At 41.5% G+C, this 69,608-nt stretch overlaps 3 long non-coding RNA genes across 3 annotated transcripts; 2 read left to right on the forward strand and 1 right to left on the reverse strand.

The window, feature by feature from the left end:
- The first annotated feature begins 6,654 nt into the window (after positions 1–6,654).
- Positions 6,655–8,886, forward strand: LOC149916649 (uncharacterized). The gene is made up of 3 exons (XR_016469494.1): positions 6,655–6,792; positions 7,870–7,951; positions 8,767–8,886. It is a non-coding gene; the product is annotated as an uncharacterized LOC149916649 (long non-coding RNA).
- A 3,864-nt stretch (positions 8,887–12,750) lies between these two features.
- Positions 12,751–37,912, forward strand: LOC116235545 (uncharacterized). Its single transcript, XR_004168382.2, has 3 exons — positions 12,751–12,847; positions 36,511–36,607; positions 37,320–37,912. It is a non-coding gene; the product is annotated as an uncharacterized LOC116235545 (long non-coding RNA).
- Positions 37,913–46,412: 8,500 nt separating this feature from the next.
- On the reverse strand, positions 46,413–47,505 carry LOC116235546 (uncharacterized). Its single transcript, XR_004168383.2, has 3 exons — positions 47,391–47,505; positions 46,974–47,213; positions 46,413–46,551 (listed from the first exon to the last, which is right to left on the reverse strand). It is a non-coding gene; the product is annotated as an uncharacterized LOC116235546 (long non-coding RNA).
- Between the last annotated feature and the right edge of the window lie 22,103 nt (positions 47,506–69,608).

The raw sequence follows: 69,608 nt of genomic DNA on the forward strand, positions 1-69,608 counted from the left end.
AAGAAATAAGTAATTACCGTACCAGGAAGGTTTGTATGCAGATAAATGTCTGAAGGTAATGAGAATAAACTCAGCAAAACAGAATTATGTAGAAAATTTGCCTGCTATCAAATGGGCTCATTGTTTATGTAGTCTGACAGAGGGAATGTTTAATATCTCAACAACCACTTATAGGGTACGCTGGGACTAATAAGCAGCCTAATCCTCAAAGTACCTTAGCACTTCTAAATGTCATTAAAAGTCACTCCACAAGATAAGAGCTAAATATATATTCTAGCTATCAAAACCAGATTGCTGTGGGAAGGGTATGAAACAGTGCATGTATAATATTCTACTCTTAATATTAGAAGATAAGTTATTTTATCACTAGAGAATGATGGGGAGGGGAAGGGCTCCTGTGTCCTTTCCTTTTCCTTTGAATCCTCCTGTTAACAGCACCTATGATCTAACTACACGACTTAATTATTTGCAAAAAGGCTAATTTGATGCTGACGGGGAAGTGACATAAAAATTTCTATTCAGATAGATTAAACCATTGTAAGATTTAAAAATATTAACTTTGCTATGGAAAAATAACATGCTTGGTATTATGAGGGCTGCTCCAAAAGTAATGCCTCCTATTTTGTTATGTTGTACCATGTTGGCAACATATAGGATATATTACTTGTGGAACGACTCACGTAGATGGACTAAGAAAAATAGATATCAACGAGGAACTTTCTGTTAATAGAACCAGGCAGGTATGATAACAGCAGATCAGCACACTGGCTCTGTGTGATCACAGCAATGACTAATGCATGTATTAACTCAGAGGAAGTTTTCAAATGAAATATTTGCTGTCTAATCCATTACTTCTTTAGTCAATTTTCAGGTTCTTTCTTGAAGCTAATGCATATTCAATGCAATTATTGCCTCCTCAAGATCACTTATGTGAGCATACAAATAACTAATTAGCCATGCTTCACTCCATGGCAGACATGTGAACGATTTCATTCATTTAAGCATATGGGGAATACTAGGAAAGTGCTCCCACTTATAGTAACAGGAAGAGAAACAGCCACAACATAGCACAGGGCTGAAGTGTTAAGTGGTGGTGTACACAGATTGCACCACAAAGCTGCTCAGATCATAAAAGAACTGCTTTTGTAATGTGAAATTGCATTAAAATATGATTAATAACTAATCCGACTTCTAATTGGAAATAGTCTGAAATTAATGGTTAAATCCCCATAGCAATACATTAAAAGGTTGCTGATGTCAAATTTTTAATGATTTTGTTTTAATTTTTGTGATGAGCACCAGGAAATAACTTGTTTCAAAGAAGTAAATTTCAGTTTTCTGGAGTCTGGATATAACTGATTCCACTTTGTTTACTTCCTGATCACTAACGTTGTTTGGTCAAACTGTATCTGCCTTTGCAATAGCCTTTGAGGATCCTCTACCTATCATTTTTTCCAATCTCTTTTTATTTTCCCCTTTTTTTTTTTTAATTGTTAAATTTGGGTTTTGGTGGGGAAATGTATTAAATTAATTGAAAACAAATAGTAAAAGTACCTCAGCATTTAGCAGGCCATTTAGGTCATTCCGATTTCACTTAGCAAGCTTATTGAAGCAGAATCTTTTGAGATATATTTATATGCTGTTTCATCTGACTGAGCAAATATTAAAATGCATTCAAATGAAACCTCTTGTTTCAGCTGAGTAAACAGTTGAGAAGCAATAGTTCTTCCAATTCCATATATAATAGCTTTACAGATACGCATATTTTTTTAAATAATAGATTAAATAGTGTTGAAGGTGCATGTATAGATAGAGCACATAAAACATGAACAAATAATCTACAGCATATTTTCACTACGTTGTTCCTCCAGCATCTGATATCAATAACGATTCTTGCACTATTTTGTGGATGCTGAGTGCAATTATCTTACTAATAAACCTGTGAATGTGGCGAGTATTATAAACAAGAGGATATACTTTACTTGCACGGAGCCTGAGACTGGAAATCCTCAGTGATGTCTTTTCTCTGAATTTCAGGTGTTTTGTCAGGAATGAGGTGTGTTAGGATGAAGCTGGTAGTCTGCTTGATGCGGGAGGAGGGATTTTTATAGAATTTTTCCATAACCATGATAGGTTACAGCACACAGATAGGACTGGAGAACGCATTCTCTGTTTAAGTTGTTCACAAGCTCAGCTTAAGCTTCTAAATCTATGACGTTGCATATAAAATTGGGTTTTTGCAGAATAATTTCTCTGGACTGTGTTGAACTATTTTAGGTTTACGTATTTCAGGTGTCTTCCTGAATGACTAACTGGCACTCAAGAATGTAATGAGCCATTTTAGAAAGATTATCTTCTTCGAACGTTTTTCTACTTAGTAGAGGAGAAGAGGTTAAAATTCCCAATAACTGTATAGTACAAACTTCAGCTTATCCGCACAGTATCAGAACCGGCACTCTTTTTGTTGTTGTCTAATTGTGCTCTAATTATGTATAAAATAACAGTTGATCTATAAGTGGAGTCATGATTTGCTGTTCTATAAAAGAAAAGAATCCTTGATGTATAACTCTCTTGTTTATATTCAAAATTACTGCTTTTTACAGTAATTGGTTCTCAGGATCACAGTGTAGTTGTGTGAGGAGGATTGTAGTCCTCATGTAGAAACTAAGCTGTTACTCTCATTTTTTAATGTGTATTTTTTCACTTATCGCCTATGTAATAAATGGTTAAGATTAAAAAATAAAATAGAGCATTGTAAATAAATAACCTAGCCAAGCTAAAATATTTCTGAAGATTAATGAGGTAGCATAGAAATCCTTCGTATTTTATTTAAGAATCTTGAAAAGTGAGTATAGAGTATATATTTGTCTCTAAATTTCTCCCAAATACATGTTTTAAGGTAATGAACACTGAGTAATGGTGGCTTACTGAATTATCTTTCAAATTTTTCAAATTTCTTAGCATATAAAACTAAATTTTAGTTATTCTGCTGTTCCAAACAGTTTTATGCATACAATCTGACCATCAACCCTTGATGCTTTGGAAACCAAAGAGTAGAACTCTACCAGACCAGCATTTCTAATGGCATGTTGTGCTTTCAGTGTTTTGTTAATGTATGCTGTTGTCTCCATCTTGCAGGACAGAGAATATGCCAAAAATCTGTGTGAGTTCAAAAAGTGACTGCAAGAAACAAAAGAATCCACCAAAGAAAATCCTTAGAGGAAAAATCTGTCACATAGAAAGATTTCACCTCAGCTTCAGGGGATCCTTGAACCACAAATAGCTGCAGGCTGGGAAAGTATTCTGGGGAATATGGTTGTGTTCTGTAAATATTGGCTGTGGGCAATGTTGAAGGACGTGGGACTGTGTGTATGTTCATTCTGAGCTGGACCAACCATTCCTGTGTATCTGTTATTTGTGTTTTTTCAAAAAGAAAAAAAAAACTTTCTGAGAGACGCTTCTCTCTTTCTATTTTTTTTTTGTTATTCCCATCCAGTCTGTTTTCTGGGCCAGGGAGAGAGATGCTGGAGCATCTCAGTGCCCCTAGGCGGCTGGTGGATGAGGGAGGTATGCCTGCGGGGCTGGGGCTGGCAGCATCTCTTTCAGGTCAACGCCTTGGTCTCTCTGCAGCTGCGAACAGCACAGAGCTTGTTAGTGAGGTACAGGTGTCAGTAGATAATCAACAGGATTGTTTTAAAAATCAAAACAAACAAACAAAAAAACCTGGAATAAGAAACAATTTATTTATGATGTATTGACAAGGATATGGACAAAATCCCAAGAGACCATAACAGAAAGACACAATATCATGGCTAATAACACGCTAAATAAATTTTATTTTACAGTGAAATCTACCTATGGTTGGAAAGGTTGATGTTAAAAACAGTGGTGACCTCTGTTAAGCAATGGTAGCAACAGGCATGGCTCCTGCCTTCTCGTGTTGGGGCTGTCCAAGAAGCACAATGATGCCTTTGGGAATTACAGCTGCAGGCGTGAGCTGCGTTTTCCCCAGTAGATCAATTTTTCTAACTTTAGAACAATGAAAGAAGCATAACATATTATAAATTGAAATTACCCTGCATGGTTTTAACTGTATGGTTGGCAAAGGTCATTAAATAATGTCATTCTCAGCCATATGCCACAGGGAGCTATATAACGTATATTATCTAGCATTCTGATGGAAGTAAAAAATGATTAATTTTTACCATCTCATGTATAATTTACTTATTAATGTTCCTTGAGAGACAATCTGGTCTTGATTATTTGGCTAATGCATACTGAATCTGAGCTTTGTATTTTTCCTTGAAAAGATTAGGGCAGTTATTGTTTTCTGCGAACCATAGACATTTGAGATCCAGAGTAATTGAATAGTATGCAATAGGAGAGAAAGAAAAATAAAATGCTGAAATGGATCATGACTGTTCAGGATGCTTATGAGATCCCCAGACATACCATCCCACAATGCAAAAGCATCCATTCACCAAAGCCTAAACTGAAATGTCTTTACCTTTATTTATTTTCTCTAATTTTTCTTCAAGCTCTAAAAAACATTTCATTTTATATTTGGCATGATTTAGTAGGATTACTTGAGTTTTCAAGTTTTCATCAGAACGAGCACATAATAAATTAAGCCTTTTTTTTTTTTTTTAAATTTTTTTAAAGCCTGAAATGCATCCTGGTTGATGTGAGGATAAGGATTGTGTGGTTGTTGAAGTATGTTGTCAGCTTTTTGGCCTTCAAGGGCTAAATCACATTTTGAGATAAATGCTGCTCTTCAAAGTAATCAATATTGAGTACTGTGAGTTCTATATAGTTTTAGTTAGAATTCATTTATAATAACAAGAAACTCCTTGAATTTAGTAATAATTCTTTTAGCTTTTGTTCATAATCATATGGCAGCTTTAAAATATAAAATACCTTATTTTATATTTACATTTTAATAAAAGCCACTGAAAGACTAGGAGAAGAGGCACGTCTGTCAATGATTATATGATCTGGCATCAATACCTCTCAGAATTTATCTTGTGTTGTTTCATATTTTCAACTTTCACTTTGCAATTACACTGTCCTTCTGTCAGACCTGGCAGATCATGCTTCTTGTGCATGAGGTTTAACTCTGACTTCCGCTTCAAGGATACTAAGTTATTTTATATTTCTTTAGCATTGTACTCAATCCTGATATTACTAATAACTAAAGAAAAAAAAAAATCTGCTTTTTTTTTTTTTTTTTCCCGTAATAAAAAGGTCTAGATCTGTATCAGTAAAAACATGTTTACATAGTTATGCTGAATAATCACTAGCATCAGCCTCTTTGGAGAAGAATCAAAATGATGTCCTTCCAAATGGCACAAATCAGCAATGCTTCAAAAGAAGAATTCGTTGAATTTCTACCAGGAAGTTGTCTCACGTCCCTCCTGCTCCTTAAATCAAATATTACACAGCACCAAGGTATGTCAGCTCCGGCTGTCCTGTAAGATGAAATGAAAAGCATAGTTATTTGCAGAACTTTCACATGAAAAAGAATTTGTGGTTGAGGTTGTTCAAAGGATACTAACGTAAAGGAGGTGGAAGCAGCTGGGTGCATCCTGCCCTGAAAATCCTCAACTATAGGTTGAAGTAATTTTGATAATGATCTTTCTCTATCTTCAGGAGCAGATTAATTATGTGTAGTTTCTAAAAAGATTTTTTGTACTTACTTTTCTACTGGATCTGGGATGGAGAACTGACTGGAGACCCTACAGCCATCTGATTTCACCAATGTGCAAAGAACGTTTTGTACCATGAATAGTGTTTATCTTAGAAAAAAGAATAATCTATGTAGGAAATCTTTATTTTCTTAGAGCTGCTATCAATGTTTTAATGTAAATTCTCATTTTTTATTGATACCTATCATAAACTGCGTATGCAGAATGGCTTAGATTTTGAAAAATTTTACTAAGTGTGGAAAGCTTTTTTTCTGTGACCTAACGTTGTATTCTACAGCTCATTATCTGATCACCTGTTGTCATAACCAAAGAATATCCCATTAGCCATTGTTCACTGCTCCAGCACATCTACATTTTCATATTCTTTCTTCCCATTAATGCTTTTTTCAGTTATTTTTTTCCCCCCTAAGATATGTTATTCTGAAGCATTTGAAGTTCAGTCTCATTCACATTTCTAATGTCTCTTACTTGCTTCTTACTGTATTTCTGATCTTCTGGTTTCACTGGGGACGTTCATTGCTCACTTCTTTCCCTGATATTGTTAATGATGATATTACAACTGAAAATAATTTCAATAAATTCAAATAACAAGCACTCTCATGTACTTGTTGTACATGTACTAGTTGTGTTTGTAATATATATGTAGGTGATGTTTACTTCTTCTCATTGGAGCTTCTTCAGCAGGAGCTGTGGCACCAACACCAGTGTTGGCTTAAGTCTGACCCAGGAAACTGTTTCCACTTCTTTTAGAAGTTTTATTTTTACATTGGCTTCTGGGCAAAGTAAAAGCTAACAAAACATCACTCTTTTGTCTGCCTACCTCTGTCTTTCACATGTAGACACCGCCCTTTTCTGACTGCCATGTGCGAGCGGGTGGTGGAGACAAGAGGCAGGCTGTAGAGACAGCCGTAAATTTATACCCTACTTATCCTTCCTCTGTTCTCTTTTAGTTAGGTCCAGCATGAAGCTCCAACACACATCTGAGCCCTGCAGCTACATGGCCTTCAGCCCATGCAGAGGAGTGTATCTGGTTTAACTCGGTCCAGATGATGCCAGCAGGTGGAGTTTCATTGTGAGTTTCATAAAGGTCTGTGTCTCTTTTCCACTTGCTCTGGGGAACTATCGAGCTTAAGTTCATCTCTCTGTGGTCAGAAGTGGCCAATAGGCAGAATAGCTGTTCACCTCTACAGTCTAATTGGCCTACTGGTGTCATCTCTCAGGTTCTGAGGACAAGAGCGGGGTGTAAGCCACTCTTGCTTCTAATTAATGAACTCTTGAATCTGCCTTATTGACTTCAATTAGCTGATGAACAGGCTGAGGCAGTACTGGGTTATCAAAGATGAACCTCTCAAACAGCCAAGTTAGGGGGATTTTCCAGCATGCAGGTGGTCTGGACGTTAAAAGCTGTCTCGGAAATGCTAAGTACCACTTAACAGTGGTGAATGCAGCGTGGGCATGCTATTAGATATTTATTTCTCATGTTTTACCAGGTTTTAAGGATAAACACAATATTTAATAGGACATTGCCATTCTGGAGTGCTAGGAATAACACACTTGTGTTGAAGCAGTTAAAAGCAAAGGATCTCATTGCTAATTGCTTCTCATTTGTTTGGGTCTTTGGGCCAATGCCATCTTAAAGTAGACTGCCTATGAAATGGTACTGAATTAAGATACTAATGTTTATTTCCAGTTTGTGCTGGTATAATTTATCCTTCAGTGCCACAGGTAATGAAGTGGCAACCCATGAATTACAAACAGGAGAGATGAAAACCTGTTCTCGCTGTGTATTTATTCAGGCTGAATTGCTGTTGTATCTAAGAATCTCCTGAGGAATGGATGTGTCCTCACAGCAGCTCTCTCAGCAGGTTGTGTTTTTCCCACTGTCCAGATGGGACCTGGGATGCCATGAGGTTAAATGAGTTGCCTGACATTACGCAGGCAGTCTGGAACAAAAGTGAGAGCTGAACTGAACTCCTCTGCCTCTCAGTCAGAAAATAATCCTGTAAAATACCTTTGTCAGGGAACTGTGGAAATCAAGGGGAAAGAGAGAAAAACTTTAGGGGAATAAATACCAAATTTTTGTTCAGTGTATCAGATGGCTGCAAAGTAGAAGGAGCAATTGGCTAATTATTCTGTGGCCATCTTTTCATCTTTTCTTTTACAGCTGCACCATTCCCGCTGGTCACCAAGGCCCTAACCAGCGCACTGCTGTGTGCATGAAGTCCTGCTCTCATCTGCTCAGTCTGGTAACTGAAAGTGCAAAGAGGCAATTAGGTTCACAATCAGCCCATTAGCAAGTGAACATTCAGGATCAGATCTATGTTTTCCATGCCCAAGGCTGAAAGGTTGGCCTATAGAAACGTTTATCTGTATCACATACTAAAGTATCTGCCGTGGCTTTTGCCAATGTTTCTATTTTACCGTCCCACGTTTGAACTATAGCTTTGCTGGAGAAGTAAGATGTTTTACATAAAAACAATAAAGGCTGGCATGGATATCCTAGTCAAAACACAGTGCCTATTATATATGCAAATATTTGCGTTTCAGTGAGCCTTTGGAGTGGCATCACTTTGAGGAAATCATGTTTGAAATGATCCCAAATTGAGCTATTAATGTTTTTATCCTTATTGTGCTGTATGATTTATCCTTCAGTGCTCAAGGTAATGAAGTGTTAACCCACTATGTGCAAATGGGATGGAAGTAGGAATACAGTTTTCTCTGTTCGTATTTACACAGCTTGTATTTATGCTCTTTCAAAGTTGAAATTATGGTTAATATTAGAAAACACAAATATGGCATTTTATTGTGCTGAAGGAAGGAACTACAACCAAAGGTAAAAGTGCTGTGAGTTCATATTTCATCAGAAAAGGCTCGATCAATATCATATTTTAATGTATAATGTAATGGACATATAAAGCGTTTAAAGGCCGCTTGAAGAACTGTTATTATGTACTTTACATAGCTTGATGCATGCATTTAGAGAAAATGGAGCATAACACAAGTTCTTCAAGGTTTTGGATTTCTAAAGCGTAACTGCAATGAGAGGAATTGTTTTCCGCAGGTGCCAATGGCTCTCCCTTGTTGCTGGATGAGCACCTATGAAAAGTGGACATCCACACAGAACCATGGCCGTGGAAACCTCTGCCACTTTGGCAAACAGCATGCAAGTCCAACACAGGCCATAGTAAGTAAATCATGTTACTTGCTTTTTAGCTCCAATTTAGTGGGTGTTGATTGGTGTCACTGAATGGGAGCAGCCAATCTCGGCTGCACACAATGGAGAAAATGCACATGGAACAAACAGAGCTCTTGGAGTTTGTAGTACTATTCACTTTCAAAACCATCTACTATTCAGTATGAAAAATTGACTGCTTTTTGCATATTACTTCATCTTATAATGAGCCTTTTTCCCTTTAATTATTGTAGGTTGGGTATGTGCTGCTCTCCATTTAAGTATAGTCTTTTGTCATCAATTTCTATTAAAACAACCTTTTTAAGGTAAAATTATATATTCCTTTGGGGTTCTGCTTAAATATTTTAAAGGCGTGTTATGTTCAAAATGACAGCTCCAATATGCAATGCAGTTAATACTTAACATTTCAAAACTCAACCTTTGTTGTGTAAATTAAGAGAGAACCTGGCAGAAAAGAAAAACTTATTCGTGACCCACTGTAAAAAGAACTGAGGATTTCAGTTTCTTGATCTTCTATGTATCTCCTCCGACCTGGGAAAACCTAAAAAGATTTACAGCCCACTTTATAACATATTTTCTGTAAAGCTCAGATTGTGTTTTGGAAAGTTTTATCTGTGCTTTCAAATGCATTAAACTCTTCTTTCTTTGAGAATAGGATTTCTGAATTACTTCTTTCCATCTGCAGTATAGGAACAGGAATGCTACTTGCCTTCGATCTTGCCTGGCATTTCAAAGTTTCACTTTTATGTTTGTCTATCACTTTGTATTTGTATTGTACAATTGGGCTTCTATCCCTGCTAAACTCTTATTCTTCAGGTACTGTGCAGTGAATACACGTTTGGAATTAAAACTAATTTTGAATTAATTGAAATCTAATTGCTAACTAAAATTTATCATACATTTCGTACAATAGTGCATAAAAATTAATTAAGATTATGAAAAATAACTATGTGCTTTCTTGGTAATGTGGCACTTTAAATGCATTTTTGTCAGCCGAAAACACAGAACACTGAATTGAGAATAAATAGCTTTCATTAATATAATTCTATATATGGCTTTCAGAAGGTTTATTAATTCCAGTGAGCAGTTTATGCAACTGTGAACTAACATGCAACGTTTCCTTCTGTGACATTTGAAAAAATCAGAAATTGAATCCCAATAACAGCTGTCTCCTCTACAATAAACATCTGTTTGGCACAAATTCAGTATTTATGTTATATATGATAAATATACACACTTGTGTGCAGCAGTCTGACTTTTGCAATTTGCCACTCAGGTGGATAATTGTATTGTCCTCATTGGGATTGTAATGGGGCTACCAGATGAATATCCAGCTGCTTCCATCCCTTTGAAGGAACAGAACAGAAACCTGCTCCCACCCTTACTATGGAAGGGGCTCAGCGTTCAACCTGGTGTTTTCTACCTATTTAACCTAATGTAACAAGGAATACAAAACCACTCTTTTGACTGTAGACCCCATTCAACAGTTTCTGGAAGTCCTTTTTAAAATTCCCCTGGATGCTGCTTGAAAAATCTGGGCTTCTCACACGGGAGTTGAACTATGCTCTAGATTAAGTTTGGGAGCTGACAACCTATGAAATATTAGTCATCTTGTGAACTCCACGCATGCATATGTGCCAGGGCTACATTATGTGCTGATGTCCTAGTGGCAGCAAGGATATGGCAAAGAAAGGAGGTGATTGTGTCATCTTCTCTCCAAGACAGTTAACAGGAATAAAGAGCTGGAACTCTCTTTTCCTGCCTCATTCCTGTCCTAAAAATGGGCATATCAGCTCTGGTTCTAAGCTAATACAATTATCAGAATAACTGAAAATAAAAGAAAAAGTGCAGGCAGTAGAACAAAAGAGCCTGAAATCTGAAGTATGGGGACAGGGTACCTTGCTGCCTCACCTTTTAAAAGGAGATGTTCTTCACAGAGAGAGTGGTGATGTGCTGGAACAGCTGCCCAGAGAGGCTGTGGATGCCCCGTCCATCCCTGGAGGTGTTCAAGACCAGATTGGATGGGGCCCTGGGCAGCCTGGTCTAGCATTAAATGAGGAGGTTGGTGGCCCTGCGTGTGGCAGGGGGGTTGGAGATTCATGATCCTTGAGGTCCCTTCCAACCCCGGCCATTCTGTGATTCTGAGATGACCCCAGAAGGAGGAATAGAGCCAGCGTGCTCCATTCCATCCACTTAAGGGTGGTGATCCTCAGGTGTTATCACCCCAGCTGCCAGAGCACTGTTCTGTTGCAGAGATGGTACAAATCATCTGTATTGCTCATTGTCCAACATAAATCGCTATCCTCCCCATATGACATATATTTGTCTCTTAGGTATATGTATATATGCTTCACATATCAGGTCACATTTCTCATTAATTGCTTGTTACATTTATGATGGAGTGATATCCATTTCATAGAAAACTTATCTTTTAAAAGGTTTCAGTCAGAATTTCTTTGGTTTGCAGCACAATGAATACTAGGCTTGCTTGTCATCAACATCCAGAGTGCGTGATGTTCTATGAAAACCACATTTCCCTGCTCTATATATTTAAAGCTTACCAGTTTCCAACATTTCAGAAGTGGCTGCTTCGGTACATAATTCCCAACAGAAAATTAAGTTTCTGGAATATTAAAAAAAAAAAAAAGAAAATCGAGACTGCATTGTTTTGAGGTCGTGTCACATCATTTATGCAAAGTGGTTTCAGGCAGAACAGAAGTAATAAACAACCAGTTCTTTCAGGGATTTTTTTTTATTTTTTTTCCACTGAGGAATGATTCTTACCAAAAAGATGTGGTGATTCCCATCGGAACTAGGCTAATTTCATAAGAAAAGAGGTAATGATTTTCTTACGTGTAAGTGTAAAGTAATTGATTGCTTGCTCTGCATTCCTGGTAGGCGTAGCAGCAGACTTGCAAGGTGACATAACAACTATTTGCAAGTCCTACGTGCTGTCTGATGTTACTAAGGTAACTAAATTGCACAGCAATCTGCTTGGAAGTCCCTAAGAAGATAAAGTGGTCAGTGCTGCTCCGCTTCAAAAATATCAGGTACCAACCCTTTTCTGTATTATTTGGGATCTAACAAGAAACAGACATCATTTGGTCACGACAACACAGATTGCTTGCAGAAAAACTGTAATACCATATATTTTTTCCCCTCCATCCAACCCTGCTTTTTGCAGAATATTGCTGACTGGCTGAAATGTTGCCCAAGCAACATCCATCCTTCAGCTGTGCTTCTCACAGTGGTTCAGTTGAAGAAGGAACAAGAGCCAGGGAAGTGTCTGGAATGCATCCTCCCAGTCTGAGACCAACCAGAGCAGCTCCTGCTTGCACAGGATTGCACCGTTGTCATTGGAAGAAGAAACGTTCCAGCGTGAGAGGGATCCTCAGCTGGCAAAGCTGTATCTAGCAGAGGGCTCTGAACAAGCCCTGTGCAACTGAGAAAGGCATTGGCTGAAACAAACTGGAGGTCTTCCTCTTTAACATGGATTTCATGCTTGGTGCCATGCAGACAGCACTGGCAGGAGGATGATTTCAGTCTCTGCTACATCAATAAAAAAAAACAAAGGGGTTGTTTAAACTTGGCACTGACACAAATAAAGGCTGTTTTTTGGTGTCTTCGTGTACTTCATGGTGGTTCAAGGGGAAAGTAAGGAAGCTGCTGGCAGCAGGGGCGGGCATCAAAACCGAGAGAACACATTGCAGTATCAATGTAAATAGATGGCAGGAGGGCAGGGGCCAACCTCACAGCCCATGAGGCTCTTAGGGACCGTGCTGAGGCACTTTAAGGCCTGCAGTGCCCCACCCCAACTGTTAATGAGCTCATTAACTGCCGTTGCCCCTCTCTCCCTCGCACCGAACTCAGGGCAATGGGCTTCAGAGTGAGGAGAGATCATCTCTGTGAAGAGCTGTGTTCTTGGAGGGAAGCCTGCGCAGAAGCCCAGGTAGGCTTATGTGAGGCTGTGTTGGTCCTCTGACTTCAGCGTGGGATGGGATGGTGGTCTCTTGTGGTGGTGGTTTTGAGCAATCAGAGGGCTTTAAGTTTCGAACTCTGGTGGAGTTAATGCAGAAAGGTGGGTGAGAGTAAATAACTCCTGACTATAGGGAAAAAAAAGTGCCAGTCTGCTCCGTTGGTACCGAGCTGTTCCGATGCGGTTTCCTGCGTCATTGAATGTCTGGATGCTGGAAAACGAAAAGCACAACGCGCTTGTCTGAAAAGGACAAATGAAGGGAAAATGTCTCTCAGGATGCTTGAGTGGGAAGATGTTACAAGCCATTATCTGGTGTGCTTGAACTCCTTCCTACGCGTGGGAAGGCGTATTTGTGAAGCGGTACAGGATAGTCAATAAAACCCACGCAAACAGGAGGCACTTGCTGTCACCGAGCAGGGTAATTAGCGTAGTGCCTCTTTTAGAAACCCCAACGTATCGTGAAAACCTGACTAAGTCACTGCTCCTGGGTGGAAACAAGTCAGGATCGTTATTCACGTGGATTACTCCTAAAGGATACGCTCATTTAAGTTAGCTCTTGCTTACTGAATTAGCCAGGCTTCGTGTTAATATTTAGCTGCCAGGGAGAAGTAATCTACAGGAGAATCAAGTCGTCGTTAGCATGGTGCTTGACAAATATTTCAAGCTTTGTTATGCTGGGTGTGGAGCTGCCCGGGCGCCTTGCCCTGCTGCCCTCTGCCCAAGCCTGGGCTTTGCTTTGTTTCCTTGGAAACGATTTTAGCCCATCATTTCTTTCTTCGTTGTCTCTCTTTTATTCACATCTCTTAAAACAAATTTCCGTGGTCCTGAGGCTTCCCCTTCCTCCCAATAAACCGCTTCCTTAGTTTTTGTTCTTGAGCAACTACCCTTGCTGGGGATTTCTATGCTTATAAAGGTGTTGAGATCTCTGCTATTAGAAGTGAGTGAATGAGAAGTTTAACAGCTCATTGGCTGCTAAGTGCCGATCGCACTCGCCCTCAGCTTTGCTACGGTAGGGCAGAAAAGGTCTGCGTTTGCAACAGGTTTAGCTGTCTGGTTGTGATGTGCTGGGCGCTTCTGATGGCCCTATCCACTTATTCCTGATACTTTCTGTATGCGCCTGAGTAGAATTGCATGATGGGCAGCTGGCTGGTTTTCATAGGAAAGGTGTGCATCATTCTGTCTCTTGAAATCACCTGCAGATAGATGTTCAACTGACAGGTTTTCAGGAAGGGAGGCAAAGCATATTGTTCTGGTTTGATTTACTGAGGGGTTGACTTAATTTATGCTGTTTCAACGGTGTTGGGTAGTAATCGAGATGTGATTACAAGTGGGACGAGTCTTAGGGATGCTGAGCTCTCTTCTGTTCTTCACCACTTGTGCATCCTTGTAGAAGTGGGGAGGAAATGAAGGAGGGCATTTCTGAAATGTTCAGAAGTTAGCAATTGAAAGAAGAGCAAACAAATATTTTTGCTTATTTTGAATGGAAGAACAGTTTGCTCTTTCCATATGTCTACTGTGGAATTTGCTTCCTACCGAGGAATGTAATTACAAAGTGTGTTGAGCTCCTGTTGTCTCAAGGTTATGTTCAGGACATAACAAACAGCCATCAGTGTCTCAGTGCAAATGATCAACTACAAGAATTCATCAGAGACCGCTGAAATTCACTTGCTTAATTGTAAAATAATTCAAATGCAAGTACAATTTACTTGAGAATGGTTATAAAAATGAACTGGAAAATAAAACACTTTTTTTTTTTTTTTTTTTTCTCTTGGCATTGTGGGAGATCAAAATGTCACGGTGTTGTTACAGACAGCTGGAGAACTGAATTTCGCAGATCAGCACAGAGTGCTGGCGGTGGTGTGAGCCTGGAAGTGGCTGTGATGCTGTTCTGTGAGAGCAAAGGTGACCTGTCGTGTGCCAGATAGGTCACAGACACTACAAAAGCAAAGGGGGAAGTAAAGCCAAAACATCAATCTGATCCAGATTTGAAAAGTTCAAATACTGCTATGCACTGTTTGGCAGAGTTGCTTGTGCTTAAGTGCAGTTAGGTGTAATGGTATTTTGCTTACCAAGTCAGAAGTGCTAAGGATGTTGTCTGAGTATTATCAAGCGAGTCCTGCTATGAAAAGTGCCTTTCTGTTCAACTAAGTCCTGGTAAGAAATATATTTGTTTTAATGCTTGATTGTTGATTTGAAGTACTGATAGTGGGGTCCCTTAACTGTAACTATTCTTACTGAGATGGATAGTGATAGGACAAGGGGGAATGATTTTAAACTGAGACAAGGGAGGTTTAGGTTAGATATTAGGAGGAAGTTTTTCACACACAGGGTGGTGACACACTGGAACAGGTTGCCCAAGGAGGCTGTGGATGCCCCGTCCCTGGAGGCATTCAAGGCCAGGCTGGATGTGGATCTGGGCAGCCTGGTCTGCTGGTTGGTGACCCTGCACACAGCAGGGGGGTTGAAACTAGATGATCATTGTGGTCCTTTTCAATCTAGGCCATTCTATGATCTTAGCAGCTCAGTAATGCTTATTCAGGCAAAAATCTCTCTGTTCAAACGACAGTGTGTTCCCTTCTGTCTTGATTTTCAGCATTGCAGTACCTTGAAAATTCCTTCCTAATATCTGCACCAGCACCAATAAAGTGCGTGTGATGTAGAGTCATACTGAATGGCTCAGCTTGTGACCAGCCATGAAGTGTCTAACAGTCATCTGGCATATTTATGCAAATGGACAATTGACTTCCTGCGGCTCATGAAAGTGTGAGCATCTTTGTCCAAGAGCAGCATTGTCTGGGGAGTGTGTGCACTCAGCCTGTCCATTATTCCATTGCTTCTCTTTGTCTTTCTATTTTTTTTTTTTTTCCCCTTATTATTCAGAGTCCATGATGGAAAAATAGTTTTAAATCCTTATTGAGGAAGAAGAAATGTACTTTGTATAAATGCTTAATGCCTGAGGAGGTGGTTTGAAAACATGGAAAGAGCAAACTGAAGAGGATTGCAGAGTTCCTCCTCCAGACTTTTTATGCTGCTTGCCATATGCTGGAGGAGGAAACCACTGCAGCTTCTGAAGCTTATCTTGGAGGTCTTTTCCTGATTTCCCACTGAGTTTTCCTGCTTTTCTGCTACACTTTGAAGTAAACTTCTGTACTTGCAGTGGATTTTTTAAAATTGCTTTTTAATTTTTAATTTCTTGAATTAAAATGAAACAACTGAATGGTTGGGGGCGGCTGTGGTTTCATATGAATGCATCAACAGAGCCATATATGTGTATATACACACACTGACACACGTTTCAAAAATAGATTAAAACACTAGGTAGTAATAAAAGCAAAAGTAGATGTTGATTAACAGAAAGGTACTCAACAAAGGCTTTATTCCAATTATTATGAATTTCTTCAGCTAAATGAACTGAAACGATGCTGTGCCCCAAAGCATAAAAAATGCCATGATATTAAATTGCTTAGTCTTACATTCAACAAAATATTGAAAAAGTATATTGTCCTATTTAATTCTTTTTTTTCTCGTCTTGATATCCAGTAATCAGTTTGTTATATTTCTGAGCTGTTAAAGTTTAACAGTCGTAAGTTCTATATGAAAACAGTTGATACAAGTGCTGTAGCTGGATCCTGGCTGCTCTGCAGTAGCTCCTTCTAAAACTTGGGGGTGACTTTGCCAAGTGCTTGATGCCAAGCGAATCCCCTTGCTTCAGGAGGCCTTCAAAGCTGGTTCAGGAATTCATGAGCGTGTGGCATATGTGTTGGGTATCTCTACCACCCAGCTATTCAGATGCAGAAATATTTCAGTATTCTACATGCGTGCTGCAAAGTGGCAACAGGAATGCATGGGCAGCACTACTTGCATTTGGAAGAAGCTAATTTACATCAGTGAAGATATCCTCATGAACTGCTGGTTGTGTTAAATTTTTAACAACTATCTGTGGGAGACGCTCCTTATTAATTTTTAGCAATTAATTTTTGGATGCTGTACAAAATCTTACAGACAGTGCTCTGAAATCACCCAAGAACAATTAAATGGAGAGTTCTTGTACATCATGTTAGGTTACAAAGGAAAACTGAAATAGATGTCAGTGCCAGCAGAAAGCAGTTCTTTGCCTGGTCTAGACAGTTCCTGGGCACGATAACACAGGAAGGGAAAGAAGCAGACATCAGAAAAAACTTCATGCTTAGTTTGACTTTTTATTTATTTATTTATTTATTTACTGTTACAAACTGATAAAAATTGATATGAACTTCAGAAGGGAAGGGGAAAAATTCGGCGGTTAGAACTCTCTCTAGAGTCTGTATTCTTTTCCAACCCCAATCCAAAGTTTCGCCCCCATGTAAGTGCTTTTCAGTGACAGCAGTGTTATAGTATCTTATCATAGAATAGTTTGGGTTGGAAGGGACCTCAAAGATCACGAAGCTCCAACCTCCCTGCTGCAGGCAGGGCTGCCAACCTCCATATATAACACTAGACCAGGCTGCCCAGCGTCCCATCCAACCTGGCCTTGAACACCTCCAGGGTTGGATGGGGCATCCATAACCTCTCTGGGCAGCTGTTCCAGCACCTCACCACTCTCATAGTAAAGAACTTCCCCGTGGCATCCAACCTAAATCTTCCCTCCTTCAACTTAAAGCCATTTCCCCCTGTCCTGCTGTTATCTACCCTCTCAAAGAGTTGATCCCCTTCCTGTTTGTGGGCTCCCTTTAGGTACTGAAGGCTGCAATGAGGTCACCCCACAGCCTTCTCTTCTCCAGGATGAACGAGCCCAACTCCCTCAGCTTGTCTTTGCAGGGGAGGTGCTCCAGCCCTCTGATCATCTTTGTGGCCCTCCTCTAGCCTTGAGTTACTCCATCTGAAGGACAGAGCTGAATCTTATCAATAGCCAAATAAGTTGCTCAGCACTTGTTGAAGATTCCTTTCCATTTTGCCTGAGAATTGCTAAGCAGAAAAGTTTAAGTCATTAGAAGCATTAGGTTTCTGAAACTGTTTGAAGGCCTTTAGAATACCATGCGGTGAAGAGGAAAATATATTTCAAGAATTTTGCTGCTGTGAATTGTCTTTTTTTTTTCCTTCTTGATTGCAAGGGTGAAAGGTGGAAGGTTTGGGAACTATCTGAAAGCAGCAGTGCCACTTTTTTCTTCCAAGTGGTAGCGAACTGTTCTCAACTCTTTCTAATGGCAATAATTTAAAAGGTTTTGAATCTGTCTAGGTTGGAAAAAATAGTACTGTTAATCTCTAAATCTTCGCTTCTGAAATGAGTATCTTTTGAACTTTCTGCTTTCAGTATCTCTTCTCTACTCCTTCTTAATGTCTTTATGAAAAAGGGCAGATGTCTTTATGGCAGCTTATACCGATTTGGGAGAAAAGGTCACAAAGTTAAAACAGCAGAGTTGTGGGGAAAAAATGGCATATTGTTGGTGGGAAGCCACAAATAGATTTCTCAATTCAGTCTTGTCCCCGTGAACTTATTTTACAATAGAAAATTTAATCGCTTTCTGGGAAAAATACCTGGTAGACAAAAGCAAGTCATGATGCCTGAGTTATATTAGGTTTGTTTAAGTGTAGGTTGGATCTGGATCCATCAGGAATCCAGACTCTGGAAAAAAATTATGAAACTGTAAATCTGCGTATACATACATACAGACATATAGACTCTGCAGTCTGCTACGTTCCATTCTACGTATCTTTATTCATGGAGGAACTGAATCTTTTGGTGTTTCAATAAGCTTACTTGTAATCATTTACTTTTTGCATGTTCAGATTAGGCTGTTGAGCAACACCATAGGTGGACTTGCTGTAACAGAAATGTAGTGGTATCTTTGGCTTCTATCATAGTGTCCAATAATGTGCATGTGCTTACCACTTTCTCTAATGACTGGTATGTGATTTTGGTTCCTTACCTGTTTGCACGTAAAGAACTACTTGCACCTTACATTAGGTGATCTGCTGAGACTCACAGTGGCACTGTATGGCATGATTTAGTTACCAAGTAGCTTGAAATATTGCCGTATGGAATTTATTCTGTTTTGAATATCACTTGTGTTCCTTTTCTGCATTCCGAGTCATTCCACTGTTAATGCAAATAACCAAAGGTCTTTATTATTGCTGTGAAATTGTACCTGTATCTTACGCCATTAAGTTGACTTTAATTTCCATATCTGAAATACATCTTTGACTGATGTAGATATACAGGAGTCGATGGGGACCTTGGCAGTGGGGTTGTTTGGGAACACCCTTGTGGAGAGAGTGACCTTTTGTTTTCTTCCCTAACGATTTCTCTGGGATGTGAGGTACGTACAGAGATCTTTCATGAGAACAAGGAAAGATGTGGGAAATTTGAAATCAGTTAAGATACAACTTACTCTAAGCAAGCAAATTTAAACTCTTAGAAATGCCTTTGTATTTCTTTGTCAGAGAACAGAGCTCTCAGTACAGGCTGGGGGATACAGACGCTAAAAATATTTCCTTTTGTTAATGCATAATACTTACAGATAAAAATATTCCTCCTTTAGAGGCTTCATCTCAGTAGCATGCAAAGCTATTATGCTCCATTCTTCTTATCACGGCATGGTTTTCTTTGCAACACTATTTTGTACAATGTGTACCCCAAATGCTTTCCAAAGGTGATGAAATTAGAGTTAAATAACAAGCAGAAGTAGATAAGGAAGTTGTGAGTCGTTCTGAAGCTAGAAAAGATTTCAGAAGAGATGGTGAGAAGATATGTTCATTATATCACTGTGAGTAGAGGGGAGAAGGTTGTCCAAGTGAGCTTAGAATGGGGGTATAGAGGAGGAGAGATTTGTAGGAGAAAAATGGCAAGGAGAGAGCTGAATAACGGGGATGTTCTGCTGCCAGATTCATACGTGTACGTAAAATACACTCTGAAGTATGGAGCTGGTGTGCATCTTTTAAAACAAAACCTTTCCACCCTCTCGTTAAATATATGCAACTGTGTTAAAACTGATGTCGTCAGTGAGAAAGGAAAATTAAGTCTGAAATTGCTCGTGAATTAAGACAAGGAAAGTGTGTTTGTGCTGTCTTGCCTCATTTGAGGTTTTCTGAACAGTGCTTCTACGTAGAAACAAACTTACCTCGTTTTCTTGGCACTTCATAAGATGAATTGCAGAATATTGAAGGCTGACACGAATGGCTCTGTAACAGCCACCAGAGTCAGAAAATAATAATCTTCCCTGCAGTCACCTTGTAAAGCTTCCTCTTTGGTCAGGGTTTATATCAGTCCTTATTGGTACACTATCTACAGAACAGCAAGAGGATGGCAATCAAGTCTCATTCTGACTCATTGTTTGCACGCCCGCTTGTTTTCTCTTAGCTCGTTTGTGCTCTGCTGTGCATCTCTTTACATCTTCCAGCTGAATCATAGTTAAATTAAAATGACTGTGGCACTGTGGCACTTTTGATAAGGTTTTCTCCTTGTGTTTTTGTGTGTATGTGTCTTAAAATCCTTGGTTTTCAAATAGTGCAGAAGAGCTGAGCTGCAGAGACCCAGAAGCAGATTTAATCAGTGTTTTCTGCAACAATTTCCTATAGTTATGCTAAAACACGTTTTGTCTGCTCTTAGTTTCCCCAATGTTAAGTAGTGTTCTCTGCCTTCCAGACTTAGAAATCTTTTTTTTTTTTTTTTTTTTTTTTTTTTAGAATAGCTCCAAAAACTTTAGATATCTCATATCTGGATAAGAAGCACAACTCCATAGGTGTGTACCCTCAGACTTCAGGGTTGGTAAATAACCCTTATAAAGATTGATGCTTGTGAACTTACTGCAAAGCTCCCGCCTTGCAAACGTTTTGATAGAAGTGCACTCTGAAGAGCGCTTTGAAAGTTGTTATGAAGACCTGCATGATTGTGGCGTTTTACCATTGCGTGTTACAGATGACGGATCACCACAGCTGCTGGGTGCCGGGAGAAATCAAGTACTGTTTCTTACAGAAATGTTGTTTGACGTTTGTGGAGAGATTTCTAAGCACTACAGGCTTGCTTTTAATCACCCTTTTGGGAAAACGCTGCAAAAATTTTCCATGCTCATTTGAAGCCATATACAAACTTGCTCATATAATAAATATATGTTCATAACAATCCTTATATAGATGCAGACAACAAATATGCCCACGAGTGGGACCCCAGTCGAAGCGTGCATCTGGCCAGAACTGGCTGTGCTGCTTTTTGTCAAGGCACCTGCCCAGAGCAGCCTCAGGCTTTAATTCTGGCATCTGTTGGTGTTGTGGCAAAATTACTCAGCTAAGGTTTCTATGTATTTTCTCTTCTGCTTCCACATGATAGTCAGATAGAATCATAGAATGGCCTGGGTTGATAAGGACCACAATGATCATCTAGTTTCAATCCCCCTGCTATGTGCAGGGTCGCCTACCACTAGACCTGTGAGGCTGCCCAGGGTCACATCCAGCCTGGCCTTGAATGCCTCCAGGGCTGGGGCTTCCACAGCCTCCTTGGACAACTTATTCCAGTGTGTCACCACCCTCTGAGTGGAAAACTTCCTCCTAATATCCAACCTAAACCTTCACTGTCTCAGTTTAAAACCATTCCCCCTTGTTCTATCGCTGTTAACCCACGTAAACTGTTGTTTCCCCCTCTGTTTATATGTTCCCTCCAAGTACTGGAAGGCCACAATGAGGTCTCCCGGAAATGGAAGAAATAAGATTTGTTGTAAGTTGTCAGTTTGCTCAGCTACGGTTGTGAGGATCGCCAGGTTCAAGTTACTGAGTGAATTACAATGAGTTTCCTCCTGTTGGTTTGAGTGGGCTCTAGAAAATGTTGAAAGTCTTGAAGAGGTTTTCTTTAAATCAATCCAGAGTGTACCTGTTAATATTGGGTAGGAAATGGAAAAGGATATTTTCAGTGCTAGGAACACACAGAAATTGTGCGAGATGATGGAATAGGAAGCAGACCATAGCCTGCTCTTTAAAATGCAGTTGGCAATTAACATCTATCAGAATATCAAATGCAAAGAGTGTCTGCAGCCTCAGGGGTCCTAGTGGCTGAGAAACTTCTCCGTGGGAGTAGTTTCATGTTTGTCCTCTTCTTCCCCAGCTCTCATTCATGTAGGCTGGGACATTAAAACTGTTCTCCAAATTGGGGACATAGTGTAAGTTAGCACATATTTTAGCATCTCTTTGTTGTCCATAGGTTCCTACTAGTCTCTATAGTGAATCTCTATTTGAGATTATGTTTCAAAATAATTACTTTCAAGGAAGAAAGTAATATTAAGGCTAATTACTAAAAACAGAACTTTCTTCATTTTTATTAATGAAGATAATTATTTTTCCACTCCATCTTTTTTTCTATGAAACAATGTTAGCTTCAGATCACAGGTGATACCATCTGAAGACAAATAAAAAGGTAGGAGTCTTCTGGTGCGATGCCTTTGAATATAGTTATGTTATATTCTTTCTCAATCCAGTGCAATTTCAAATTAGGAAATTGAACAAGTAAATGTTTTTAGATGCGAGTAAATCATTAGGAAAAGATGAAAGCAGCATTGGCAATATAAAATGTAGAAAATGTTTTCTTTCAGAACTGGCTCACTAGGGGGTAATGTTTAAAAAAAAAAATTAAGAGAATAAAAATAAAATGGAAAGCATGATGGTTCATTTCTTGCTAATTTTTGATCTTACCTGAACTTTGAAAAGTTCAGTTTCTCTTTTCGGTATTTCCTTTCCACTAAGAGTCTAATTATTCTTTGCTTTCCAATTGGCTGAAGAATCCTGAGTGCTGTGGTTTCTGCATTTAGATGCTAACAGGAGGGTGGATGTATAATTATCTTCCTTCCAGTCATTTTTTTAAGGAGAAACAGATAGTGTAGTTAGAGGTTTTTCTTCTCTTTATTTTTCCCCTGCCAGGTCGAGTTTATCTACTGGCACAGTAGACAGGCAGCATCAAACACACAAAGATATCTGTAAAGTGTACTCTGAAACTTGTTTTTTGAGTGTGATATAGAGGTTTGCTTTAGCTTCTGTGACTGAGAGCTGGAGGAGGAAGGGGGTAAACTTCCTGGTGTCAGAGCTTTCTGGTGGAAAGCACTTCTGTGAATTGTGGAAGTTTAACTTCTGTTGCGGGTTTGTTACCAACTCCACGATTGTTAATGCAAGGACTTTATTAATAATGTTGTCACTAACGGCATGAATATTCTAGAGTACTGCATGCCGTTTTTAAGATGTTATGTATTAATGACTAAGTAACTTTTTTTTTTTTTTTTAAACCAGAAATTCAGCGTGACTTCAGCCAACCAATTCAACTTGTTTTGTGATGAGTAGCTTGCAATGATAACATTTGACTTCAGGATTGTTAGGTTACTCAGTAGTATAACCAAGAATTTTGTTTGTAAACGCTCAGTAAGTGGTAACTTTCTAACCTTTTGAGGGTAAATGTAAGATAAGTGAGCACAGAATTGGTTTTTATATTGTTATTTTTTGAAACATTGAATGTGAAAACCGTAACTGAATCGCTGTATTGAGACCAAAGACTTTACAGTGAATTAAAATAAAAAGAACAATTACTTCCAAAGAAATGTGAGCATCATAAATCCAGGTGTTCATTCTGTGTGCTTAAATCAGGTCAGGTTCCACCCAAGATGGTTCAGACAAATGTAATTGTTCTTTCAGGGCTTGCCAGGTCTCATCTAATTATAGAGAAAGGAGCTAATAGTACGTCAGGGCTGGCTCTAAACTTCTCAGCTATTGTCTTGTTTCAGATTTAATTCTCTTTTCTTCACATAAAATGTGTGCTTCTATTGGCACCACTGCCACGCCTCTTGAAAGCAGTATAAAATACGGAGACTGGGGGATTGCTGCTCTTCATATTCTTTCCTTGGATACAGAAACAATGCAAGGAGCTGCATCACAGCTCACTTATAGGTGCTGTACACATCTGAACACTGTAGTATAAGTAAGTGTAAATAAATGTTTAGAAAAACAATTCTGTGGTGTTAGAAGGGAGTAGTGATGACAATTGATGCGCTTCATTAAGTTGGATTTCGCTGTGTGAATGAAATACCTTCTGAATGTCCCTTGTGTGTATGTGGGTGGGCTTCTTATTTAACCTCAACTATGCCCCAAATTCTCAGATCTTCAACAATTTTAGGCCTTTAGAACAATCCTGTTTCTCTTCCTGGAAGGAATAAAAATTAGGTATGTTTTCTGCCTACTGCCGCTATTTTGTGGCTTAGTATTTTAGTAACATGCTGGTACTCCGTATAGGATTTTGATGTTAGAAGACCTTGAATTTATTTTCTAGCCTGTCTAGCTACAGATTTGGCTGTGCACTGTGTATTGCAATGCAGGAAGCTAGGATAAAGAGGTGAAAGTGGAGTACTATCCAAGGGATGGAGCACGTCTCCTATGAGGGCAGGCTGATAGAGCTGGGGCTGCTCAGCCTGGAGAAGAGAAGGTTCTGAGGTGAGCTGATAGCGGCTTTTCAATATCCAAAGGGGAGCAACAGGAAAGAAGGGGACAGCCTCTTTAGCAAGGTCTGTGGCGATAGAACAAGGGGAAATGGCTTCAAGCTCAAAGAGGGTAGATTAATTTGGATACAAGGGAAAAATCTTGTACGGTGAGGGTAGTGAGGCACAGAAACAGATTGCCCAGAGATGTGGTAGATGCCCCGTCCCTGGAGACTTTCAAGGTGAGGTTGGATGAGGCCCTGGGAAACCTGAGGGAGCTGCAACTGTTTGTTGCGGGGGAGATGGACTAGATGACCTTTAAAGGCTCTTTCCAACTCAGGATACTGATTTTATTGGGCTTAATGCAGTAAAACCAAAGCACATCCCCGCCTGCCATCCCTCGCCCTCCTTAGAACACCACTCAATTTGTTGTAGGGGTGACTGTCAAAAGGAAGGCTGTAGGTAGCAAAAGTGCCAATATCTAAATATAAATGCAACATAAACATAAATACATAATAATTATTAATTCCCAAACCAAAGACATGTAAGCTATTTTTAGGCCAGAGTGAAGATGAAAGGGTGTTTTAAATAGATGTCAAACAACCATTACTTCTGCAAATTCATTATTCTTTAAGATAACAATTAACATGTATATAATGGGACTGAAACAAGTTCACCGCTCGTAAGATCCAAGCTAATTAGAATTGTGCTAAATGTGCGTGAGCTTGTTTGAAATTGCCTCAAGCAGCAGGGAATGATCGAGGATTGCAGTTACACTGATACTATAAAAAAGAAAACCATCTGAAGCAGTCAAGGCAAACTCCTGTTTCCTAGGAAAAAAAAAAAAAAAAGAAGAAAAGTTATTAACTTGAAAGATGCCAGCTTGCTTTATCCTGACCCATTTGTATATTAAACGAGATGTGTTCGAATGGGTTGTAGACAAGCTCACAGGTTTCTCACAAAAACTTTGTGGAGTTAGTGTTTTTTCATTCCTAAATGTAATATTTTAAGGTAAACCCGGTAATATACAATTCATTGTGTGTTAGTGGTATAAATCTTCATAGTTTCTTCCAAAAATATCTTTCTTTTTACATCCCTCTTAGTTTTTTCTTGGCTTGCTCTTAATTTCTGCAGCACTGGCACTGAGCCGTGCTGTTGGATGGCGATGGCTGCTTTCCAGGTATTTATCCATCAGTAACGGTGGGTGGTCATTCACGTACCCATACCTCTTGACTTTTCTTCTGCCATAATGACAGTAAGTAGTTCAAATGAAAAATGCAGTTTGAATCTGTCCATTGCAGAGGAATCGGACTGGAGGGCCTTCAGAGGTCCCTTCCAACTCTAGGGATCCTATGATTCTATAATCTGTCCTATTAAGCACTGTAATCAAAATGCTGAGGATTCATCAGTCTTGATGTATCTTCCCTCGTAAAGTGGCTTTCTGTACTACCTGAAGACAGGCTCATCCATTATACTCATGCTTAAAACTTGTTAAACAGTAGTGCCCACGAGTTCAGAAAAATCGGTAGTTTTTCTCTGGACTGCTTCATTTATTGCATAAACAATGAACGTGGTGCCTGATGATTCATGGAGGATGAGTAATTGTAACTTTCCCAGACACATGTAAATGTTTGAACTCAGAGAAGATAATCAACATCAGTATTTTCTATGTATAGTATCATACATAGCCAACACAGTGCTGTGTTTCTCCTCTGGTGTAGCTCTTTTGCCTGGGTATCTACTTTGGCCACTTAGTATACTTAGTTGGGTATACCTGTGTGGCCATATTGGTCTCTGGCTTGATTAGCATGGCAGGCCTTAAATTCTTATGCTGTTCGCTTTTGATATATTAAATATAATATAAATAACAATAATATAAATAAGTTGATTTTAGTACTGCTTAACTTGAGCTGGATAGGTTCCTTGATGCCCCCTTACCTGTCCGACGTCTGTCTTGGCTCATGCTCCAAAATTAACGTTTTTGTGTGTTTTGAAAGATAATCGCCTAAATATCTTTTGGGCGGGAGAGGGATAAGAGTGTAGAGCAAGGAAAGAAGTTAGTTATGTCCAGTCAGTTAGGGGTCTGCTAACATGTCCTCAGCTCTGTCTCCCTACGGTCAGCCAAAGAGAATTTTACTGTTTCAGTTTCTACTTTCACCAATGGAAACGTTCTTCTTGATTTTGCTGAGGAGGGCACTAGGCTGAGGAACTGACCCTCAATTGCCTGATGTTGTGAAGAGAATTTCCCTACCCATCGTGTTTCTGTAGTCATAGTCAAGATGTTCTGAACTGAGTTCTCTCCTTTGATACTTTCTCAATATTGTAGTAAAGTTGTGAAGTTCAGAACATAAACAAACAAAAAATTAAAAATAAGATCAAGCTGTGGGGCCTGGGTTGTGCAGGCTGTCCCGGATGGTTGTTCTGGGGACCTGTCCCAGCAGCTCTGTGCTGCTTTACTAAATGCTTCTTCTCCAAAGAAAGCTTTATTCAGGGACATGTGGTTCACCTTCAGTGCTTTCTTTGTTTATATTCTGCGTGAGTACTTTGGCTGAAGTAAGGTAGAACACTTCTAATGTAGTACTAATCCATTTAAGCTGGTAGACCGCATCCAGCCTATGTGTAATTTTTTTTTTTTTAACAAATAAATATATCTGCACTTCAGTCAAGCACTGCGGTTTGATGGATTTTCTTTCTGCATATCGACTTCAATTATTTTTGTGCCAAGTCTTCCCTTAAACTTCACAATAGATACGTTTCTTCATCTGGGCCTGCATCTGTTTCTTATCTTTTATGTCAAGTTCACAGACTGTGTGTATTGATATATAGATTGTTTTCTGTATCACAGCATTGAACATGCTTTTAAAAATGTATCTGAATCTGTACAGGATGGAAAAGACTGTAAGTGAACAAATGAAAGTTTGAAAACAAAACATAAACACTATATATAAAACCTTTTTTTGTATGCAGGACTTGCACATCTGATGCAGTGTTTAACACCACCTCTGCCTCCAACTTTCTAAGCACCGTATGGGAGATAAAATTAAATACTTTACTTGTAAAACTGTTACTGAATGAAATGCTGTTTTAAAGAAAGCTTATTACAATGAAAGTAGTATCAAACTTTGATTTGTCTAGATCACCACAGTTTTCCCTGTGTTCAAGACTTGTGTTACCGAGGCATTAGGGCTAATTTTCCTTGATATAATACAGTGCAGAAGCCACCTTCTGAGCATATTTGAGCTGACCAGAAAAATGATTTGCTCTAATTCACTGTGCGGAGTTCTCTCAAGTTGCACAAATTGCAGTAGCTGAGGATTCGGGTCTCAACGTTGAAATGCTTAAATGGATTTTTCAAGTCTTTAATAATTTCTTGATGTTCCGTGATGTAGTAATGAATGAGATTGGCATTAAGCAGTCTGATTTTGTACTGGAAAGGGAAGCAGAAATGGATGCACAAAGCAACGGCTGGGTGCACATTCCTGCAGAGGAGCGTTAACTGGTCCTGCATAGCTCATACTCTCAAACTGTTTTACAGTTAGACTAATAATGAGAAGTGAGTGGGAAAATGCTGCCTGGAGCTTACGGAATCTCTTACTTAATGCATCTCACCAATAACTTTAGCTGCGTTGATTCAGTAAGGCACGAAGCACAGTACTGCATATCCAGGCCTGGGAGCGGCTCCCATCCTGACCTCCCTTCCAGCTCACAGCAATTGCGATTTGGGGAAAGGGAACTTGTTGGAGAAGCGTTAGTTCTAAAAATAATAAAATAATTCTTCAGCTTGTAGATTCTTAGATACCGTTGACGATACAATCATAAACAGAATAACTTGGAGCTATTATTGGTTGACATCTCAGATAGATTAATCCACCATTTCGTGCCCTAAACTCACTGATATTTTGCATCCGTACGATGATTTGAAGAGTCTAGCTCTCATTTTCCACAGGACTTAATGAAAACTTCATGAAACAAGAAAGATAATGTAATACAAAGGAAAAGATTGCTATGAAATATTTGTCTAAATTAAGTCTGTAATTGATCTCTTCAGATGTCGTGTCTGAGAAGCCGGCCAAATGTTATTTTGCATTCATTGCTAAATGACTGATTACCAGATAGATGGAACGTAGCAAGCGCCATATGTTTTGTTTACCTAAAGGCTCATAAATTCAATGTCTGTTGGGTCTCTCAAACATGATATGTTAGCAGATTCCTTCCAGGAAAACAAAAACCCAGAATCATCAGGTTGAAGTATTATCTGTTCAAATGCTTTTTGAACCCAACTCGTTCTTTGGCTGTAAATATGAGCCAGATGCAGTACTGAGTTCTGATTAATTGTTTGTCAGAATGCGTGTAGCTCACTGTGCATGGTGTTGGCATCTTGGGTCGCTAATGAACTATACTCCATAATCTACACGAAGTCTGCATGTGTATAAACAAGAGCTTGAGAGGAGCATATGTTCTGATAAACTGCCTTGCTTAATAATTAGCAGTATGACTTACAGGGACGTAAGGTCAAACATCGATAGAAGAACGCGTGCTTATAGAACTTTTTACCTTTAAGTTAAGGGAGGTGGCTGAGACTGTTGTGATGCTTCTCCTAGAGCAGGCGCTGGAAAATAATGAGAAGATTCTTATTGTAACTACATCACTGTGGCCTTCTAAGGCAAGCACATAACTCTTCAGGTAGATAAGTTGAAGCATATATTGCTTTGAGAATGTATGTCAGATCACTAATGGGGGAAAATGAATCACTTGCTCTGGCAGTCTTTGTTTGGACCAGCGATCTGTGCTGCTCGATGTACTTAGTCTGAATTTAACACGTACGTAATTTCTCTCTCTGCTGAAGTTGCCCCTCTGTCTCATCTTGTTGGCCAGTCCAGTAGCAAACAGAAAGCGAGTCCGCTTTGGACCTTCTGATAGAACATACTGCCCACCGTTCGCCTTCCGCGCCTTCCTCAGAAACCTTCCTACAGAGCTGATGTCAGCTGCACGAGAGCTTTGTACTCTGCGGAAGTGAGCAAACGATCCAAACGGGCAGATGATAGCTCCTCTAATTTCTTTAATTTTTGATGTGTAATGCGTTATCACCTTTCAGATGAGACAATATGAAGAATTTTTCTTTATGCCAACTGATAATTAGATGAAACGTAAACTTTTAAAGTAGTGCAGGGTAAACATAGAGGCTACAAAAATAAATTAAGTTGGTTTGTGTATGCATATATATATGTATATATGTAATATATATAATGTGTTCATTCAAATTGTAGGAATTTGTTTTCATTGCTCTCTTTAAATTTCTACTGCAGCTACTCATTATAAATTGTTAGTGTAACATATATATACTTATAAAATATTGCGTGGTCAAGAAACAGGAGAAAGATAAGGTGAAGCAGAATACAGAAATTTCAAGCACTGATCATAGCGAAAGATGTATCGCAACTGTGAGGAAGGAAGACTTGGTAGAATGAAGGTGACATTGAAGAAATTGTGAGATGCAGGCGAGAGGAAGTCTACTCAAATAAGTGTGCGAGTACTCAAAGAATATTGGTTTTTTTTTTTTTTTTTTTTACTGATAAATTATGATATGTAATCCAAACTAAAGCTTTGCTGTGCCATTTGTGCTCCCATCCCTGGAGGCATTCAAGGCCAGGCTGGATATGGCTCTGGGCAGCCTGGTCTAGCGGTTGGCGATCATGCACATTGCAGGGGGGTTTAAACTAGATTATCATTATTGTCCTTTTCAAACCAGGTCGTTCCATGATTTCCATGATTCTACGACTTGGATTTGGATACCAAAAATGCGCCCTGTTTTATTGGTCTGAAAGCTGGAGGACCGTTCAAATATTGCTGCTTTTCTTTCTTTCTTTCTTTTTTTTTTTTTTCTGAGAGGGAGCAGTTATGTCGCTTGAAAACCTCTTCCCCACTGCACCCCTCCACGTGCTCTTATGGTAAAGTGAGATTTCTGAAGGGCTGAGAGGTTTAAATTTTCTGTGAAAGTAGAGAAAGATGGCTTTCTCCGTGGCTCAGTGAAGCTTTTTGCACGTGTCACCCCCATTTATTCATAGTTAGAGAAGTTCATGAGGTGAGTTCCTCTCTTTTAGACATAATGTTGCGTTCTTTCAGAATGAATAGCTTCCTGCTGGGTCAAGAAGAGCACGGGTTGTTTTTGCGTCTGCGTGTATGTGTACGTCCAGGTAAATAGCAGGGTCAGATCTCTGCTTTCAAATAAATCAGACAACATTAAGCCCTTCGCAAGTCTGATTCCGTTTTTGCTAAGCTCAGTGGGAGGTTTGTCTACTGAGAAGGCAATGTGGAGAAACAGAGCCTTCACTTTAACTTTGATTTCATTCAAGCTCATCTTTTGCAAAAACAGCTGATCCACCAGGATACTGTGAATGCCACATCTGTGAGCGCTACATCTGTGAGCGGCTGTTGCTACCGTGTATGATTACCATGAAACTGCTTTGAAAAATCTGAGCAGTAAAGAGCAGGAGCCCTGGATTCATCTCCCTGGAATCCATCCAGCTTTCATGAGCGTGTTTGGAACAAGAGGCTAATTGCAGCCGTTCCTGACATCCTGAGCATCTTCCATCGTTGATACAATACGAAGGGGAATGCTTTGGGCTGTGACCGCTGAAGTCAGGAGCTCGACTGAACTCCTTGCTTGCGACGGTTTGCTGCAGCAGCGGAGTGGGAGGGGGAATGAGGCTCTAGGAAAATTGATGAAATTCAGCAGGAGCTCTGTTTATACTTTGGATCGGTGTCCTGTAGAACAGCCGCAGACATCTCCACGTCGCTGCTGCCAGCGTTCGTGATCTCCTGGCGTGTGGGAATGTTCAGAAAGCAGTTGAAGGTGGTTGTCCAAAACTTACTTGGGGAGAGGAATAAGGCTGTAGTCAGCAGCGTCGTAGAATTATTAAGGTTGCAAGAGCCGCTAAGATCATCTAGTCCAACCATCCATTCATCCCCACTGAGTTGCATCCTTCAGTGCCACATCTCCACAGTTCTTGAGCATCTCTAGAAGCGGTGCCCTGAGAGGTTGCGGATGCCCCCATCCCTGCAGGCATTGAAGGCCAGGCTGGTTGTGGCTCTGTGCAGCCTGGTCTAATGGCTGGCGACCCTGCTCAAAGCAGCGGGTTAAATCTAGATGATCTTTGAGCCTTTTCACCCCCAAGCTATTCCATGGTTCTGTGATTCGTTCAGTGTTGACTCTACCACTTCCCTAGGGCACCCTGTGCAACTTTCTGATAATAAATTTTCACTAGTGAGTGCCGTTGCCACTCGTTCCTGTTCTTCACTCTTTCGTACCGTTTCTGCTGGAGGACTGGGGAGGCGACAGGGCTGGGAGGGCTGCGGGCTCTGGGCTATGGAGGAGGAAGGAGGAGGCTGAATGCAGTTCCCATCAGGCATCTGACGCAGATGTTCCAAAAACTCCACGAAAGAGACTTTTTTTCCCCAGTGGTTATATAAGAAGTGCAAGCGATGTGAATCCTCCTCAGGGTATTAGTCATAGAGCAGGCACTGTCTTGAAACATCTCCAGTTGACACATCTGTACTTTGAAAAGGAATCGTTTGGCTGCGGTGGGTCTTGTGAGTGTGGCTCGTGGAGATGCGAATCCTCACCGGCACTTTTCCTCTTGCGAAGCATTTTGCAGCCTTTTATTATGTATTCCTTCTAATTGTTTGGTATTGGAAAACTTGGTCAGCAGGGAGTTGCTTTTATCTCCCTGAAATGACAAATACAATCTTAATTGAAAGGGAAACGGCTTCTTCAGATTTATAGATTTATAAGTCTAAGAATCTGCGTGAGTAACTTTAATTAAATTCATCTTCCTGCAGCGCTTCTCATTGTTTCAGTTACCCGAATCTCTACGCGTGTCGCTCCTCCTCGTTTTTCAGTTTGCTTGCAACATGTTATTTAAATGCTTGTCAACTGCCTAAGAGAAGCAGGTATTATTTCAGATGTGGTTCGGGAGGAGGAGAAAAAAGAAGAGAGATGTTATGGCCTTTACGATTTTTGTTCTTTCTGTGAGCAAATATAAGTCAGCACCCACCTATCTGATTTGAGCGGCAGATCAAAACAAAGATAATTGAAAACAATAACAGGACCGTTTTCTTTGGCCTTTGGTTGCGTAAACGGGAGACCGCACGATAGCGATAAGAATACTTTGAATATCATTAAATAGGTAATTAAAGTGCCTGGGGGGATTGTTCACCTATTAAAAGTCTTGGTATTAGCTTCATATTTATGTGGAGTAGAGAGGAAAATTCTGATAAGTTTTAGCTGCAGAAAGATGAGTGGCAGAGATAGCACTGAGTTTTCTATCAGGGCTGCGGAGTATTTTGATGCAGAGGAAAAAAATAGATGGCTTAGAAATATCGTAGAATGGCAATGTTTTGTGGAAAGGAGATGCGAGTCATCTAGCTATGGCTTTACTGCAATAGAAAACAGTCAAACGCAAAGAGAGAATTGTTTTATCAAAGAAGCAGCGCGATCCCTATGGAGATTAAAAAAGGAATCGTGGTCTCTGAGCTACTGGAGATTAAGAAGCAGACGGATGAGAGTCGAGCGAAGAGAAAAGCAGTTTTTTTCTCGCAAAGAGTGCGTGCCTGGTTCTTTCATTTCAGCCAGCAACAACTCCTTTTTCATCCGGGAAAAATGCAGGAATGATGGAAATTGAACTTCTTAATGCGTTTCGCTCTTTCCTTGCTGACCTACTCTTAACGAACTTGCAAGGAAAATGGGATAACTATATATGTCTAAAAAAAACCAAGAGGCCACTGCACAGAGAGATTGAAATCTTAACCAAAATCACCGAAGGGAAAAGCAATGATTTCCTGATCTGCCCACAGCGCAGTGGGTCTGGAGGCGGTGCTTTGGCGGAAGCAGCCAAAAGAGGTGCGGCAGCGCTGCGTTACATCAGGAAGGGTGTTTGCACTGTGGCCTTCTCTTCTCAACCGTCATCGTTTGCTCCGTTGTTTGCCTTTATTTTTTAAAATGTATTTAACTGTCTGTTGGAAATGAGGAAAGGTAACTTTCTGTCGGCGGGTAAATGCCACTAAGGTATACGTTCGGTCCGGTACGAAATGCTGAGAGACACCAACAATAAAACACCAGGTAGAGGCGATTAGAAGACCGGCCATCTTAGCTGAATGCTCATTAATTTTCTGAATAAGTCAAAGGACAGTTATCACTGCGTTAATATGCAGACTATTTGTTTAAGGAAGGACAAAGACATCAAACTGTGAAGATAAGCTCTGAATTATCATAAAGTCCATTTCGCATGAGAAAATGGTATTCTAATTTGAAAGGAAATATTCATGAGCCATCTTAGTTTATGATTTGAATATAATATACTGAAACTTGTTAATAAGAAATGAGTGGGATTTCTTTTTCCACCATCGCAACAGGTGGCCGTGTAATACAGTCTTAACAAAGTAGCCTTTCAATAATAACAACGTGAATTTTAAGAGGAATTTCCAGTGCTCATCGAGGATACAGCAATAAGATCTTACCTTGCGTAGGAAGAAATTAGAGATATTTCCAAAGGAAGATGAAATCCGAGAGGCAGACTTAGACTGACTTCGGTCAGTCGGGTTACTTTTGACAATGCTGAGCAAAGCTGCGAGGGTTACGCGGTTTCAAACTGCAGGTGTTTGCATCTTACTCGAGGAGAAGGAAATGAATATTGATAGAATTGGAGGAAGTTGATGTATTGTAGAGTCAGTAGGGAAATTCTGTGTTTCTAGGTGGGATGGGGACAATACCAACAACGAATATTAACTTGTGAGACCTCTTTAATTGCGAGAACTCACCGAATGCTTTCATTTAACTTTTCTCACGCAAAGATAAAATGTGAGAGTAAACACAGCGAGAATAAACTTGGTTTGGATGAGAAACAAGAATTCTAATTCAAGCGTGCATAAATATTTGTAAGCTATCTGGCCCGATATATGACTTTCTGACCGTATTCTAATCCAATGAGGTTATTCTAAATTTGTGACTGGCTTAAGAACCTTAGTTTTCAATTCCTGACGCTTCTCGCTTCATTTAAGCGGGTGATTAATCCGCAGAATAAGGCCGTGTTTGTCTTTGCTGCGGTGCCCACCGAACTCATAACACGACCGCTCCTTTTCAATTTTTTTTTTCAAAATAACATCTGTTCAGATTTAGTGCATCAGATGGTCAAGGTTTGGATGATGTCTTTTTAAGTGAGATATCCAGGTTGGAGAAATTTAGAGGAAAGAAAATGTCAAAACCGTTGTTAGCTTTTTTTTTTTTTTTAATTTTTTTTGCCGAAACTCTGCTTGCAAGAGAAACTTTGAGTTGAAAACTGAGATTTGTGTTCACCCTTGTCTGTAAAAGAAGGCTCTAACCTATCAGTGATATAGCTCAGATTGAGCTGCGTTACGCTCACAGGGAAGTTCTGCTGCACCTGACGTACGGTCAGTTACTTGGCCTGGGAAGTAATGAGCTTTTTTTAAAAATGCATTTTATATTTACAATATAGAGCAGTACTGTTGGAGAAGATTAGCGAGTGATGGTCAACCACAGTAGAAACTGTGGAGGAGAAACCACGCTGGGAGAAGCAACGTTGAGTTTTGAAGAGGCTGAATGTTGTTGGTGCTGATAGAGGAACGATCGCAGTGTTGAACCTAAGCGCTGAAGAGGAAAGAATAGCAGAGTCAAAGAGCAAATTTAGTTTGGTCTAACAAATGGCAGGAGAAGCATCTACTGCCTTGGTTTCTCGTGAGAGGGCTTTACCCTATGCCCACTGATCTGAAATGGGAACTTCTGAGGGTCCTTCAGGTTGCGTCTGAAGCAGTTCAGTCCAAGGTGGACTTTCTTGGGTCCCATCAGCTGCCACTTTTGACCAGACAAAGTTGAGTCTACACAGGTCACAGTTAATATTTTCCTAGAATGCCGTGAAGCAGTAGGTCATCCTTACCCGTGCAGATTTTTACGAGCACGGCGTGCAAGCTCTCGTTCATTGCTGGTCGAAGTTCAAAGCTAACGGTTGTGACTACATTGAGAAATAAATAGCATTTTGTAGCTGAGAATCGCCTCGGTCAAATAGCATTGTCGTACTCTTTGCATTTACTGTAGTTAACTGGGAAATAAATAGGAAGCATTACTTTTGGAGCAACCTACACATTTAATTGATTTTGCGATAACAAATTTTTTAGCATAAGAGAGTATATGAAATTATACAACATTCAGTGTGTCTTCTATGTTACCCGGGGAGCATAAGAATGGAAAGGAATAAGTGGCGTAAGCGGATATACGGTTATGAACGAGATAAAGACGCTCAGGTTTGTCTTTCTCCTGCTCCTACTGCTCTCTCCGACACAAATGGATGAGATGACCTTCCCCTTGCAGAAGAAAGACGAAGTGTGTAAAGAGATGTGTATAATTTATAAGGTGTTCTCCATAGATAAGAATAAATATCCTACATAAATCACATCCCTGCATGGGTCAGGAACCATTTTCAACGCCGCAAAGCACAGACTGTCAGCGTAGCACGTTTCCAGCAGCGCGTCGCACAAAAAATGAAGCGTATCTGCCACAAAATGAAGATATCATTGTATAGTTTTTGTATACAATATTTTATTTTCTTTTTAATAGTTGCTGTAGGCATCAGCACTTGATTTTCAGGGTTTCGGGGAGGCATTTATTGAAAATCGGAGAACAGCTTGGGTTGGACAGGACCACAAAATCACATAGTCCCAAGCTTCTGCCATGGGCAGGTCTGCCAGCCGCTAGAGCAAGCCATATTCTCCAAGTCCGGCATCTACAGATGTGGAAGCGCATGCGTTTGCATATTCAACTAATTTAATGATCGTCTCTTTTTAAAATACAAGTTCTAACGTAACTTGGAGCAACCAAGCTACTTCCAGAGCATATTATTACTAGCAAAGCTTCAGTCTCCCGAGCTTTAATTAGGAATACCCCGGTGCAGGTTGTCACAAGAATGCCAAAGTAGCTGTAACGAGCGTGGCTGCTATTCGTCGTGGCCACAGCTTCTCCAAACAGCGAGCAGTAGCGGAGCACAAAATTACAGTAACCGAGCAACGAGGAGAAGCAAGATGATTCACGAGTGCTATCCCCCTACTTAGAGATTAATTGAGTGAAAGATATGTTCTGTGCAGCCTGAGTTAATGAGTATAACCAATCGCTCCGGTGAAACTCATAACGCACGTGTCCTGATTGCTTTCTAGGGAGAAAGGAAATCTCGGACAGCTTTTGTCGTGCCACCGCTTGTTATCCGCTGCTAGTTGGCATCGGGAGACTGAAAGCAGAGAGAGCTGACAGGAGGTAAGGAATTTAGCATTTTGTAATTATGAGAAATGCTATGTAAACAAATAACCCAGTGAGCACTGATGGCATCTGTCGTTCCGTCAAACTTTCCCAGACAATGCAGGTAACTCGGAGTAGAAAGTTTTATTTCTTACTCTAGCGATGAAATAGATAAAAACTATAACTGATATTAGCGCTCTCCTTTGATACGGCAAAAAGTATAGCTGACCTCCTCAAGAGTCTCAAAAGTCTGCTGATGCTTTCCAGTTGTGTTCAAAAGTATAACTAGAGCAGCAATTATTTTACAGTCTGGTTGTTAATAGCGGCAAGGGAGCAAGGTGAGTGAGCCAGGGAGAGGAGACCGCTGTTCAGATGTCACAGGGTGTTTGAGCAGAACACTCTTATAGGATAGCAGTTAAAAAATATTACGGCAGTAGAAATACCGGTGCAGTCGAAGCACGGGAGCATTGCTTCCTGCCATTCCACTGCAAGCAGAAAGGAATTGGTGTGCGTCCCAGTGTTGGTTTTGGTTTTCTCTGGACTTTGAGAACTTCGGCAGAAGGTCCTTTCACGTCAGTGTCAGCAGTGGGCACTGACTGTCTTAAGTTACGGACTACATCTGGTGCTAAACGTGAGGGGTTTTTTTATTAATCTCTTATTTATTTATTTATTTATTTATTTATTTATTTATTAATAAATATATATTTTTCCAAACGCTTTTCCTCTCCAGATCTCAGGCTACCTTCCCTCCTATAAGGAAATAGTGCCCATCACTCAAATGATGGGGGAAGGCTTCTCTTAGGACTTGAGGCAACAGATCTACTTAGGATTCTGAGAAAGATACATTCTCGCATTGCTGGGAAGAAGAGAGCAAAAAGAAATACAAAACAAACAGCTATCATTTGGCGATATTGGTTCCATGCCACAGGTGAAATTTTCACTAATTAGAAATCACCTGGAGGCTGTGCAGCAGATTGAGTCTTCAGCTGGAAGTGCTTCATGACAGGTGGCTTACCACAAGGCAACATCACAATTACCTAACATTGCTTGACTTGTGTAAACTCTAATAACCACTCTCATTGTTTATTGAACTGTGCACACATTCGCACCTCCCCACAGTACGCCACAGTCCTCAGTCAAAGCTTTCACGATTTGTAAGTAAGTATGAAACACTGTAAGTTTGTAAGAAAGAAAGCTTGTAACTATGAAAGCTTGTAAACTTGGTTTTAAACTTGAAAGATTATTCCTAAATCGGTAAGGTTGAAAGATTGTAAGTGCATTTGAGAGTATGTAAGTAAACTTGAAAGTAAGCTCGCAAGTAAATTTAAAAGTTGGAATGATTCTAAGTTTGTCTAAGAAGTTTGTCTAAGAAGGAAGTAAGTTTGTCTAAGAAGGAAGTCAGTCTAAGTCAGTCTAAGTCAGAGTGCCCCCTTGCCCCCTTGCCCCCTTGCCCCCTTGCCCCCTTGCCCCCTTGCCCCCTTGCCCCCTTGCCCCCTTGCCCCCTTGCCCCCTTGCCCCCTTGCCCCCTTGCCCCCTTGCCCCCTTGCCCCCTTGCCCCCTTGCCCCCTTGCCCCCTTGCCCCCTTGCCCCCTTGCCCCCTTGCCCCCTTGCCCCCTTGCCCCCTTGCCCCCTTGCCCCCTTGCCCCCTTGCCCCCTTGCCCCCTTGCCCCCTTGCCCCCTTGCCCCCTTGCCCCCTTGCCCCCTTGCCCCCTTGCCCCCTTGCCCCCTTGCCCCCTTGCCCCCTTGCCCCCTTGCCCCCTTGCCCCCTTGCCCCCTTGCCCCCTTGCCCCCTTGCCCCCTTGCCCCCTTGCCCCCTTGCCCCCTTGCCCCCTTGCCCCCTTGCCCCCTTGCCCCCTTGCCCCCTTGCCCCCTTGCCCCCTTGCCCCCTTGCCCCCTTGCCCCCTTGCCCCCTTGCCCCCTTGCCCCCTTGCCCCCTTGCCCCCTTGCCCCCTTGCCCCCTTGCCCCCTTGCCCCCTTGCCCCCTTGCCCCCTTGCCCCCTTGCCCCCTTGCCCCCTTGCCCCCTTGCCCCCTTGCCCCCTTGCCCCCTTGCCCCCTTGCCCCCTTGCCCCCTTGCCCCCTTGCCCCCTTGCCCCCTTGCCCCCTTGCCCCCTTGCCCCCTTGCCCCCTTGCCCCCTTGCCCCCTTGCCCCCTTGCCCCCTTGCCCCCTTGCCCCCTTGCCCCCTTGCCCCCTTGCCCCCTTGCCCCCTTGCCCCCTTGCCCCCTTGCCCCCTTGCCCCCTTGCCCCCTTGCCCCCTTGCCCCCTTGCCCCCTTGCCCCCTTGCCCCCTTGCCCCCTTGCCCCCTTGCCCCCTTGCCCCCTTGCCCCCTTGCCCCCTTGCCCCCTTGCCCCCTTGCCCCCTTGCCCCCTTGCCCCCTTGCCCCCTTGCCCCCTTGCCCCCTTGCCCCCTTGCCCCCTTGCCCCCTTGCCCCCTTGCCCCCTTGCCCCCTTGCCCCCTTGCCCCCTTGCCCCCTTGCCCCCTTGCCCCCTTGCCCCCTTGCCCCCTTGCCCCCTTGCCCCCTTGCCCCCTTGCCCCCTTGCCCCCTTGCCCCCTTGCCCCCTTGCCCCCTTGCCCCCTTGCCCCCTTGCCCCCTTGCCCCCTTGCCCCCTTGCCCCCTTGCCCCCTTGCCCCCTTGCCCCCTTGCCCCCTTGCCCCCTTGCCCCCTTGCCCCCTTGCCCCCTTGCCCCCTTGCCCCCTTGCCCCCTTGCCCCCTTGCCCCCTTGCCCCCTTGCCCCCTTGCCCCCTTGCCCCCTTGCCCCCTTGCCCCCTTGCCCCCTTGCCCCCTTGCCCCCTTGCCCCCTTGCCCCCTTGCCCCCTTGCCCCCTTGCCCCCTTGCCCCCTTGCCCCCTTGCCCCCTTGCCCCCTTGCCCCCTTGCCCCCTTGCCCCCTTGCCCCCTTGCCCCCTTGCCCCCTTGCCCCCTTGCCCCCTTGCCCCCTTGCCCCCTTGCCCCCTTGCCCCCTTGCCCCCTTGCCCCCTTGCCCCCTTGCCCCCTTGCCCCCTTGCCCCCTTGCCCCCTTGCCCCCTTGCCCCCTTGCCCCCTTGCCCCCTTGCCCCCTTGCCCCCTTGCCCCCTTGCCCCCTTGCCCCCTTGCCCCCTTGCCCCCTTGCCCCCTTGCCCCCTTGCCCCCTTGCCCCCTTGCCCCCTTGCCCCCTTGCCCCCTTGCCCCCTTGCCCCCTTGCCCCCTTGCCCCCTTGCCCCCTTGCCCCCTTGCCCCCTTGCCCCCTTGCCCCCTTGCCCCCTTGCCCCCTTGCCCCCTTGCCCCCTTGCCCCCTTGCCCCCTTGCCCCCTTGCCCCCTTGCCCCCTTGCCCCCTTGCCCCCTTGCCCCCTTGCCCCCTTGCCCCCTTGCCCCCTTGCCCCCTTGCCCCCTTGCCCCCTTGCCCCCTTGCCCCCTTGCCCCCTTGCCCCCTTGCCCCCTTGCCCCCTTGCCCCCTTGCCCCCTTGCCCCCTTGCCCCCTTGCCCCCTTGCCCCCTTGCCCCCTTGCCCCCTTGCCCCCTTGCCCCCTTGCCCCCTTGCCCCCTTGCCCCCTTGCCCCCTTGCCCCCTTGCCCCCTTGCCCCCTTGCCCCCTTGCCCCCTTGCCCCCTTGCCCCCTTGCCCCCTTGCCCCCTTGCCCCCTTGCCCCCTTGCCCCCTTGCCCCCTTGCCCCCTTGCCCCCCAAAAAAATAAAAAAATTAAAAAAAAATAAAAAAAACTTTTCTTCGTAGGAGACTTATTTTGTAGTTTTCATAACATCTCTTTTATTTCCTTCTTACCTGCAATCTCCTCTTTGTGATTCTCTATGGTCATTGCTGCTTGTCTTCATATATTCTGTTGTGATTTTATTGCATAAACGGTCATAGCTGCAAAAGGAAGTATAGCAGTCATACTTACTTCTCTGCCCGTCACTGATTTCTTGTTCTGCATTTCATCTTCCTGTTTTGAAATAACTAAATTATATCCATTCCTACCTTTTTTTAATGCAACTGATGCATGTGTATTTTGTACTCACTTGTATTTTCACCTCCTTCTTTAGGCACAGTTAATTCTCAGCACCCCTCTGTCCTTTATCACTGGGAAACTCAGTTTCAAGTATTGTCGGTGTCAGTTCCACTTTCAACATAGCAGTGAAGCATTTCTTTTCTGGCTACATGCGTTATTTTCCTTGTTATTATTCACCTCACTAGAATATCTCACCGCCCCATTCTCACATCTTTTATAGCTTTTTTTTTCTCAACCTTACATCATCATTAGTTCATTATTTTCTTTTTATTTCCTAGCTAGCATTTACTTCTCTCATATTTCATGCTTCAGGGTTGTGTTGTACCTTGGTAAATAAATACTCTCGTAATTAACGCGTATCATCTAGGTCCAGGCATTCCTTGAGGAACTGTAAGATGCTCTCGGGTTAAAGATATTCCTTTGTTTTCAAGTTGCATCTGATTGTCATTTTGTTTATTCCATTTGAGCAATTGCTTTTCTTTCCTTTATTCTGATCCAGGGCCGTAGCAAATTCACTCGATCTTATTACCTGGACACCTCTTCTCTAAGTACCTTGTCAGTATCTTCACTGGAAACTCAATATGTTCTTTTTTTTACTCCTAGGACTGTCCACAACAAACCGCTTTGCACTTTAATACACTCAAATACTAGCTGTATATCCTTTTGAATACTGTGTCAACTGAATTCTTTTTTCTCATGTGGCCAATCACTCCTCCTAATTATTAAGACAATTCATCCCTTTTCGTAGGCCAACTCATTCAATCTCACTATTATGCTAAGGTAGTAGCACTGGCCATCTGCTGTTTGCTCTTAGTTCTTGAATTCTTGCTCTCACACAAACACAATAAACCATCCAACGCTATCCCCACCTGATAAGCCAAACTTCCCTAAGCCACATACCTGGCCCTCACGCTAATCCTTCCCTTTCTCCTTTCTGCGCACGTCCTTTACTCGATTGATGAACCGAGCCTCGCAGTGAAAGCATCCTAGGTGTCAATCCTATGAGCAGATAGATTTGATAACTGTTTTTGTTTATCGTTTATGGGCTGGTTGCGCCCTGTTCTATGGTAATAAGCAAGGGGGACCTACATCCCAGCCAAAGGGATACAGATAGCCCTTAAATAAAAGCAGTGGTCATCTGAGGATGAGAAAACACACCGGAATGCAAGTTAACGCTATTTAATATATTATAATACAATACAATTGAAGCTAATGAATCAAGCTGGAAGGTTGAAGAAGGCATGTTTCTCGTACTTATTTTCAGAGGGAAAGATGAATCTGTTTAGAGATCAAGAGAACGCCACACAGTCCGCTCAGGGATGTAGCATGTATTTCTGTTTTGAGAGCCAGCTATCTTGAAATATCAGCAGTCCACAGAACTGGAATATTTGTTCTTTAACCCCGATGCACTGCGTGATATTATAATGTGAAATACAGTTCAAAAAAGAAATCCTGAAGCCTTGACACTTATAATTTGATTCCTAATAATACCCAGAACAGACCTGCCCGGAAGACACTTTGGGTTACCGAAATTTGACCGCCGCTTCCTAGTCCCTGTTGAACATCTCTTTGAACGATTGTCGCTGTTGGATATGTTCTCCTTTTCTGAGAACTGAACAACCCTGGTGCTTTAGTAAAATGACAGTCCCAGTTTAACTGAAGGAAATGCGTTCTTACCACCCAGCTACAGTTTTACTCCTGATTTCTAGTTTGTGGGATTAATTGCACCTACGTGCTTATCCAGTCGCTTGAACTTGCAAACTCCTTGCAAACGCGTTAGAACTTGATCCTCACTGCCGTCCCCTTTATGAGTTATGAGCTACTAATAGACACGTAGCGAGACCAAGAACCTCTCCCTCCTGAAGAAGGTGGCAAAAAAATTCAGAAGCTGAAGAAGAGGCAAAAAACTGTCTGAAGTGAACCTTGAAAACTTAACTCCCAACTACCGTAAAGAGTCCAACATAGAAACCAAAATTAGTAATAAAACCGTTCAGACTCATCAAGAAGTTAATAATGTTACAGGTAACACAACTGGATCAACATTTGAGACAATTACATCTGTAAAGGATGGATAAATAAATGAAATCATGAGTGTATTATTGATCAAGACTGTGAAATGAGAAAATATTGCCAGTTCTCCACCTTTGAATATTAGTGCCAGCCCTGTAAAACCCAGCAATGCCTGGTTTACCACTTTGCTTCTTACTGATCTCAGCGTGTCACTACCTATCCAACTGTAGTTCTTTTCATTCTCTTCGGCAGAACTTCTCAGCGAATAAAACCCCACAGCTACCCCCGTGAACCTGATTGAGCGCTTCGAGTCCTAAAGCGTGCTTCAAGTCCTAAAGTTCAACTCCAAGCCAACTTTCAAGCCCGTTCCTAAAAGCTTTTGAGCCCTTTCACTAAAAACTTGCAGCCTACTCCTTACCTATTTAGTCCAGGGTTCAACCGTGCCCCCGCAATTAACGCAGTAGATGAAATAAGCTACGCACCCCCGTTATGCAACTCACCCCATGCTGTGTCGCAGCAGGATTGATCGTGCTACATCATGATCATCCTACATCATGCTAATTAGGACCTAATTCTTATAAACACAAAGATACATTACTGTTGTCCTCACAGCCCTTGACCTATCCTACCCTTTAAATTCTCCTGACGTGACACGCACCGTGAATGGCCCCCTTCCCCAAAATAGCCTCATAAGATGCTTCTCCTCATAGATTACTTTTAATTCCCTAGTCGACTGATCCAGCTCCTCAAGTATTCTAAACAAAGGACGTGAAATGGCCTCCCGCTTAACTGATAAATCGTGACAAGGAAACTCAACTAGCTCAACCTTCTCAGGATTGCTTTTTCCCTAAGAATCTTAATTATCTTATCAACACATAAGAGAAACATTGGCATTCAGCCTTATGAGCAACTTCACTTACGTAGTATTTCTTCGTAGAGCAAGACTGTCAGACTCAGTCCAGAAGGTTCCCTCGACGCACTGAAGAGGGCTTTTCGATGCAGGTGACAGACGAGCGGACGAGGCAAAGCGTTCTGCTGGACTCTCTTCTCACTAACAAGGATGGGTTGATTGGTTAACTTGGAGGGCGGGGGCGGCCTGAGATGCAGTAACCTTATGAAAGAAGCAAGGTAATAAGTGAAGTAGCAACCCTGGACTTCTGGTACATACCTGGAGGTATCCTTTGCCGAAGAGTGTTGGAAGATAAGTAGTCCAAGACAGCTGGTCAGAGCTTAAGCATCACCTTTTTTCAAGCGGAAGATCCACGCAGCCTTAAGAGATAAAGAAAAACAGGCAGGAGACTTTCACGGATGAACAAGGAGCTCATAGATACACCACAAGCAAAGATGACATTCCCTCCCCCACCCCAGGTACCTAAACGATCAAAGGAAAACAATGCAAGTTCACTGCTTAAAGAGGGTGCCCCGGTAACAGAGGATGCTGAACATCTACTGTGCTTCAGTCTTTACAGCTAAGACTGCCTCTCAGAAAACCTGGACTCCAGAGGTGAGAAAAAATCCAAGGAAATGAGGAATTCCTCCTATCCAATGAAGATCTGATCCGCAAACACCTACTAAATGAAGAAAAACCATGCGTACATCCGTGGGCCCCATTGGGATGCACCCGGAATGCGGAGGGAAGCTAGAAGCAGCGATTGCCGAACCACTCGTATTTGAAAGCTCTGGAGAATCGAAGAGGTACCTGAAGACTGATGGATAGGTAATTCGCTCCAGTCATCAGGAAACGCGAGGAGGACGCAGGCAGCTACCGTCCAGTCAGACTCACCTTCGTCCCCGGAAAAGCGATGGAGCAAAAACTTCTGATTCTTATCCCCACACAACAGAAGTTTATCCAAACTCGGGAAGAGTAGATTTTTTAGGTTAGATATAAGGAAGAAAACATTTTACAGTGCAGGTGCTAAGGCACTTAAAGAGATTACCTGATGTTTTGTGATTGATGCCACATCCCAGGAGACTTTCGGGGCGAGGCTGATCGGGCTCTGGGCAACCTCATCTGCTGTGGTGTCCCTGTTCCCTGCAGGGGAGTCGGACTAGCTGGCCCTCGGAGATCCTTTCCAACTCTAAAGATTCTGTAATCCAGACTAGCGAGCAGTGGAACTACTTTGACTTTAGCAAGACGTTAGGTTTTGTCTCACGACAGCCTCGTAGCGAGACTAAGTAATTGCAAGATGAATGAGTAGACAAGGAGGTTAATTCACCTCACTGAATTGAGAACTGGCTGACCGGCAAAGCTTACAGAGTCATGAACGGCAGGGTCTAATTAGAGGCCTGTAACTCCAAGTGTTTTCCACAGTCAGTACTGAGCCCGGTTCAAGATCTTGATCGGTGACTTGGAGGAAGGGCTAGAACATACCTGCGGCAAATACGATGACAATAAGAGCTGGGAGGAGTGGATGACATCAGAAGGCCGTACTGCCGCTCCGTGAGGCTTGGACAGACTGAAAGTGGGATGGAGAAGAACCTGATGAGCTTTGCCAATATTAAGTCCCTGCACTTAGAGAGAAATAACTGCACAAATCAGTACGGTGAGGGACTGACCTGCCAAAGAAGAGCTCCACAGCCAAGGAACTGGGTGTCCTGGTAGACGGCAGGCTGGCCACGAGGCAGCAGTATTCTCCAGGCTGAACGGTCCAGGCCACGGAGCACGGAAGACAGAAAGGCAATCTTCTAACTGTTTATGCAGTCCGAAGTATCAAGTCAAGTAGATGGAAGCAGGCTCTTTTCAGTGATGCGCAGCAACTGTAACGCAGGAAATTCCATACAAACATAAGGAAGAGCTTTACTTTGAGGGTGATGGAGCGCTGGAACAAGCTGCCTGCGGAGGTGGAGTCCCCTTCTCTGGAGAGATTCGAGACCTACCCAGACAGTCTTACTCCAGAGAATTTACATTAGCTAGGTCATTTGGCTAGAAAATTGAGTCTCTAGAGGTCCCTCCTTTTAACCCCTGTGATTCCGTGGACATCTTGCAGAGCTCAGAAGTCCCATCCCTTACCGAAGGGACTCCCTAGTCGATCTCTCCATCTCAAACGTGCCTGATGATATTCCGGATCCCTATTAGGGATCTGCCTCAATCCAAATTCTTATACTTCTACTAGCTAGATGTTGTGCCACAGGTAGGTCCCTCACCTTCACCCATGTAGTCCACGCTTGCCAAAACGTACAATACATTTCACTAATTCAGAACTTACCCTCAAACCTTACCTCATTCTTCCTTACCTGAATTTGCCCTGTTGTCAGCTATGGTTTCTGTTACGGCTCCTACCTGTAAAGAAACCTGAAACACAGCAGTCATCTTTGAGCTCTTACAGCAACTGGCTTTGTGGGCTACGCTCTGCTATGAGAGGAGACAACTGAGGAACTGCAATTAAGTGATTTTTTTTTTCCACCCTGTTATATAGGACAAGACCTGATTAAATGACCTTTAGCAGGTCTTTAGCCCTACGCTTATTAACACCATTGCATCTCAGGTGTTAACGTTATCTACTTAAATTCCCTCACAAATGAGACTTAAACAACCCCTAGCAATTTTATCCAATTGCAACAAAATCCCCTTCCACCCTTAGTTCTCCTTAGGAGCAGTTCTAGGATTCAAGCTAGCCTTGTTTTGCACAGCTTTCTAAGAAACCCAGAAAATTTCACCCCAGTAAATTCACGACTTAAACCGCTTCACATCAAGCTTGAACGATAATCGCTCTTCACATACATTACCCTATTCCCAAATCCCAACGAGCTTGGAAGAACTCGACCATTAGATGCTCCTAGTGATCTTGTTCCTTACCCTCTTCTGTTAGAAGTTCAAGCAACAGACAACAGTATTCCACCTCCTTTCTCAACTTTATTCCGATTCCCCTTAGCTTGTTTCCCCGTTCTAACTTGAGTGCGCAGCCAGCTGGTATAACACCCTTTCAAGCAACTGGCCTCTCACACATTCTTTGTGATCTTGCAAGTTCTCTTCCCTGTAATTAGAACCAGAAAAGATAATTACTCATTAGAGCAGTCTAACAGTTTAATAACATCGGTCTTGTTAACTAAAGATTAAGAGTCACGCTCTTCTTTGAATGCTTTCTAGGATGAAAACAACTTCAGTGGTTTCTGAGAACAGTTCCCTGTAGAAGACTTTCTTTTCTTTGAGAGCTACAGATGAACTTCTGTAATACCCCTAGCAAGGTAAACCCTACACCAGCTCCGGTAGGAAAAATCCCTATCGAGCCAATAGAGACAAGCCCATCCCTTAAGAGTAAATGGTAACAATCCTGCTGAGGTCTAACCACACAGCATACATATCCACCCCATTAACAGTAGCTACTTAGTTTTGTCCAAAAGTGAAAAAAACATAAATGCTCAAAACCAAAGCTCTAGAACGGAGCGTAACCCTTACCTTATCACTTGCTAACTTCCCCAGCTAGGGATGAAAAAAGTTACCGACGCGCATCTCCAGGTAGAAGTGTAGGAGTTAAGAGGGACTTCTAGGGGTTTAAAGTCCAATTCACCTTCTAAAGCAGGTCCCATGCAGCAGATCACACAGGAAGCAGGAAGAACATCCGGGCTTCTTTTGAATGTCCCCAGAACAGAAAATTCCATGACCTTTTTGAGCAGCCCGCTCCAATACTCAGTCATTCTAAGAAAGAAAGACTATGAGAAACTTATACACAGCTTCTACTTGTAGCCACTTACCCTGTCAACATACACCACTGAGAAAAGCTTGCCCCCATACAAAAAGACTATAAGTAACACCAGAAAGACACACAAAAAAAGCCCTACTAGATATAATAACCACCCACACCTTATTACATACCTCAACAGCAAATCCATCACGACATACCTCACGCTTATAAAAAGAGAGTTATAAAAAGAGAGACAACAGTTATGCCAAGGCACAACTACTGCCAGCAAGTCACCTGCAAACCTAGGACTCCACACAGCAGCTCCCAGCCCTCGACCTGCCTCTTTATACTGCCTTCAGTCACAGCACTTCCAATGAGGCAATCGGCCACGTCCAATGAGAAATGGGAGAGCTATTGGCTCTATTGGCTGACGGTGATTGCGCTGCAGCTGTAGGTCTTCCCACAGCAAAGTGTTAACAGGTGAGCAGCGAGCGACAGCTGAGCAACTAATTGAACCTTCTGTTCGAGTACCGGCGTGACTCACGCTGCTCAAGGTCGTGCAAATTTTTGACACGCTGTATTGTCAAACCATACGATCACACGTAGTTTGGGCTGTTTTTCTAGTACAAGTTAAGTATTACTAGCTTGATAAAAGCTCTAGAGGATAGTCGAGCATACTGAATTTGGTCTTAGATTTCTTGATTCCTTACTGCAGATGCTAAAGCGAATCTGCTTAATGCTGTGGGAATCCTTATGTTGGTTTGCTCAGATCCCAAGAAACCGGAAGATCAAAACATTGCTTTAATTATAATCTCTTTTTAATTCCTATCATCTTAAAATGACAGCGGTAGTACTATTTTACTTAATGGTATGAAGCGTAATCTCTTTCAACAGTAGCTACTGCTACATACCTTGGAATTTCCCTAAATGACACTGAGGTTATGTTCTGTCTCCCGTATCTGCGTACTCACGTTCTCAGTGGTTGTGTACTGTAAAGAGTTAATGACCCCTTTTTTTCCTAGGAACGCTAACGCTCCATTAAAGTAAAAGGAGATTTTAATGAAATACAACTTGGTTTTACATCTCATCGGAAATATATCTTTGCAACCTACTGAGGATTGCATCTCTCCTATGGAAGATTCGCTTTAAAAAAGTTAAAAACAGACTGTAGCCTTAAGTCCTCTTGTCAGTGAGTAAACAAAGCCCACCCACTTACCCCTCAGACCATAAATAGCACCAAGGAGGCGGAGTTGGTGGCTGGCTGATAAACTTCCCCAGGTAGGAAAGTTGGAAGGAGTGAAAACCTTTTGCAAAGTCAGGCTCTAGTGTTTGGTTTTAATTAAAAAAAAAAAAATGCCAGAATTTATCAAATAAAATGGTATTCAATTCATGCTTTTTAATGTAATTTTCAGGGATGTTCATGTTACTGGGCATCTTGTTGCTGACTTTTTTGGTCTGAGAACAAGTCACAGGATGTGCGGAAGTCATAGTTCAACATTAATAAGCTTTGTGGTTTTACGTATCTTCTCCTTTTTTTCTTTTACAAGCCAATTGTATCTGAATTCAGTGTGGTGTTAATTACAGTTTCTCTCTCATTATTCAAAGCCATTGTGAAACATGGGCCGACGCTCTCAAATGAAATAGTGGAAGGATAATTTAAGAATGTTCACACTTAGAGATGGGACTGAGTGTTGAGCAGGACCGTTAAAAAGATAGCAGGAAGGAAACATAATAAGCAAAATGAGTTGGTGTTATTTCTGAGCTGCAATCTGGTCGCTCTGTTTTGCTTTATCTTTTTCTCTTGTTTGTTTGAGAGAGAGATTCGCAAAGGCTGTTTGAAGAGGAGAATTTCTTGTTAGAGAATGCAAAGGAATCTAAAACGTAATCTGAGGTGTAATCATCTTCCCACTATGTTTGAATAGCTGTTTTGTAGTGGGTTTCCTCAAGGAGGTGTGTGTTTAATACTATTTTCCCATTGCTGTCATTCAGATGTAGGACCAACAAACATTAATCTAATAACTTATGTAATCAAACTTAAATTTGGGGTTTGAGCCACAGAATTTCAATCAGCGTATAGCCCCTTCAGGAAAACCCATGACCGTGTTTCAACTCGGTGTCTACAAAGAAACACCCTAAAATTACCAACGAAATCTATCACGTTGTGGTCACTGACCCAACGTTCTGAAACAGGTTCTTCCATGCTTCTGTCTGAAACCTGCCTCTGGGCGCTGTTAAGAACGATCGCTTTGCTGAACTTGTTTAATTTAACACTTGGCGTACCTGTCCTGTAGTGGCCTAGGGTGGCAAATGAAAAGCCCTTAAAGATGGCGGGGTGTTTTAGTGCTGGAGTGTGGGGCAGCATGACAAGATGGAGTCTCTGTAAAAAATATGTTTTTAATGAAGAGTGAGGGCCTGTCAAAGGTGTATGATTGAATATCTAATATTTTCCTGTTGCGTAAGAAAGAAATCAAGTTCAACTTATAAGGAAGTGCGTGTGATGGTTTACTTCAAAAAAGACAAAAAAAAAAAAAAAAAAAAAAAGAAAACCTCCTCAGGATTTTCCTCTTTCATTGCTTCTATTTGTTTTTCCACAACTGACAGATTTTATGGCAGTTTTTCAATGCAAACACATCGCTCAGGTACAGAAGAGGAGTAGAAATATGGCATGAGTGGAGAATGACTACTAGGACAGATGGTAGAAAACATAAAGCTCCTCTAAAGCTCCTCTATATAGGCAAAGAGTTTGTGTTGTAAATACATAACAAATCAGCACAGGAAACAGTAAGGCCTTTAAAAATAGACAGTGACATTTCTTAGAGAAAGCAAACGTAGCTTGAAAAAAAAAACAAAGCCATTTTGTCTGCCTTTAGAAAGGCAAGCATTAAAAAGTGTAACAGAATCTGGATTTCCAAAGGTAAGCGGTACTATTTGAAACAGAAATGAGATCAGGTTAGGAAAGAGAATCTAAAAAACAAAAAGACCCCAAAATATTAAAATCGTAGAATCACAAAAACACCGAGGTTCGACAAAAACCTCTGAGATCATCCATTCCAATCGTCCACCTATCACCAATATTTCCCTCTAAACCGTGTCCTTCAGTACATCTAAACATTTCAATGCCTGCATCTGCCTAAATGTTGCGGTATTTTGAAGTCCAAAGAAAGACAGAGAGTCTGTATTCAGAAATGTGAGAGAAGCCCAGTTGGAACATTCCAAGGAATATTCTTGTTCCTGACTTTTCTCATATGCTCCTTGGAGGACGACAAATGGAGGAGAGTGCAGAAAGGATTTGTTGTGGTAGTACGGATTTTGTAGGTAGGGCACAAAATACCCGCTTTGATTTACTCATCAGATCGTAGAATCGTATCGCAGAATCACGGAATGGCTTGGGTTGAAAAGGACCAGAATGATCATCAAGTTTCAAGTCCCCGGATCCATGATCTCGAATTAACATAGAGTGATAACAGAATTTTTCTTTCAAAGGCAACATCTCTATTTCCAGTACGACGCTTGAAATTAACCTGCTTTGTCAAATGCAATTCCAGCTAAAAAATAGGACAGTCTGTAACAGGGTGGAAAGAAGTTGCATGATTTAATGTTGTGAGAGGCTGGGATTTCAGTGGGAGTTAAAACTGAAGGATTGAGTAACCTGGAAATATCAGACTGAAACTTCTTTGCGAGTCGTGGGATATCATGAATTTAAGAAGTGATAATGAAAGAATCACACCTAAGTGTTTTTGCTGTAAGGAAGGAGTAGCACCTGTTTTAAAGTTTAATGTTTGGAAACCCTAACATGTCAAAGTGCTTAGTTCAAACTTCAGTGCGTTAGTGAAAGGAGGAAAGTTGCATGTGTACATGACTTGGATTGTTGAAGTCCCGCAAATTATATTTGGTGGGATGCAGTAGACTGTAAAATTGGAAAATGGATATTGTAACTTCATTCAGAGAATGCAAACTTGTACGAGGAAATTCAATGTTTCTGTGGGGTTTGTTTTGAAAAGATAATTAATGGCCTGTACTTATTTTATTGGAAGAGGAAGAACTTCTGCAAAGCATCTTAGAGCAAATCGATGAGAGAGGCTGCAGTTGTCACGCAGCGTTCACGGCGCTGTCAGATGAATAACCCGTTTTAGCTTCTCGGTAAATCGGCAGAAAGTTAACTCCTTAATAGCGTGAATAACAGGCAAACGTGCATACATTTTATATTTAAAAAAAAGAAAATGAGAATGAAATAACTACAGTTCAGGCATCCAGGCAGAATAGATAATTATGCATGGTATTTTAACAAGAGAATGACCTGAAACAAAGGCTGGAGCGGTGTGGGCCAGCTGCAAGCTCGTCTACTGTTAGATAGATCCTCTTAATAACCTTGTCCCGAAGAGTAAGTCTGGGATATAATGACTCCTAATTTAAATATTACCATTGAGGAGGTGGATATTTGTCCTCTGCGGCTTCTTTTCTGAAATTCACTTTATTTGAACTCCTCTCTGACTCGCGTTGGCTTCAGAAAGAGAGGGTGGGGGTCGTGCATCCTCACGCTGGAAGACCAGAGCAATTCCTGCATCATTACTGAAGTGCACAGAAACCTTTGCTAGTCTTCTGTCCGTGGACGTAGGTCAGCCCAGCAAAGCTCTAAAAAAATCAGTGGAATATCTCTGAGTTGAAATGGATGTGATAGAATTACATGACTTACTGTTCAGTAATGAATAAAAGAAAAAAAAAAAAAAGGAGAAAAAACTCCAGGTTGGGTCCTGTCTTGTTACACTGACGCTTCGTTGTGGCACGTGGTAGGAATTTCATTTGTTTAAGATACAGCTGTTGAGTTTGACTGTATTTCATAGAAAAATAGATTAATAGCTCCGGTTTAAAGCAGCTGAAAAAAAATATGTTAGTCTTGTCTACTCCTCATCCCCTTTTCTTGCAGTGTTTCCTCTTGTCAGCTTTGAATATTTTTTTTGTAATATTCATTTAAAGTAATTAGACACGCTATGGCAGTCAGCTGTCACAGCGCTGTCAGCACAATTTCTATGTTTTCAAACTTCCTGCCGATTTCTGAGCTACGTTCCTATTTTTTCTCAGCCTCGACCGCAGCAGTCTCATGGTCGTTATAAAATGGCTGTGCTTCCTAATGGCTTTGTTTGGTGACGCCTGGTGTGTTCAGAGGAGTTGTGGATGCTCACGGAAGAATGACCCAATAAAGGAAAATAATCCATTGAAGCAGGCAGGGGATGTAGGGTTTACTTCTACAAGTGTTTTTCGTTGAATAACAGCGTATTCTGAGTGACGGGTGGGTGGAAAATCTAAGTAAATCATGCAGAGCTGTACATTGTGTGGTGCTCCACTTTGTAGTTGTACATTTTCAGTAGCATTTTCTTAACTGTTAGGATGTACCCAATAGGAATCTATTTGATAATCAGAGGTTGGTGGTCGTGACCAATTAACTGGAATATTTATCGGTTCAGTCTCTATGTGAGTTTCTATTATAAATATTGTTTTTGCTTATCTGGCACCAACAATAATAGTCGTGTTTTGACAACTGCATCGATAACACGTAATTTACATAACACATACAGATAGCATAAAAAATGTTTGAGGATTGCTTTTTGTCAAAGGTTCCCTATTCACTGAAACATATTCTTTTAAACTTGTAGGAAAAATAGATTGTTTTGGGAACATCAAAGCTGTTGTAATCTCTCTGTATGGGGATTCGCTCCCCTTTGAAGTTCCTACAGTGGAACTCCTCGGCTTCATTAGGGTGCCTTACTATTTGCATGTTTATAGAAAATAATAATACAACTGCCAGTCCTTCTCCTTCCACTGTCCTTTTTTTTTTTTTTTTTTCCTTCCAAATTTCATCTCTGAGACAGCAAATTAATTGGAGGCGCCAAGTGATTTAAAAGTCGGCGTTATGGTAACAATTTGCAATGCATAAAACTTCCCCAAGCGCTCTATTGCTGAAAAGCTGTGAGGCTTTCCCTCTGCTAGCATGACAAGGAAATGCATGAGAAAAGCAGATGAGGGCATCGGCCTTTAAGGAGCATCTCCTTTGCATTCAGTTTTCTGGTCCAGCAAACAAACAGAACCGTGCCTGAGCATTCACAATCCTACCCACGTAGGCTCTGGGAGGCTGTGCGCTCCCAAGATGTCACAGACCCCTCTGTAGCGTACTCAACTGTTCCTTCTTTATGGTGTAGATGGCCTCACGAACGAGCCTCTGAAAAGGCACCTGGGATGCGGTTCTGTGGGAGACATCCCAGCTGACCTGGCCTCCTCACATTTGGTAGCTGCTAAAACGTAGGAGATGTGTGAACTGTAGTTCTGTGGCTAATGGAAAACCTAGGTTTCACAGTGTTTACTGAAGTACTGAATTAAAGAAATCTGAATAAGTGGCTTAAGACAGGGTTCGAGGGACTCTGAAGCCCGGGGAAAATGCTTCAGGTGGGTGTAACTGCTCTTACTTCAGTTCTGATCAAGTGATGCGTGAACGTCTTTCTATTTTTACTATAAATATAGCATTAGTTATGTTAAGGAAAGAAAATACCTACTTTTCTGGGTTACTTTTAAGGAAGGCGTACTAAACAAGAAGTCAGTGTATCTTCATGTTTAAATCAGATCTTTGGGACTTGGCAATGTTTTTAAATGGCAGTAGATTTCAGCAATCGCTTCGTTCCACGTGGATGCTCAGAGCAGTGCTGGGTCACCTTTCAGGACTTTTCCCTTGACTTTTGAGCAGGTATGATTATGTGTGATGGACTTCAGATACATCTATTATTTCTTCAATTTCTAAATTTGTATGGCTTCTTTCATTTCTATGCTTTTCCATATCTAGAGCAATTCAATAATAATCCGTGTTGAAGTAATTTGGTCCTGTTCTTTGGCTTTGTCCTGATTCGTAAAGGTGACCGTTGCTGTTAATGACTATATGCATATGCAACAGCTGAGTGCGCTTTCTTTTAGCTAACAAATTATGTGCGGCAGTATCATATTGTACAGCTATAAGGGACTTGGGCTTGAGGGCATTATGACAGTACAAGTAGAAAATCATGATTTATAGGAAGGAAACAGTATCTGTCAGAGCTCAAAGCCCATCAGTGTCTCCTGTTGTCTCCATCTATGTCATACTGGTGACAAAAGCAAGGAAAACCTCTGAATTTCTTGATTTGCAACACGCTTTCATTTCTCTTCAGGGGAGAGAATCTGGTCGCAATGGCGAAAACGTATAGCCTTAAAGCTATGACTTATTCAGGATCTTTTGTTCCGCATATGCACGTTTTTCCCTTACTACTTGCTGACCTGCTTAGCAATACCGCATGGCACGTGCATCTCTTAATGTACGTGAATAGGGATTCGAAATCAGCTGATGTTTTGCCCTTCAGTTCTACTGTGCAGATTAGTAAGAAGGTACGGAGCAGATTGGATTGCTAAATTACTGAAGTAGAAATACAATCCAAACTCTCCTTCGTTTGCTTCCTCTTGCAGACAAAACCACAGGATGATACATTTTGAGCACGTATAAGAAATAGTCCAGATGAGTACCAGAGAGAAGATATATTAAACTATATTTCTTTTTGTGTGTGTTGCTTTGTGTATAATGTACCTCAGTCAATATCGAATGTTGTTTTAAATATCATCCAGAACGTGTATTGGTTTTTGACCTCCACTCATATTTCCAACGCTGATGTCATGTGCACAAAATAAATTGCGCAGCGGTCTGGCATTAACAACCTCATCTTGTGAGTTAAATAAACCAAGAACATTTTATTGGTTATTCAGTTTAGATCTTCTTGTTCTGAGTTCCAATAAGCTGCAGATATGTGCTCTTGCCTGCTCGACTGGATATTGTTTTATGATGTCTCTGGTTTATATAAGCCTTTGATCTGTATTTTTCTTTAGCATAATTGGATCGAGTTCAGGCAAATTTAAAAAGTCAGAAAAATAATCTCGTTTCAGTAGCATTTTAGGTAGGTTGCCCTCTCATCCAGATTGTCTATTGACTTTAAAGATCGACTATGTAGAACTTTTGCCTGTTTTTAGTTTGACCTTACTATTTCAAACCCTCACCTAAATGAAATTCCTATCCAAAGGAGGCTGACGTCTCACTTCAGTTATTATGCTTTTCACTTGTTTTAGCCAAATGAATTCAATGTCTTCTGCTAAGTTTGTAAAGCTGGAAAAGCTGGTTTTCCTACTAATAAGTAAATTCCATTTACTCAGACCTCCACACATAACCTTCTCATGTGTTACTTCCGGAGCACTTTGAATTATTCAATTGGGATGGAGAGGTCGTACCTTGAGCACAGAAACCATGGCAGAATTCTCTAGTTTCCAGAAATGACTGGAGGTTTTGCAGCACTGAGGTCAATGCCAGCACGCCTGCTGAAGATCAGTTCGTTCACCTACGCCTGTAGCAGTTACTTCAGACCAGAGGTATGGTCATATAGTCATACATGATGAAGAAGCAGTGTCAACAGGGATGCATTTGGAGACACGCAGGTCACCAGGTGCACGGACAGCGTGCTTAGCTTTGTGATGCTGTAAACTTCAGGCTAGGTTTTCATTTTCTCTCTCTCTTTCTCTCTCTCTCTCTTTTTTTTTTTTTAAGAGCAAATAATAAAACAAAAAATTCCCTTGATTTTCTTTTCTTAGCCTGATCTCTTGTTGAATTCTATTGAACGAAATTGGAACTCAGTGCAAGATTTCAATGCTTATTTTAAATACAATTGATCTTGCTTGTATTTACTGTCATTCACCCACAAGGTTGCGCCAGCATGCTCACGGTCCCCAGTGCTGGTATCTAGGATCAACTGTGCGCACCTTGTAGCATGACAGATATCTCTAGGTTTCTTTATGATGGGGGAATATTAACGATTTTTAAGTGGGCCTGTCATACCATGTAGGAAATGTTCTGTTTGTATTCATCTTACCGTATTTCTTGCCATTCATAAATCTAGAACAAAACCTTGGAACTTGTTTTTCTCAATGGATGTATTCAGTGGTTTTAGTGCTGTTCTTACCTGAGGAAGCTCTTCCTCTTCTTGCTGTAATGCCCAAATGATGCTATTTCTTAAAACCCATTCTGCTGTTTCTTCAGAACCTTCAAATACCATTTTCTATTCCCACTGATCTCTGTGCTTGTTAAAAAGTTCTGCACCAACCTTATCTTTCCTACCTGATATGGTTAAACCGCGCTTCTTGTTTCAAAGGTGGTTCTTCCAACATCTTCCAGAGCCTTCTAGAGCGTCTCACGGTGAGGTATCATAAAGCTGGCTTAAAGCTACCTAAAGTTAAAAAGAAATGCAAAATCAGTGCTAAATATCTCCAACCTGTAGAGAAAAACAAATCTAATGTCTTCCGTTTGGGTAAATGCTTCATCACAGCAGTCACTACATTTATCCAGGGAACTACTCGGTAGTCATAAGAAATGACTTCTACCAAACCCCTGAAAGCTCTCTGGTGGCTTAGTCACAATAAAGGTTCAGGCAGTACTGAGAAGTCCTTGGGCAATCTTTATAGTGGGTTTCTAAAGAGAGAAAAAAAAAATGCTTATCATACCTAAAATATAATGAGGCTCCAGTTCAAAGGAACAATGAGGCGCATCCCTAAACTTAAACGCAGGAGTGCTCCAACTGAAGTTGACACATCCACGCAGGCTTAGCTGTGCTGCAGCTTATGGGAAAGGCGTGAATCAGAACAAAGCCAGGGCTCCAAAAAACCAACCCAAGAACACTGAACTGAGGAGAACAAAATGTTACCTTACCAGCAGCAAAACTTTTCCTTCTCTCTGCGGTGCACGTTGAGTTACTAAAGGAAAGAGAGATGAATGCATTAAATTAAGTTCTGTTAATATGCTATTCCTTACTAATTTAGCACTGCAGCTATTTTTGACTAAAAAAAAACCCCAACCAGTGAAATGCATTTAATTCTCTAAAAAGTAAGCAACCTTTTTCTCAATCTCCATGTCCCAAGTAGTATCCAGGGAAGCTGCAGGGATGGAAATATTTTGCTATTAGAAACGGCTGTTATGGTGCACTGACCTCAAGAAAACTTATCTTGCAAATGAAAACAAGCATTTACTTAAGCACACACACAAAATCAGCAGTTCTTATTCTGGTCGCTAAAATGTCACGTCAGTAATTTCCTTCTTAATTTTTTAGTTTTGTATGGGTGCTGGCCATGCTGCCATTAAACATCCATGGAATAAGTCATTAGGGTTCGCAATGGAAGAGGTTGCCCAAGAAAGTTGTGGATGCCCAACCCCTGGAGGCATTCAAGGCCAGGCTGGATGTGCTCTGAGCAGCTTTGGCGACCCTGCACACTGCAGGGGGTTGGAACTAGATAATCACTGTGGTCCTTTTCAACCCAGGCCATTCTATGATTGTATGATATAGGAGTTGTTAGTGACTTCAGGAAGAGTACAAAAGGCAGAAGTAAGCACTGAGCATGCTGTTTCGGGGCACAACTTTGTAAGGAAATGCAAAGAATGTTTGAGGCTTCACGGTTGTGGGAGCAGATAAGCGTTGGGGAAGTATTTCCCTCAGAGGTGGCAAAACAGAGTAATGGATTGTAGGAATATGTATTTTTTTAGGTATCTGGAGACAAATATGGACTTTAAATGGAAGATGTATTTGTTTTAAAAACATTTTGGATTGAATAATGAGTTTGCTAGGCAGCAGTGCCCTGCGGACTGCTGTCCGTAATGGGTAATGGGAGTAACGGGCAAAGGGCGGTGGGAAAATACCCTTATTTCACTGCGCAGCCTGCTGAAGTTTCAACTGTGACACAGAGATGCTTGCTGCTTCCTAAGGCTTGTGGCAGCCAGGCGTTACGCTCACTGCAGTGCCTTGCAATGGCTCTTACTCTTTCCAGAGGGCCCACATGCAGCCCCAGCAGCCCGCCGTGCAGCAAAGCTCCCACTGCGTTAGCAGAGCTGCATCCTCATTTGTTCCTCCGTTCAGAGAAACCCTCAAACAGATGGGAAAGATGAATAGGATGAGTCACTTTAAACAAAAAGCACTAATGAGAGAAGCGTTGATTCACAGGCATGAATGTAACCCCGCCAGTTGTGGAATTCAGTGTTGTCAGCTCAGGAAGAACAAACCGATGCTGTAATTTTGCTTGAGAGACCACTGAAAAGAAATACTGATTGCAGCACTGCTGAGGGGACCCTGGTGTTCTCGCAGTAGATCAGAGACAGACAGATCTTTTGCATTGATGTGCTTTTTTTCCCCTGGTTGCTCACTCCTAAGACAGACTGGTTTTGTAACAGACTCTGTTTTGTACTTGTTCTGGAGGCTGAGAGCTCAGCATAACTTACATCATCCAAAATGATTGCCTTCCTATGAATGAGATCTTTTCCTATAGGCTCTTCTATTCCCCCTACCTATCCTATCCCTCATCAATTTGAGCAGTATAACGTAAGCCAGAACTATGCAACAGCATCTTCATAGTTCTTCCCTTTTTAAATGACAGAACAGCCCTACTGCTTGAAACCTGGGCATCCAGCAGCAAGCTTTGCGTGTCCTCCCCAGGATGCTGCTGCCCCCCACCGCCTTCATTTCATACAATAGGATCATATTGAATTTAATGACATCTCTGCTGTTTCTGGAGCGTTGCAGAGTTGTTTTACTGAGAGGGTTTGGTTGAGTGGTATCGATTTTTATTGCTGCTTTTAAGATCTGGGAGCTGGTTTGATACTAATTTTTTGTAGGATACCTGGGAAGATGGGGAGAATTTCCCAAGCCTAGTAAAGTCTCTTTCAAAATAAGAAAAAAATATATATACCTAGAATAGGACTCACACCTCTAGTTTTTATATCCCAGAATTGTAAGAATTGGTGTCCTTTGTGATTTGTCTGTGATGTAATGGTGGGGGAAAAGTTACTCCTATTGCCTTACAAAAAGGTGTGATGCTTGAGTCTAAACACTAAGAAGTTTAGGTGAGGTTACCTATGGTTATAACTTTGTTTCTACATTCTGTAGGGTTAGAGACAAAGAAAGCATTTGACAGTATTCTGTGCTAGTTTAAACTACAACTAGGATACTCCCCAAATCAATTCTAAAACGCATTCAGATGTCTTTATTTGGTTCCATGAACCTATAGAGCTTCATGAGTACAAATTCTTGTGCTGAAAAGGAATCAGAGGGGATTCTCTTGTCTCTTTTGGAATACCGTGTTCTTTTTCTTTGAGACTGTTTCTTAGCAAAAAGATGACAGCTACCTGCTTAAAATACATGCTTATTGTAAAAATACTTTTGTGATTTATCCACACAGGATGTAGCATGTCAACAGATGCTGCTTAACTTTTAATAAATAATAAAAAAAGACTGTCCTGGGTCAGCAATGAGTAACACATGAAAAAATACTGGTATCCAGAAATAAAACTATAGGACTTTGTTAAGACTTAACTTCCAAAACAGCGTATTCACACTTGGATTTCAGGATTCAAGCAAAATCTTGTTTTAAAGATATTATTTGAATGCCCTCTTGCTTTCCTGGCTCTACCAGCTCTTCTGTTTGTAAGACTTTCCCTCTGGCTCAACAGTGCATGAGTGCATCTTTGCTTCAGGTTTGTTCTTGGTTGCATATTCAGCTGGGAAATGCAAGCTCTGGTGGAAAGCAATCCCACTGGGCACAAACACACAAAGCTTATGCTCTCAAAGGCACCTGGGCTTCTTTCCTCATCTGCCCAGCACAGAGCTGGAGTGGCCATGGCAGCTAATTGTGTTTTTGCAGTCTCGACCTCTTGTCAGAAGTAGACGAGACCAAAGCTGAGCAACTTGGCCCTCAACTATTGCTGAAGTTGTCACGAGACTTAGAGATAAAGCGATTGTTAGAGAGTCACACAGATCTTTGGGATGAACCTGCATTTCCTAAAGCTGTGCCAGTACTTCCTATAACATGCAGCAACCAGCAAGCATAGCACACAATGACTGCAAGGAAGAAAACTCCAGTGACCCACCACTTTTTAAGAAATATCTTTTTTTTAAATATATCTTTGAAGTTACCTCTTTAGTCTTAGTACTTTCTATAGACTTACATAGAATCAGCAGCAGTGGAGCGCTCCCATTGCAATGATCCAAACGGAATGCGTGGATGTTGTGGCAGGGAGAGTAGGTTCTCATTATCATCCAGAAGCATAGGATCCCGTGCAGTATCCACCGAGTAGGTCCTATCCCATCCATCACTCATGAAGTGCTCAGTGGCACAGGAACTCCACTCAGAGCAATTGATGCAGTGCTCTCTGTAGCAGATCCTAGTTGGTGAGGAGAATTCACAAACACTTCAATTCAGGTTCATGAGTACATAACTTTTTCTGAATAAAACCTGAGGTGCATAGACTCAGCCAACAAGCATACACTTCCGGTAAGAAGCATCAGTACACCTCCCAGGTTACTGAGTACACATCTCAAACACTGCTATTAGATTTTAATACATCTATAGCTTTCACATTAAATGGCTTCTGGCAACTTCTTATGGATTGGATCGTTACACACTTCTCGTGTGAAAGCATTGCACTTAAATAGTAAATCATGGATCCACTGTGCCACTTATGCTTTGGTAAAGTATTGTATTTATGCTTCACAAAGCACAAAACAATTAATGGGACAGAGGAAACAGGCTTTTGTGTCACATTACGTCTCTGATTAGACCTCATGAATTACACCAAACAGGTATGCATTACTAACTGCATGCTTAGAAAATAGAAAATCTTTGTCAAAAAAATAAGCACAAGAGTTGGGAAATTACTTTTTGTTTTCTTCAGCACAGCAGAGATCATTTAAAAGCTTTAACCATAAGCCTTACAGCTGTGGTGGTGGAAGCATGATGGCAGAAAGCAGCCAAATCCTTGGGGAAGGGTGTGGGGAAGGAAGGGTCATGGCTACACTTGTTTTCACATCAAGGCTTCCACAGCCTTCACATGGAAGAAGACAAATCTGATAATGCTCTAGAAACAATGGGGTTATTACACCAGCTGAAAGAGATAGAGGCTCTTTCTCCTACAAGCCCTAAATTAAGCAACCACCACCACAAGTTAAATACTATTACTAACCATAACACAGTAGAAATACAACAATAACAGCAGATCAGCAAGATCCCAAACTACACCAAGTAGTGAAAATGCACTGAAATACAACAACAGTGGGGACAGAAATAACAAATGAACAGAGCTTACCTTCAGAAGTCCTCAGATATCCAGAGATCTCCAAAGAAATACCCTTCACTGCCAACTCTTAAATGAAATGTGGGAAGGGGTGGAGCCAGGATCCACCCCTTCCAGTCACTCAAGTACATTGCATGCAGCTGAGCTTTCCTGGGTTGGCCCTGCCCTTCCACCAGCTGCTCAATCACTGGTTCAGACTGTGACTTAGCATTTCCACTGCACTAACGTTCTATTTAATTTTATTAAAATAAATATTTATTAAAAAAAAAAAAAAGTAGAAACGTTGTCATTTAGGGTCTCATTCAGAATATCTTTACAAAATAGGAACAGTTATAAAGTATAGGCACCATATACCCTCTGTTAGCATAGTATATAAATTTACACTAAACTTAATCTGCACATTTACTTAGAAAAGTAAATGTGATTTAGAACACTGATGCCAAAAGCGTTTCTTATGGGAAAGTTTTGTTTTTCTTTTTGTTAGGGGGCTTAACTACCAGTACATCTGAGATACAAATTTCTGGTAACAAAAACTATAAAAAAATCTCTTATTAAAACATGATTTTAAAAGCCAAAAAGGAATTTTAAAGATTTGATTTTCTCCAGAATGATGGTAGCTCATTGTCTGAAATAATTTCCCAGAAGCTCACTTACAAAGAAACAAACTTGGTCTGCATTACCAGAAAATGATAAATGCGTAATCCTTTTTGACATTTACATGGAATGGCAAAACAATCAAACTCTAATTTGTGGTAGATAAGAGACCTAACACTATGTGCTATATTTTTTGGGGAGAAAAAAAAAAATGAACAACCGTGTGTGTATATACATATGTCGTAAAATCATGAAGGTTTCTTATTCCAGATTTGACGTGAAAATACGTGACTTTGAATCTTATTACTGTCAATTACATTACTATATTAAGGGAGGAACTGATCTGCACTGTGTCAAAATACTTAAATGGAAGTGGCGAGGTGGAATTGGAATTGCTTAAACTCTCAGCAGAAGTTTCTCGAAGTAACCTTAGGCCAACCTTAGGGGAATGGTGTAGCATCCCTGGCTGGAACTGGAAGGATGGAAGCTCCTGTCCATTTGGGGGAGTATAGTGGAGTGACATGAGCTCTGCTGGGCTTTGCAGGTGGGAAGTGGTACTGAAGCTCTTCCTCTTCATATCACATGCCCTTCCACAAGCTTTGGTTGCTGCCAAAAACAGCAGGTTTGAGTTTCAAGCGGGTACATGATGCCTTGCACAAAGTCCGAGCAAGAGACGTTTATTGAATCCCTGACAGAGCTGAAGGTCTCCCATCCTGTGCTCCACATCCAGCCCTTTCCTGGAGAGAACATGATTACACAGACACTGCAAAATGGGTAGATTTGGGATGAAACAACAGAAAGGCTGTGGAGGAGTAAGGTGGGCTTTGAAGAAGGGAAGGAGTTGCCCGCTCCCTTTGGTCTTTGGCACTTGGCTATGTCTAGCTATGAGTAGTTGGTTATTTCAGACCTGGAGCTGTGTACAAACTTGTAAATTGTATATTATGTGGGGCAAGTAGCCAACTGTCCTGACCAAAGCCTTTAAGCACAGATGAAGTTCAAGTTGGGGCTTTGGTTGCTGCGGAAAGATTTCAACTTCACACTTTTAGTCCCAGTTCCATCTGACCACTACACTGGATTATACACGTGGCTGCCCTCACAAATGCTAAAGCTGTAGTTGCACCCACCATAGTGTAGAGGAGTCTTCCATGTGTCCTTTATCTTCCGTGTGCAATATGGCCATTTCTAAAAGGCTCTCAACTGAGGTAAATGGATGCAGGACTATGTGCTTCTGAAAGTCATGGAGACGTTTTTCTTCGAGCCATAAATCAGAAGCCAGCAGTGAGTTAGAGTTGACAGGTGAGAAGAGAGAATTTTAAATTCTCCATAAATGTAAAAATGCTCTGTAGAAGATAATTTACTAAATTTCATCAGTAAGAATTTTTCGTGTAAAGGCTTGCTAAAAGCATAAATGTTAATAATACTGTTCGCTCTTCTTCCCTTTTGCCCATCAGCTATGTTAATTTATTATTATTTACCGAAGCATAATTCTTACTCCAATTAACTTATAATTAATAAGCACTTGACATTTTCGGAGTACTTCAGAATTAATCCTCTCAATGCGCCTCTAAGTAGTTTGTTGTTGTTAAAGATGAGAGAACTAATTTCAGATTATTCGTATTTATTGAAATGGAATACATCACAAAAGGAAGAAAAAAGAAAATGCAGCAAGTGAGATCCCACTTGTAAAGAACTCAAAGCTACGCAGAAGTCGAGCATGAATTAAAGTGGTTTCAGAAGGTTTAGCAACCAGGAGCGAGTGGTGCCAGCCCTTTGCCGGTGGCATTTTGGAAGTGGGCTCGTGCGTGCAGCAGGGCAGGATGCCTGATACTGTGGTAGTGTTTCCACTGGGGGTTTCCACTGTGCAGCCAGGATACAGGTTGGCTGTGCGTCGTCTTGGTTTGTTGTCTCCAAACCCTCACTTAACACTTTCTGTCTGGGAGGATTGGCCATTTATGCACCTACATCGCCATGCACAAGTGCAGCCTGTCAGACTTGATCCCGGCAGCCTACTTGAGAGTGGTCCTTTTCTTGTTTTGACAGAGCAGAGGGGCTGAAAACCGGTGTCAGGTGGGCCCAGGCTCCCCTGGAATTAGCAGTGTAAACGCGAGGCTGGCTGAAGAGCGAGCCTGCCTCAAGAGCAGGCTCTAGGTGCATCCTTTGACCCATTTTCCCTGCTGTCAGCACTTGGGCTTTGCAAACCCTGGTCTGTACTGGTTTTGAGCGTTAGCATCCCATCTGTGTTGTACTGTAAGCTACAAACACTGATCTGAGATACTCCAAGATTTTTTGGGTATGAAATGGAAGTTATCACACTGTCTCTTTTTTGCCCTTACGCTTGTTACTTATTATTTGGAGTATGCGAGAACACTGGCTTGTTGCAAGGGTGTTTGCTAGCACACCTGAGGGTGGATGCTGGGACTTAGCTGTTCGCAGGCATGTCTCATTGGTGACAGCTTGTCATGGGTTAGAAAGGGTCAAGTGGGTCAGGTGGGAATACTGCAAGTCACTTCCTATTAACATACAGCATATACACAAATCTCAGAGCGTGGCACTGTTAGCTGAAGTAAAGGGATGCTCTGAGCTGTTCAGCTGTTAAAAACATTGTACAGTTCTTTAAAGCAGGCCATTTGATCTGCTAGAATATTTGAACTGGACTCAGCTGTAATAAAAGTGAATGCCCAGCAAATTTGGCGTTGGCACCGTACCTTTTAGTGAGAATTTCAGTAGGAGATGGAAAGCAGAAGGAGTCTTACACCATATTGATTCCATTGGTGTCATGAAGTTGAAGGTGTCATCCAGGTCCTTCTGATGAAGCAAGTGAGATTTACCCATCTTTCCTTTCTGGGTGTGTGTCTGCCCAAGGAGATCTGTCGCCCCATCCCTTTGGAAATGGGACCTCCATCAGTTTTCCCATCTGGAACCTGGAACATTTCCATCAGTGAACATTCCAGAAAAATGTTTTTTTTTTTTTTTTTTTTTTTTTAATGCTAGTAAAGAAAGAGCAAACCACAGAAATCATGGCGTATTTTAAATGAAGTGGGTAGTTTTCCAATTTTTTTTTGGTCAGACTGCAATCGACAAATTGGTTTTTCACACAGCCTTAAGTGAAAGAGCAATTCATCACTTGGACATAACAGGAGAAAAAAAAATCTCTCTTATGGATCAATTTTAAGAGGTCAAAATTGTAATCCTTTCACTTTTTCATTCCCTGTAGATACCCAATGCAGCTGCTATTTAAAAAACAAACAAGGTACCTGCTATTGACTTCAGTAAGGACTAGATAAGACCCTATCTATGCATGAGCAGCAGGAAAATTATTGCAGGAGATGTAGAATATAAGGCAAGTAGATTATCTTCCATACAAGGTTATTTCTCCTTTTAAGTAATAAGAGATTAGTATGCCAGTTTCTACATCAATAACTCAAGTTGAACTTTCTCTCAAAGTTCACTTTCCAAACCTTTCTGTTCAGTTTTTCTGCCGTGATGAAATGTTCAAGTACCAGCATTTAGTTTATTTTGAAATAGGCTTTTCTATGTGTTTTGTAGGACCTGCTTAAATTGTTAAATTGTTAAAGTTGTTTCCTTCAAAGTAACATACTATCACAGAATCATAGAATGGCCTGGGTTGAAAAGGACCACAATGATCATCTAGTTTCAGCCCCCCTGCTATGTGCAGAGCTGCCAATCACTAAACCAGGCTGCCCAGAGCCACATCCAGCCTGGCCTTGAATGCCTCCAGGGATGGGGCATCCACAACCTCCTTGGGCAACCTGTTCCAGTGTGTCACCACCCTGTGTGTGAAAAACTTCCTCCTAATATCTAACCTAAACTTCCCCTGTCTCAGTTTAAAACCATTTCTCGTACAAGAGCACCGAGCACACAGGTGTCTGCCTATAAAATGAGGATTTTTACTTATGTCTGTGGGAAAAAATAAATTAATAGATCAATGGCTGGAAGTAAAATAATTGAATCATGTGGATTTCTGACCTGAAATAATATGCATTGTTCTATTTGAATCCCATAAAATAGTTTGAAAAGAACACATTCTGGAAAAAAAAAAAAAAAAAGAAAAGAAAAAAAAAAAAAGAAAAAAGCCACGACACAACCCCCTGAGCCATTGTTGTGTAGCACACGCAGCATTTCGTATGAGGGAGTCGATCTGCTGAATCCCTGGAGGAAGAGGAGAAGAATTATCTCAGATTTATTAGGGCTACTTCTCCATTTCCTGAGAAGGTCACTCTGGAAACTTTGATAAAACTTTCAAGCCAGTCTCCAACTTTTCTATGTATAATTCATCTTTGGTCTCTTGCATTTCTTTTCTTTATACCAGGTCCTAAACCTTTCAACTGATATTATAAAATCCAGGATGAAATGAGCGTTCTGAAAGGGAACCAATAAGACCTGCTTGTTGCTGAGGTTTGTAAAGATCAGCTTTTAGTAGTTGCGACTGTTACCGGCTTTGATGTCGTCACTTAAAAAGTAAAACTGCATTTCTCAGTGGACTTTAGAGCCGGCTTAATACCACGCAGTAGGCTTTGTAAAATTCAAAGGTTTGTCACAGGGGATCAGGCAATGATTATATATATATATATTATTTAAGTTCATTCACACACGATATAAAATGCTGGAGAATTCCAAGGTATATGCAGCTGCTTGTTTCTGTTCACCTAAAACTGTTAGGTTGTCTCCGACATACTGTGTTTTCTGGATCTCAAATGCATAAAATGAGCTAATGACTCAGAGGAAATTATTGGTATTGCTTACACTGCTACGTTTGCTTGATTTCCTACTGTCTACATTGTGTTTTCCCAAAGGCTCTGTTTTACTGTCTGAAGATACTTTAAAATATGCAGATGTCAGTGTTAGTGCAAGTTGGGAACTGAACATAAGTGCTTAGTCACAAATAAGTATAAGACGAATTGTCTTTGCTGAAAATAAGAGTCTAGACAATAGATGGGAAGACTCGGAGGGCTCGTTACAGTGGATGCAAGCTAAAGAGAAAGGTCTGCATATTTCATTACAAGGAACCACATTTGGCACACCTTTGATACATGCGCAGGTACATGGAGCATTTGCTACAGAGGTTTTTGTATCTGAGCTACTGCTGCATTTCCTCATTTCAGGCAGAGATGCAGCACTGTATTTTACAATTTATAGATAATACCCTCTATATAGTCATTGCAGAGGTACGTGTAAGTGACAGCTCTTTGGTGATAAGTTGACAGCCAAGCAGAGCGGCAGGGTTTTTGTCTATAGACTCATGTTCTCCTCAGAGACAGAGATATCAAACATATGTCAGGAGTGCATTTAGCTGTTTGCTAATAACTGATGTTGCAGTACTTTCTGAAACAGCACTGAAGAGTAACTTCCATTTAATCAGAAGCTCAGAGTTTCCATAAAGGCGTAAAATTAAATTAGAGGCAGCAAGCCTTCATGAAGATGAGGTATGTGTTAGCCTCTGAGCGAAGTGGGAATGGTCCTTACCAAAATGTAATAAATGATTTCTGTGAGTGGTGTGGGTGAGGTAGAAATCTCAGTCTTGTCCACCCAGAAATCAGCAGGGAGAAGCTATATCACATTGCTGCTGTAACTGTCAGGGCCGGATAATATAACCGAAAGAAAGATGTCCCTCTTTCAAAGTGCACTACAGAAACCTGAGAGAAAAGTGCAATGTCTAAAGGAATGGAACAAGCATTGCCTTTGAGTAGAGTGAAATAGCAACAGCAGGAATTGTAAAGCTCCACAAATGGTAACTGCTTTTGCACCGAGAACATAAAATAGCCCAAGGTCACCGTGGTAGCCAAAATGAATCTCTCTCAAAATGCAGACATGCTAATCAGTGCAGCGACAAACACCTTGCATGGTGACACTTGGACCATTGAAGCATCTGGGCATTTCTAGCAGCCTTATAGCACAACTGGTTTCAGTGGGACCTGCAGACAGAATCTCCTGTATGTTTTGGAAGTGAAACTTTTTTCCAAGATCTCATTTCTGGATGTCCCCATTGTATTGCCTGCGTGATGGTCACATGGCGTGGAACACAAGGGAACGGTCTGGTAGGTTATTCAGGAAACTCTTTATTCCTGGAGTTTTTTGTTTTGACTTCTGATGGCTCTTCGAGGCTATCCTATCTTAATCAACTATGAATGGATGGAGATGATACGGTGTGTCTCTAAATACTGAAGTGTGGCAGTTCGGTGATTTTGAAATTGTCCATGTTGAAATTACACTTCCAGGCAGTTAAAATCATATTATCATAGAATGGCTTGTGTTGAAAGGCATTCTCAATCCCATCTAGTTCTCACTACTGTGCTCTCAGACATGGTTGACCTCACCAGACCAAGCTGCCTAGGACTCCATACAACTGGCCTTGAATACTTCCAGGAATGGGACATGGGACATCCACAACTCTTTTCAGGAAGAAGATGTAGAGAGGTATCTTTACACCAACCATAGCTTTGTGTCTCTCAAATCAGTTTTTAACATGCTGGATGGCTTCCAAGATCAGACAGGAATGGGCACATAGCTGGGCTCTCTGCGCCACTGTTACATAGGGCTGTGATGTGGTAAGCGAAGTGCTGGTCACAAAGATTGAAGGAATCTCCATTTCCTTGCCCTAAGATAAGTATATCAGTTCAGTGTGTCAAAGATAAATATTTGGCAATTAAAGTTAAAAAAAAGTCACAAATGAAATAATTAAATTATCATTATATATTTATACATTTAACAGGAGTGCATATATCTGTTCTGCTCGGTTCATTATCTCTCTTGCAAAAAAAGAACAAGTTTATTCTGATTAAAGATCAGATCCGTATCGCTTGTGGCAACCAGATACATCAAAAGTGAAAGAAAACAAGCAGGCAAAGCTGTGCGCTTTTGAAGCCTGTAGAGTTTCCCACTGTGCCATAAGCATCACCATCCCCTGGTGGCAAGTTTCTTTCTTCCTCAACAAAGCTGGGCAGCAATTTCTGCAGGATGTGTGCTGGAGGTTTGGATGGTCTCCCCAAGCTTTAATTAGACTCCAAACCATGTGTGGCACGGAATTAACCTCAATCCCCTCTGTTCTGCAGTGCCACAACCAGCTCCCCACTGCTGCCTTCCTTCTGCTTCCGTGGTTCCTCAGCTCAGCCCCAATATATGGCTCAGTCCTCTGTGATGTTTGCTGACAGCAAACTGGGAAGGAGATGTGGCAGAGTGGGCATGTTGGGCTGCAGAATGCTCGCTGAGTTTTCTGGAAGGAAGTGTCCAACGTGTCTTGGAGCTACAGGAGCAGATAAATGTAGCTAGAACAAGGAGAGGGCAGCTGGGTCAGAATCATAAAATGGGTTTTTGTGGTCCTGGCGCCAGCATACTTTGTCTTCATTAATAAATTATTATACTGAACTGTGATGTTTAATTATTAGCAGGGTTCTCTATATTTTCTTTCTCTAGAGCAATGCTCCCAGTCTAACAGAAAAAAAAAAAACAAAAAAAAAAAACAACCCACCCAGCTTGGCTTTGTCCTATGTTTAATCATATCTAAGCAAGTTCTAATGAATTTTGTATTTAAAATTTTATGTTATCTGACTCTCTGTTTAGTATTTTGGGAACGTGTCCATATTTAGCTTATGTTAGCGAGGAAGATCCTTTTATGGAGGTGAGAGCAGCTGAAGCG

Source organism: Phasianus colchicus, chromosome 10 (assembly GCF_987193195.1).
Source record: "Phasianus colchicus chromosome 10, bPhaCol1.hap1.1, whole genome shotgun sequence".
Taxonomy (NCBI): Eukaryota; Metazoa; Chordata; class Aves; order Galliformes; family Phasianidae; genus Phasianus; species Phasianus colchicus.